General features: G+C 42.5%; 1 protein-coding gene and 1 non-coding gene across 2 annotated transcripts; both read right to left on the bottom strand.

The window, feature by feature from the left end:
• Nucleotides 1-16,953: 16,953 nt before the first annotated feature.
• MYBL1 (MYB proto-oncogene like 1) lies at nucleotides 16,954-53,599 on the bottom strand. The gene is made up of 16 exons (XM_045007667.1): nucleotides 53,113-53,599; nucleotides 46,985-47,090; nucleotides 46,834-46,905; nucleotides 39,381-39,473; nucleotides 37,060-37,280; nucleotides 35,598-35,781; nucleotides 34,845-34,919; nucleotides 32,885-32,989; nucleotides 29,214-29,447; nucleotides 28,162-28,524; nucleotides 27,487-27,629; nucleotides 26,967-27,081; nucleotides 23,043-23,159; nucleotides 22,837-22,941; nucleotides 21,073-21,252; nucleotides 16,954-19,961 (listed from the first exon to the last, which is right to left on the bottom strand). Exons 1-16 carry the CDS (start codon nucleotides 53,130-53,132, stop codon nucleotides 19,833-19,835), a joined length of 2,262 nt encoding a protein of 753 aa, XP_044863602.1. The 5' UTR covers nucleotides 53,133-53,599; the 3' UTR covers nucleotides 16,954-19,832.
• A 574-nt stretch (nucleotides 53,600-54,173) lies between these two features.
• TRNAY-GUA lies at nucleotides 54,174-54,263 on the bottom strand. The gene is given in 2 exon segments: nucleotides 54,174-54,209; nucleotides 54,227-54,263. It is a non-coding gene; the product is annotated as a tRNA-Tyr (tRNA).
• Between the last annotated feature and the right edge of the window lie 17,826 nt (nucleotides 54,264-72,089).

Here is a 72,089-nt window from a genome sequence, read left to right as displayed (position 1 = left end):
AGGAGTTTTCTCTCTCTGCTGTTCTGCTGCTGAAAGGACTGGCAATCAACACAGGTTTGCCAAGTTAGTGCAGGACCCTAAAAAGGAACTCTTCACTTTTTGGGACCTAATTTGCATTGCTTGTGCCCAATGTTAACTCTGCAGGCCAATACTTGAAAACTACATGGGATACGAACACAAATCTATCACTTACTGCAGACCCAGTAAAAATGCCTGCTTCTTTGTGAAGCAAAAGCCAGAGCCAGAGAGATTACTAAACAAAAGCAAGGGACTACATGCACTGTAAATAAAAGGCTTCTCTGAAGGATCCATTACCTAGAAAGAGATGGTTGTTTTTTTGAAAAGGAAAGTTTTCTTCTTCCCGCCAAAAATTATGCAACAGCAGCAGCAGGTCCACAGCATGTCTGCCAGATGACCTGCTTGTCACATCCATAATTGCTTCCCATCTGGTGTCTGGAATACACAAAGCCTGGCCGTTTGCCAGAGCAAAATGACTCACAAACTGGCCCACTTCTGGTAAAGCAGGCCTTCCAGACACTACTGATCTGCTTATTTCCTTATGGCTACAGAGAACTTTTCATTCATTTGCAAATTGCAGTCAACTGATTTATAAAGTTATTCTGACCCAATGCTGGACACGCTTCCAACTAATGTGCCTAAGATATTTGCTATATGCTGCAACCTGAAACACATCTGCATCCTTCCATATATTATACTGTTGCATAATATCACCACACACATTCAACTGAATATATAACTTACACTGATGAGCTCAGTAACATATTGCTGCAAACAAACGTTTGCAATGTGCAGACAAGAAGACAGCAGGACTCTATCCTCCTTTCAAGACAGGATCTGTGTCTTGGAAAATTATCTCCTGCAACACTGCTCATCCCACAGACCAGAGAGGAATGTTAAACCCTACGTGAAGAAGTATGAGAGAGAAAGAGTGCTCATGAGATTAATTCATGAGATTGAGTGCTTTATCAAATCTCAGCTGTTTCCCCTTTATTTCAACAGGAGTTTTAATGAAAAACAAATACCAGTAATTAATAGGCATAACTTATATAACCCCTAACTACAAAAGTATCTTATGCTCTTTACAGTTAAACACAGGCTAAGGGTCTGACCCTGTAATGTTCTGAGCAGCATCCACTCAATAGATGTAAGGTAGGTGATAATTTTATAGATCACCAATAAAATTTTGATCAAGTTATTTTAAATTCTTTCACCAATCCAATATCCTGTTCTCTCTTCCCATAACAGGTTTTTACTAATACCTACAATACAATATCACAATACACAAACCCTTACACGATACACAACCCTTGATCAATGGGACAGGACACTTTAAGCCACTGATACACCCATCACAATAGTATCTAAAGGCAAGTCTACACCACAAACTTTAATTGACCTAAATTACATCGACATATAGCCACCACAGTCAGTTTTATACATCCACACTACACTTCTTGTGTCGTCAGTGTGCGTCCTTACCAGGAGCGCTTGCACCAATTAAACTATCCATGTGAGGCATTGTGGGATGGTTTCTGAAAGGCAGCAACAGTCGATGTAAGCAAGGCAGTGTCTACACTGATGCTGCAGCGACCTAACTACGTCGACTTAAGCGCTTTGCCTCTCATAGAGGTGCAGTTAAGTCGGCGTAGTGGGTAAGTTACATTGGTGGGAGCTACACTTTAGTGTAGATACTTACAGAGTTAGGTCGATGCAAGTTGCCTTATGTCAACCTCTCTCTGTAGTGTAGACCAGGCCTTTAACAAAAATTCGTAAACAAAGACTCAAAAGCCCCCTGTGATGTAAATATCTCCCATTTATCGATAGGGAAATTGAGAGACAGAAAGATTAAGTGATTTGTCCAAGATCTCACAGGAAGTATGTGGCAGAGCAATTACTAGAACTCAGATCTTACTCCCAACCCTGTGCCTTATGACAGGAACATTCTTTCTCCCAGGGTCAGAAACAGAGGACACTCCATAGCCCCAGGCTATCAGCACTAAAGACCCAGACAGTTTCCATGTTGCTCTTGCAAGCCATAGGCTTCAACAAATCCATCCCTCCGCAATTAGAGGCCATGTGGATACCATATACAGGAAGCCAGAAATCTGATATACAGTCTTTAAAAAATAAACTTGAACAAAGTCTGGGATTACAAAGGCAGCTGGTGAAATAAATGTGGTATAGAGAACATAGCAGTGAGTAGGCAGAAGCCTCTTTGCAGCTGCTTTACTATTGTTGGGGGATGTGCTGTCTATACTAGCTGCAGGCAACAGCTTATCTCTTTTGTAGCCTACAATAAAAGCAATACTATAAAAAATGTATGAGAGAGAATTAATGGAAAGTAAAAATTGCAGTGGGAAGAAACATTAATAGTTTTGGATTTTTAAAATTGTATACAGGACATAAAAATATGTACAAAGAACCAAATCTTACCCTGTGCTGTGCAGATGCGTTAGCATGGGGAAGAAACTACAGAAAGCCTATTATTCCCTCCTACCTTCATGCAATGGCAAGGCAAGATTCCTGCTAACAGTGTAGGGAGAGAGACTGGTTACTACACGGATTAGTACACTATGGCGCCAAGACAGTGAGAGATATTGGCATACCTGATGGAGAAATAACTCTCTCAGTTTTCCTTACATAGGCAAGGCTTTGAGTTTGAGTCTGTAGCAGAGTTTCTGTCCAAGAACAAGTTAATTGCTGGTCACTGGAATAAAAACGTGGCCCAATATTAAGACGACAAAGCTCTACTTGCATCAATAAATTGGCTCATTGCATTGGCTGCAAGAGTCAGTCCCAGCACCACTTTATTTCTTTCCATAAATGCTCTGGTCTGCTTTGATCTACCTGCCATACTTGGCTGCTAGTGCTTGGTGATTCTGGTGAGTTATTCAGTGTGACTTAGTTAATGTGATTCTATGGATTATGGGTAAAACGGGCCGTCTACTGGAAACACATGTGGTCTCTGTTGTGAAGAATGAAGGGGAGAAGTGAAGGCAGAAGACAAATATATTGTTTTGAGCCAAACAGAATTCAGATTAAAAGCCAAAAATGAATTTTTCTGATCTACAGAGCTTTTAAAGGGGGTCAGGGCCGCCCAGAGGATTCCGGGGGCCCGGGGTCTTCGGCGGCGGGGGGCCCTTCCGTTCCTGGACCCGCCGCCGAAGTGCCCCGAAGACCCGCGGCGAGGGCCCCCCGCCGCCGAATTACCGCCGAAGCGGGACCCGCCGCCGAAGCGCAGCCCGGTCTTCGGCGGTAATTCGGCGGCGGGGGGCCCCGCCGCGGGTCTTCGGGGCACTTCGGCGGCAGGTCCCAGAACGGAAGGGCCCCCCGCCGCCGAATTACCGCCGAAGACCGGGCTGAACTTCGGCGGCGGGTCCCGCTCCGTCTTCCGCGGTAATTCGCCAGCAGGGGGTCCTTCCGCCCCGGAGCGGAAGGACCCCCCGCCGGCGAAGACCGGGAGCGGCAGAAGCTCCTGCGCCCGGCCCCGCAAGAGTTTGCCGGGCACCCCGGAGCGAGTGAGGGCCCCCGCTCCAGGGGCCCCGAAAAATTCTGGTGGGGGCCCCCGTGGGGCTCGGGGCCTGGGGCAAATTGCCCCTCTTGCCCCCCCCTCTGGGCGGCCCTGAAGGGGGTACTATGCAGATGGAAATACCCCAAACATGTCTTTAATAAACACTAGGGGTGATTCACCATTGTGGGCCTCGTTTTATGTTGGAGCAACTCTGATAGAGTTACACTAGTTTAAGACTGGAGTAATGCAACAGTGGATTGGGCCCATTATTTTTATTCTCGCTGCCCAACCCTTTAAAACCCATTTCCTTCATAGCAGGGCTGTACCATGAGCAAACTCTGCTGAGTAGCTCCACATGAGCAAACAAAGGACTTTTTTTTCAAATAAGTGATTATGCTTATTGGGGTTGTCCCTATGCTCTGCTTTCTTCACTTGAGCAATCATGTTAATATGAATAACAATCCTGATCTAAGTGCTAAAGTGGCCCACACCTTGGCTACACCTGGACTTGCCCTGATTTCAGCCACAAGCAACTAGCCACCAGCAGGAACAAGCTAATATAAGCCATGATTTGCATCTGTGCACCTTAACCCTGTTTCAAGCGAGGGTACGCTCTACCAATGCAGAGAGCAGCTTGGTCTCTCCACACTAGGGGTTTGCATCAGTGCATTTACAGTGGCAGCTGGCTGCTGCTGGTTGAAATTAGGGCAAATCCCCACTGTAGACCAGACTTTAGTACTTGAGGCATTTAAAGTTAGTTGGTACAAATTACTAGAAAATATTCTGTAGGGAACAAGTCTGCACTGACAGGAAGATGGACGAGAGGTTTCTGATAGGTCTTTTCCATCCGTAGACTCTGTGATTCATATTTCATCATAGAATTGAGGAGAGAGCAACATCTAAGGGCAATATTCAGTAAAGTAGTACATAGACATTTCCAACATATTGAAACAGAGCTTGCAAGTGTAGTGCTAATTCTGTTGACTTTAAATTGATAGTGCCCAAAACAATCTTAAAGTCCCACTGCAGCACACAACCTTACTTCCAACTTTCCAACAAAGTAATCATCTAATAACATATCTTGAAATGACAGCCAGGCCATACAGATGAGAGGAACGTAAAGTGCTTCACATACTCCAGGATTCCTTCCCTTATTTAAAACACAGACTTCTCCTGCAGTTCTTTATGACTTTAAAATCAAATCAACTGTACAATACTGCTTACTAAAACCAGACAGATACATTTAGTTGACTATTCTATAACAAAACAGATTAACAGGGTCAATTTAAGGCATGCATTGTAGTATGACTTTTAGTTCTCTGGTGCGTAACTGTCACAGGTCTCCGCCCTCTCAAGCCTGTGCCAGCTGGTTAAATAAAGAGTCCCCACGCCTTCTTCAGTGCTTCACCCTTGTGTCTTATTTACAGTGCAACAATGCAGTACCCCTTATTCCCAGAACAGCTATCCCCAGTCAGACCCTTCCCAGGGTCTCCTGGCCCATGAGGCTCTCTGCCTTTGGCAGTGCTTCTATATTGTGATGCCAACTTCTCCCCACCTAGGCTAAAAATTTCCCAAATCTGGTGAAAAATTCCCAGATTTTTAATATATATATATATATATATATATATATATATATATATATATATACACACACACACACACACACACACACACACACACACACACACACACAGTGCTTTTATATCCTGGGAAATTTCCCAAAATGTGGGAATTTGTGAGTAAAATGTTTGAATGAAAATTCCCAATTTCCCAAGTTGAAACATTTTACTCACAAATTCCCAGACACTGGGAAATTTCCCAGGATATAGAAGCACTGCTTTGGTGAGGAGACAGAGCTATAAGCCTCCTATCCCCGCCCAGGCTAGCCTCCTGACCAGTGATGAGCTGCCAATTTTTTAACAACGGGTTCCCTCCTCCCTCCAAAATTTTAACAACGGGTTCCCTCCTTCCCCCCCCCCTCCGTGGGGGGGGGTCGTGCCCCATCCAACCCCTCATGTTCCTTAACACACACACTCCGAGACCCCTGACCCATCCCCCCCCTTCCCTGTCCCCTGACTGCCCCTTGCCGCCCCACCCAACCCCTCCTCTCATTCTCAATGGCCCCCCAGAACCCCTACCCCATACAACTACCCCTTCTCTCTGTCCCTGAGTGCCCCCACCACCTCATCCAACCCTGCTCTTTCCTGACTGCTCCCCGGGACCCTTGCCCCCATTCAATCCCCCTGTTCCCTGCCCTCTGACTGCCCTGACCCCTATCCACCCCCCCACAACCCACCCCCTCCCTGCCCCCTTACCACACTGCCTGGGGACCGGGTCCACTGTGCCAGGACCACGACCGGCGCCACTCGGCCCGACTCCCCGGGCCGGGCCGCTCGGCCCGACTCCCCGGGCCGGCACCGGGGCCCGGCCGCTCGGCGGCAGCCGCGGGGCCCGACTCCCCGGGCCGGCGCTGGGCTGGAGGGAGCCGCGGTCTGGGACCGGGAGCTGCTGAGCCAGCCGCACCTCCCCTCCCCCTCCGCGCCCCAGCTTACCTGCTGGCTGCCTCCATGCTGCTTGTTCAGGCTTCCCGCAAACATCTGATTCGCGGGAAGCAGGGGAGGGGGAGGAGAAGGGGGCGGAGCAGGAGAGGAGTGGGCGGGAACTTTTGTTAAATTTAGCAGCCCTTAACAAGCGGTTCTAAAATGGCTGCTAAATTTAACAACGGGTTCCCGCGAACCCGTGCGAACCCGCTGCAGCTCACCCCTGCTCCTGACTGAGCTTTCTCAGGGGCTTTTATAGCCCGCCCCTTCCTCAGCCCAGCTGTCTCTACTTAGCTCAAGTCACTGCTGTGAGCTAACCCTGGTTAGGGCCTGTAGCTGGGCTCTCTGCTGGCTGCCCAGGCCCCTGCACCTGGTTTCCCTACCAGAAAGCAGGGCTTGGCCAGCCTTTTGGCAGGGCATTCAAGGGGTTTTACCCCAGCCCTGCCACAGTAACCCACTGGCATAGGCGGCAGGTTCGTATAATTTTTGGTGGGGCCCAAAATGGTGGTCCCCCCCTCCCCCGCTCTCACCCTGTAATCTGATATAAAATGAAGCTACAATGCGTCAGCACCACAAGATTACAAGGGTCAATTAAAAGTGGAAAGTCAGAAGCAGCACTTGCCTGCTTCAATATACGGTATTAAATTTTGTTGCACCTGTTGTGACAAAGTGGGAATGTTCTTAATGTTTTCTCTGAATACTGTGTGGGTGCCTCAGTTTCCCCTGCAAAGTGCCAACTGACGGTGTTGGGGACAAAGAGATCAGGTGGCCTCCTTGTCCGGAAGAGACACAAAGGCCAGATGAGGGAGTGTCAGTTTGGAGCTGGCTGGGGAAATCGGGAGAGGCCCAGAACTTGGGTCTGGGCTCCTCACCCCCCAAGATGGACCTGACTGAGGGGTCCTGTTTTCTGTACCTACAAGCTCTGTTTTAGACTGTATCCCTGTCATCTAATAAACCTTCTGTTTTACTGTCTGGCTGAGAGTCACATCTGATTGTGGAGTTGGGGTGCAGGGACCTCTGGTTGCCTCAGGACCTGCCTGGGCATACTCGCTGCAGAAAGTGCATGGTGTGGAAGGGCATGCTGAATGCTCCGAGGTCAGACCCAGGAAGGTGTAAGCTTCTTGCTCTGGAGACAGTATGCTCAGAGAGGAGGCTCCCCCAGAGTCCTGACTGGCTTTGTATGGAGTTGTTCCAAAGCATCCCAGCATCCCCTTCCACACCATGCGCTTCCCGGAAGTCTGCACAGGCACTGACACTCCCTCCTCTGGCCTTTGTCTCTTTTCCAGGCATTAGGAGGCCACCTGATCTCTTTGTTCTTCAACACCTTCAGTTGGCACCTTGCAGGGGGGTGGCCCAGGCCATCAGTTGCCTGGAGGCAGGGTTGCAGCCATTCTCTGTGCAGACGGCATCACACTGGCCCTCTAGGGCTTTACAACAATCACACCCCCTTATCCCACCATCTAGAGCCTTAAGAAATGCATTGGGGAAACTGAGGCACACAGACAGTATTCAGAGAAAACACCTTTATACGACCAGTTACATACTTTGAAGGGTGTAAAATAATCAAATATTGTGCTAAATACAATGATACTCCAAACACCTTCAGTTGGCACCTTGCAGGAGAGTGGCCCAGGCCATCAGTTGCCTGGAGACAGGGTGTCGGCCATTCTCTGTGCAGACAGCATCACACTGGCCCTCTAGGGCTTTACAACAATCACACCCCATTATCCCACCATCTAGAGCCTTAAGAAATGCATTGGGGAAACTGAGGCACACAGACAGTATTCAGAGAAAACACCTGTATATGACCAGTTACATACTTTGAAGGGTGTAAAATAATCAAATATTGTGCTAAATACAATGATACTCCAAACTGACCACCAAATTTAAGTTGCATGTTTTTCCCCTCAGGTGAGGGCTCTGGGGTGGGGCTGGGGATGAGGGGTTCATAGTGCAGGAGCGTGCTCGGTGCTGGGGGTGCAGGCTTTGGGGTGAGGCAGGGCTGAGGATGAGGAACTTGGGGTGCAGACAGGCTGCCCCAGGGCTAGGGCCAGAGAGGACTCCCCATCACCACCACTGGCAGCAGCAAGCTCCAGGGGAGGGACCCCTCCTCTCCTCCCTGCCCCCCACAGCACACTCACTCTGCACCACAATCACTGCACATGCTCCTAGGGCCCCTCTCAGGTCCAGAAAGCTCACTCCCCTCCCCTATGATGGGTACTGGGGGGGGAGTTTGCCATCACAGGTGGCCTTCCATGCTGCCCCTCACCATAACTTCACTGTGGATGGGTGATGGGGCTGCCCCTTGCCCAGCATGGGGCAGAAGTGGGGTCTGCAGGGTGGTGGCTGGCTATGGGGTGGGGGAGCAGGGTGTCATAAAATTCATCCAAGCCCCAGCTGCTCAGGTCTAGGAAGCCTCCCTCTCCCATCCCTCCTGTGGCGGGTGGGTTGGTGGGTGCTGGGGGAGGGGGCATTGCCTTCACATGTGGCTTCCTGCCTCCCCTGTGCAGCCTGCTGCGCCTCACTGGGGGTAGGAGTGGGGGCTGGATCTGGGGCTGGGGGGGAATCATAGGGTCAAACACTGAAACATAATTAAAAAAATCATAGGGTCAAACACTCACGGAAGCCCCAGCAGCTGCTAAGGTGAGTGATGTCCCTCTCCTGGCCGGAAGTCCCATTCTTGTCTCCTCCAGGTAGGGGCAGGGGAGGGGAGAAGAAGCCCCCTCCACTCCCCTCCCCCTCTACAGCAGCAGTTAGTTAGCATTGTTCTTATGCTAATGCTGCAGCTGTAGCCTTAGGCTACGGCAGCAAAAGCAAGGGAGAGAGACACTCTACATTCAGGCAGGGAAGCTTCGGGGGGGAAAAACCTAGCTCCAAATATTGGTGGAGCAGAGCCCCTGATTATGAATATTCCTGGGGCTTTAGCCCCAAGAGCCCATATAAGTTGGCGCCCATGCCCACTGGTCATCATGTTTACACATTCACCTCCGTGCCCGATCCACAGAAGATACAGCTTTTATAGCCCCAATTACGCAGTCTGACTCTAGCCCAAAGTGCAGACACTCAAACTTTTAGCTCTTGCGGTCTCTGGTGAATTTTTCAGTGTTAACCTGTGCCCTGAGATGATAGCATCATCCAGATACAACTGAGGCCCTGTCTACACTGAAGAAATACATGTAACTGTAAGTGTCATTACACCAGTACAAGCCCCTAATGTAGATGCACTGCACCAGCACAAAGCATGGCGTAAGCATGCAGCTTAATCTAGTAACAGACTCGAGCACTGGGGCAAGCCCCATATTGCGCCACTGCAGCATATCTACATTAAGGTTTTGAACTAGTGTCACTGCATTAATACAATTAACACCAAGGCATGGACCCTTAAGGTAGACAGGGACTTGAGTATTTAGTATGTTGGTGTGGTAGAGCGTTGTGATTGCAGCTGGCTAATGCTTGGAGATTGGGACAATGTCAGGTGTGACAACTTCTGATTTCCTTGCTTTTTAGTGTTTGTCTTGTGAGGTAATACATTTGAGCAACCTTAACTCAAGATTTTTTTGTACCGAGGATCTGAGATTAGTTATTTGTCTCCTCCGTCTGCCATCTTCATGCTTTATTCAATGTGTGCGCTCTTCCACTCCACCAAACCACCTCTCTATCATAAGTCCCTCCTAAAAACTTATTTTAGTAAGTGTATAATAAATATAAGTTCTAGTTATTGTTTCTTTTTTTTTCCCCCCACTCCATTTGCTCTCTTTTAGGTTGCAGGCCCTGGGAGATAGGAGCTGCCATCATTTTGTATTTTGTACAGTACGGAGCACATTTTATTTACCTGTTTAAGCACCGCTAATATTTGTTTTATAGTCAATTCACTGCAGCACAAACAAATTGTGATGGATTGGACCCCCTGGGATGTCACCTGGTGTGCTGGGACACTGCTGAGTCAGACTATCCTGCCAGCCTGGGCCCCCTTTTACCTGCTCTTGCTGGGCTAGGCTTCCCATGTTTTTCCAGCCAAGCGCAAAGGCAGGGCCACACCCAGCTGCAGAAAGAGACAGAATTCCGCTCTGAGAAGGCTCAGCATAAGGGGTTTGCCACAGCACCCAGATGTCCATTGCCCCTTGGAGTACAAACCCAAAATTATATGAAATTCGCCTCTTCCCTCAATGTGGCGGAGGGTGTACACACCTTCTCGCCCTCCCCCCCATTAGAAATCAGATAAACTGGGTTATATTATAAACCAGAAATAAAATACACCTGCTGTAGTTAATAAATGTAAGTAGTTAAGGAGGTAGCAGACAGAACAAGGCAGATTACTAAGAAAATAAAACAGAGCGTGCAAACTAAGCTTAATACACAAAGAAACTGGTTACATGCAAGTTCTCACCCTAAATGTGGTTCTAGGAATCTTCTTCACAGGCCAGGTGCCCTTCCAGCCTGGGTCCAGTTCTTTCCCCCTGTTCAGTCTTAGTTGTTTCTGTGATGTTGCAGTCTATATGATTATATAAAAATTTGATAATGAGTGAATATAATGTAACTGAAATATGCTTCATGCAAAAGGTCTCTTGTAAGGTACCATTACAAAGCTTATAATCTACTGAGTGTGATCGTCCTATTTGTATAAATGTACCACTCTTGTATCTGAAACTAGAAATATGAAATATAACTGAGGGCCTATTGTAATTATGCAAAGTGTGGGCCATTAATGGTGGTTTGGAATCTTGACTCCCATTAACCAGGACAATTGTCTGCAAATGGGTGTGTTTTACCTGCAAGTCTTCCTGTATACATGTGTGCTGGCAAGTGGGCAATGAAGTCTTGCAGTGACATGCGATCATGTCACCTGAACTGGAATCCATCTTTAACCTGGTGTCTTTCCATTGAGAAGGAGTGGGTGAGAACCCAGAGACGGACAAAGGATTCCCACCTTATGCAAAAGATATATAAAGGGGTGGAACAGAACAAGAGGAGGAGTCATCATAAAGAATCCCCTAGCTACCACCTGAGCTGGGACAAGAGCTGTACCAGGGGAAAGAATTGTGCCCAGGCCTGGAAGGTGTCCAGTCTGAGGAAAAAACGTACTGAAGCATCTCTGAGGGTGAGATTATCTGTATTCAGTTTGATTAGACATAGATTTGCACATTTTATTTTATTTTGCTTGGTGACTTACTTTGTTCTGTCTGTTACTACTTGGAACCACTTAAATCCTACTTTCTGTATTTAATAAAAAGTCACTTTTTACTTATTAATTAACTCAGAGTATGTATTAATACTTGGGGGGCAAACAGCTGTGCATATTTCTCTATCAGTGTTACAGTGGGTGAACAATTTATGAGTTTACCCTGTATAAGCTTTACACAGGGTAAAACAGATTTATTTGGGTTTAGACCCCGTTGGAAGTTGGGCATCTGAGTGCTAAAGACAAGCACACTTCTGTTAGCTGCTTTCAGGTAAACCTGCAGCTTTGGGGCAAGTAATTCAGACCCTGGGTCTGTGTTGGAGCAGACGGGAGCGTCTGGCTCAGCAAGACAGGGTGCTGGAGTCCTGAGCTGGCAGGGAAAACAGGAGCAGAGGTAGTCTTGGCACATCAGTTGGCAGCTCCCAGGGGGGGTTCTGTGATCTAACCCATCAGTTTCTAGCAGTCATCTTGGGTGGGGTAGCAGGGGAGAACTGGCGAGCTGGATTACCTCACTCCGCACCCTTAAATAGGATTTGCATAAGGCAGGAGTCCTTTGTTTCCTAGTTTGTTCCCCACCCCAGCTTCTCCTGGAAAAGAACAGAATTCAAGATGGGTTCCAGTATCAGGTGACATGGTCACATGCCTCTATAGGGCCCCTGTAGCCATTCTTCACAGGCTAACCCACACGTTCACAGGAAGACTAAGCTCTTTTAGTCCATTGTCTCTTGCTGATGAGCCATCAGCACTATCAGGCTTTTACATTGTTGTACCTGAAGTGTTACCAGTGGCCGTCACCCAAAGCAGCATAGTTGAAATATTGATTCATAGTGAATATTCCTAACTTCGGATACAGAAATGATACATGCATACACATAGGATAATCACATTCAATAAATCATAACCTTTCCAATGATATCTTACATGAGCCATCTTGCATAAAGTATATCAGTTATAAGAACAGGAGTACTTGTGGCACCTTAGAGACTAACAAATTTATTTGAGCATAAGCTTTCATGGGCTACAGCCCACTTCATCAGATGCATAGAATGGAACATATAAGAAGAGTGTATGTGTGTATATTTTATTTATATATACACACACACACACGATGCCATACCAGCTCAAAGAGGCTAATTAATTAAGATGACCTGTTATCAGCAGGAAAAAAAACTTTTGTAGTGATAATCAAGATGGTCAATTACAGACAGTTGACAAGAGGTGGAAGGATAGTTATCCTAAGGAAATAGATTCAAGAAGTGTAATGACTCAGCCATTCCCAGTCTCTACTCAAGCCAGAGTTAATGGTATCTAATTTGCAAATCAATTCAAGCTCAGCAGTTTCTCATTGGAGTCTGTTTTTGAAGTCTTTCTGTTGCAAAATTGCCACCTTCAGGTCTGTTACTGAGTGGCCAGAGAGGTTTAAGTGTTCTCCTACTGGTTTTTGAGTGTTATGATTCCTGATGTCAGATTTGTGTCCGTTTATTCTTTTCCGTAGAGACTGTCCGGTTTGGCCAATGTACATGGCAGAGGCGCATTGCTGGCACATGATAGCATATCACAGTGGTAGATGCACAGGTGAACGAGCCCCTGATGGCGTGGCTGATGTGATTAGGTCCAGTGATGGTGTCACTTGAATAGATATGTGGACAAAGTTGGCATCGGGCTTTGGTGCAAGGATAAGTTCCTGGGTTAGTGTTTTTGTTGTGTGGTTGCTGGTGAGTATTTGCTTCAGGTTAGGGGGCTGTCTGTAAGCGAGGACTCCTCTGTCTCCCAAGATCTGTGAGAGTGAGGGATTGTCTTTCAGGATCGCTAGCTGTCAACTTCAGCCCCCAACTAAAACCTCTCCAGCACATCAAAGATTTACAACTGATCCTGAAAGGATCTCTCACTCTCACAGATCTTGGGAGACAGACCAGTCCTTGCTTACAGACAGCCCCCTAACCTTCTCCAGGAAAGGGAGGGTGAGTTAAGACAGACAGGAATTAACTACCGGTACTTAACAGAAACCAAGAGACCAGGAGAAGTTACCCAACACCTAACAATGATCTGACTCAATGTAGTTTCAATAGGGAACCATAGCACTTACAGTATGAGTGAGTAGAGATATTATACATAAAGTTGATAAAGTACTTTTCCACATTTATTCTTAAAAGATTGTCAAGAATTTAAGAACACCTCTACCCCGATATAATGCTGTCCTCGGGAGCCAAAATTTTTTACTGCGTTATAGGTGAAACCGTGTTATATCGAACTTGCTTTGATCCGCCACAGCACGCAGCCCCCGCTTCCCCCCGGAGCGCTGCTTTACCGCGTTATATCAGAATTCGTGTTATATCAAATTGCGTTATATCGGGGTAGAGGTGTACATCTCACAACGGCACTGGAGAAGGGTATATTGTTATTTCTAGTAATATGATCAAGCTGAAATTGCTGGCCTTAGAACACAAGAGTGGTTAATTTCATAGGCCATGTCTACACTACAAAATTACCTCGACCTAACATGTCAGCATACAGCTGCTGCAGTTATTAAATCATTTGTGTGCGTGCACATTTGGCTCCTTCGGTCAGCAGTACACATCCTCACCACAAGTTCTTATATCAATTGTACTGTCAGTGTGGGTATTGTAGAATGGCTTCTGGAAGCCAGTAACAGTTGACATAAGCAAGGCTATGTCTACAGTGATACTGCATCGACCTAATTACATTAACGGTTACTCTATTCTGCTCAGGGAGATGTTACTAAAAATCGACAGAGAGGCACTTACATTGGCCCAAACCAAATTTAAGTGAAGACACTTCCACAGCTAGGTTGATGCAAGGCAGCTTACGTCAACCTTACCCTGTAGTGTAGACCGGGCTTTAGCGTGACTTCTGATAGCAGGTTGATTTACTACCCGAAACAGCAGATGTCAAGACAGAAAGGTTGCAAATGTGGTTGTTGCATGCTATGCTGAGTGTGCATGGTGCATATTGCTGACCTAGGGGGAAAATCATCCAGGCCATTTGACTGCAATCAATTGAGACCACCTAGGAGCAATATAAAGCCCCTTTTGTGTACTAGTTGGTTGTGGTGATCGGATTTCTTTCGTTCCATCTCAAGCACTTTGAAAGTACAAAGAATCCTTTTCCCCATAGAAGAAATGCAAACACTGCTAGCATGAACCACAGCAGCTTTATAAACCATGGAGAATCCTCTAAGTGAAATTATGAGGAAAATTTTAGGTCAGCAGAACTGAAACATACCAACTTTAATATTTATTCCTATTTGAGAAAAGTTCTATCGGAGGCCTTAATCACCACAAATATTCAAGATCTGTTCATCTACATTATGGCATGGTCAGCAACAGTCCAACACTGGAATGAAAGAAGTGCTATCCGCTGAACTGCCATTCCTACTTCCACAGCAAGAGAAAGTTACTCACCTTGTGCAGTAATATAGGTTCTTTGAGATGTGTGTCCCTGTGGTTACTCCACTCTAGGTGTTCGGGCGCTTCTGAAACAAAAGGAGTTAACCATCTATAACAAAACTAGAACTAACTAAGGTATACTATGCTTACTAAGCTCTGGGGCACTGCTGAATGCACCAACTCATAGCCAAGGGCGGTAAGGAAGAAATGAAGGTGGGGGGGAGGGTTGATCGCACTGTGCTAATTAACTGCCTGAAATGGCGCAAGATGGGGACTATGCATGTGCGATCCAACCAGGCACTGCTACCATAATTCTCCAATTACGAGCACAGGGGCGTCCAAACACCTAGAGTGGAGCACCCAAAGGGACATCACTCAAAGAAGAACTTAAGTTTTCCTTGGAGGTTTCAGAACTAAGTATTGGAAGCATTAGACATTTATTACATTTTTCAAGTTATCAGAGCCCGGCTCCACACGGATTTTGTACTGGTATAATTATTTTTACTTTTAACTGAAGTAGTCATACAGATACAACCCCAAGTGCAGATGCAGTTATACCCGTATGGTTTATTTCCTTTCCTGCATAGGAATAAGCTACACATGTATATGCAGTGTTGTAGCCATGTCTCTCTAATATCCTTGGACCTACAAGATGGATGAGGTAATCTCTTATTGAACCAAGATCTGTTGGTGAGAGAGAGAAGCTTTTGAGTTTACACAGAGCTCTTCTTCTTCAGGTCTGGGAAATGTACTCAGGCTGTCACAGCTAAATACAAGATGGAACAGATTGTTTAGCATAAGTAGTTAAGACATATTTCAGGGGATGATTCAAGGTGTAGTGGCCCGTTAACAACCGTCCAGTCATTGGGAGGGAAGAGTGGGTAGTGTAATCTCCTCAGACCTTGCATAAGATCCAATAGCAAACGTTACAGTATCCAGAAACAGTGACCTCACACAAGTTCCAACTGTTAAAAGTTGCAAGTTTCATGAACTGCATTTTTTTAAAATGGGAATTACAGGTTGCATCAGTGAATCTTATTCTTTGTTATAACCCACTGACAACCCCCTTGCCCAGCTGCATATTCCATCCCCACTTTTCCTCCTTATTAACTGGAGGGGTGTTGATGGGCCACTTCACCTTGACATGTGTTTACACTACTTATGCTAAACAATCTGTTCCATCTTGTATTTAGCCGTGACACTGAGTAAGTTTCTCAAAAAAAAATTTGTAACAATATATGCCCATATAGTTAATTGGCATTGCTGAGATTATGGACATACCAAGAGAACAAGTCCTTGCAAATGTTTAAATGCGTCAAACACGGGGTCAAATTCCACCTCTTATACAGCAGTGCACTCATGGAAGAAAAAGAGGAATTGAGGTACTACAAGTAGAATTATAATAACTTAGCATAATAGTTCTCAACCTTTTCCATCCCATGATCCCATATTAAGTGAAAGATGCTGAGCCTTTACTGTCTAACCATAGAGAGAGGGAGAGAGTGGTCATGACTCCTAGGTTGAGAGCCTATGAATTAGAATAAATTGTAAAAAACTACACCTCTGTCTGTTCTATGCTGCTAATGGTTGCTGTTCCCACTGCTTTCCATCCCTCCCCACTAAGGCCAAGATAGGGAGAGTAAGAGGAGCTATAGTCACAGCTGACAGATCAAAAACCCCTGTATGCAGAATAGCTGATTTTCTAGAAGCCATCTACTGAAAAAAGCAAAAGTAATGTGGAGGAGGAGGACAACAGAAAAGCTGCCAAGCATCTTAGGCTTGTAGCTGAGACACAGGATGAGGTCACACTGCTCTTACTGAGATCCAGGAAGGTTTGGCTGTGAAAAGACCAAGTATTATTTTCCCTTTTAACAGGGAGTGGCTTGAGGAACTGTGTGTCTAAGACCAATAATGAGACTGCCATAAACTGAAATCTCAGACACTTGCATGAGAAGATCCAATAAGCAAAGATTACAGTATCCATAGAGACTTCACACCAGTTCCAACTGTTAAAAGTTAGAAGCATTATGCACTGCAATTTTTTTTTAAAAAAGACAATTAGAGGTTGCATCAGTGAAGCTTTTATTCTTTGTGAGTCCTAAACTAGATAGTTCTTACAGATTTTCCAATCTGCCAGTGAAGTTTGTCAGTTTCATGAACTCTCATTTGTGCCACAAATTTTATTCAGTAAATCACCCTTCATGTTAATTTAAAAAATCCTGCCGCACGCAGCCTCCCTCTTAGAAATTAATCGTTCATGTAACTAAAAAAAAAGTAGGGAATGCAATACCAAAATGAGTTTTCTTCTGAATATTAAGAGAGAAGCTAAAAATCAAGGTAATGGAAGCCACATTGCAACCTCTACTTGACAGTCACTATAACAAATCTATACCAAAAAGATGATCCCCACAGATATGTTTTCCCTTCTCCATACTGATAGCTGTGGAATTATTGCAGCATTTCACTCCCTTTGGATGCATACCTAAATATTATTAGACTCACAAAATGTGTAACTAGAACATTTACAATAAATAAACCACACAGACTAGTCTTATTTCTCATAAGAAACAAGAAGCTTTTCCAGTAACCTTGTACATAGATGCTTTATTTCTGCTGTTAATATGGGTCTGCATTATATGCAAGATTCTCTTACATGAAACAAAGTTTGTAGTACAACAACAAAAAAACTAAACTTAATCAAGGCATTTGTTGTATATTATACCAAAAACCTTAAAACAAAATGAATTATATATGTAGTCAGTTTTGTATGCATGTTTGGCTGCTGCATGTATAGTCTACTTATAAACTGAAAGAAATGCAAATGCACACAACATTCAAAAGGTGATAAAAAGATGCCTGACGTCAAAGATTAAAACCTTTTCACTAACGCAGCAAAGAAGCAGTTAACTAGATGATTCAACCAATACCAACTCAAATAAATACTACTTATCATAACTATGTCTAACCTTGGTTCTGGTGTCTTTGGTGCAACCATTTCTAAGACATCATCCAGGGGAAAATAAATCCAGTTCCTGGCATGAAAGGCTTACAAGAATCGCTCTACATATTATGCAACTTAATCGCCTTCATTAATTCATTTTGTGCCACAAATTGGATTCTCCTTGTGAAATCTACTGCTAGCAATGAACACACCAAAACCACCACTGCCAAGGGGTTCTAACTGGCTCCTCCCATTTGACATGAATGAGGAATAATCCTGGCACAGCTGCGATTTTCAGATCTCTTTTCTACAAGAATTTGTATTCCTTTTAATCTGATTGCTGAAACTTTTTAAGCCTACTACAGAATCTAGGCATTCAAACATTCAATATTTAAATGTTCCTTTAAAAATATTGGAACCCATGAGCTGTTTTTAAAAGTATTTTAATAACCACACAGATTGCTTTACACATACCACATACCAAGTGTTAAAATTAAGTAACAAAAAACAATTTTCTAAAAAGTCTTAGTATTATATGGTATAAATTCTGTGGTCTGAATTTTGCTACATCCTGCATAGTAATGGTTGATCTCATTAAGATAACTGGAGAACCTGCCATCATTTTTTTTTTTTTTTGGAAATTTTACATACAGTGCATATGATGCGCGCTCTTTCCATCTCTCATAGCAGCAAGCCGATTCTGCTATTATCTATAGCAGCACACCCAGGAGTGGAGAGGAAGAGTGTCTGAATTATAAATAGCTAAAGCTACAGTGTACAATTCTATTTACTTGTCAGTATTGTTGATAGCACACAATTATAATCTGCAAGAAATTAACTAGATAAAATCTCTACAACAAAAGCAAACCAAAACATTCCTTCAAAAAAAGACAAAATAAGTGCAAATACCTAAAATAGGCAACCGAAGCAACTGTTGTAACCTGTAGAGGTTTAAATAAGGACAAAGATTTTCATAAATAAAAATGTTCTCTTCACTCTTCAAATATTTAGTATAGTAAATATACAATGGTCAAACTTCTAAGTGCAGATATAAGACTGTTTTAACAACCAAGGTGCCAAGTTTTTTTTTTAAAATGAATTAAAAATTAATGTATTTTATTACATTAATAGGACTCAATAATAGGGTCACATAAAGGACCTCAGGCTTGCTCTTATTTATATAATTAATTAAAAACAAGTTATTGAAATACTTGTATTATAATAATAAAGGGATAGTTTATAACTACTTTGCCGACCAACATGATTTAAAGGGTATATAGTGCAATCCTTAGGTAGATGTAACATACAGTATAGATTTATATGCTTCACAGCCTGTAATGATGCAGCTATTCCATACTTCAAGGTTAAAATCTGTCCTTTACCACTTTAGCTGTTATAACAGGAAACAACGTTGGCTTCTAGACAACCTACATACACATAAATATCTACATTTAAGCTTTAAAATGAAAATAAATTATAAAAACAGACTCCTTTCCAATTTACAAAAGTTTCCTTGCTCCTACATACTGTACAATACATTCAACAATGGTCTCAGTTTCTGAGATTTTGAAGAAAATACTGATGTTTTACACTAATGAGAAACTTAATTCATCCCATTTGCCTACTATCTTATTTCTAGTACCATTCTCAAATAAATATATTTAACACTGTAGTTAATTTTATTGTTTTTGCAGCATACCAAAAACTAGTAGTGCAACTTTCTATCCTTCCTTTAGACTCCTTTCCATTGTGTTTCTTTATATGGTAGAAAAAAATTGCTACATAAGCAACTGAGCACTTAAGCAAAATCATTTTCATACAGCTATGTATGTTGCTTATTCAGAAATCAGAAGTACCTGTAAACCTACCCTACATTCAAAATGCATTAACTGGAGAGTGGCAATGTATGTTGTGAAGAATAAATGTGAAAAACTGGGCTTAAAAAAAGTGTATGTCAACACTTACTGCAATATTTTGGACTATTATTCTTTACACCCCGCTTTAGATTTTTTAAAAAAAATATTGAAAAAGTTAATTGCAGGTCTTTGTGCTATCCTTACTTGAAAAGGCAAAGCTTCATATGTCTGTTTTGTCAATTAAAAGGAGAAGTTTTCCTTTACAAGGTTGTCTCAAAAAAACCCGAAGACTTCATTCACATATATTTAACTGGAATCTCTTTCAATGTAGTGTTAATTGTAAGGGGAAGGGATGGTTTCGTCAGTTGCACTGGTCCTCACAGAATTAGAGCTCTTGAAGTGCTGCCGGAAGCTGTATATGTGCTCAGATATCGTCTTGCTTGTTCTGTCATGATAAGCTGATCTTCTGTTTTTCCATAAACAACTGCTTCCCACTCACAATTTGGCTATATATAAAAAAAACAGTTAAAAGGACATTTTATTTTTAAACAGCTGTATTTGAATACTTCAGCATTTAAATACAATCCTAATTCAGATATTCTTTTAAAAGCTATTTCCACACTAAATTTCACAAGTTTATGTAATCAAAATTCAAGTAATATCACATTTTATTGTCAGGGCCCATGTATTTTGCAATACTTGGTACATAAATTCTGTGACAAAGCTTACTGCTTTTTCAGCACACTAGCAGTGCCTATGTGCCAGGTTGAAAGTTCTAAGGTAACATAAGTAGTGAGAGGGGCTTTCTTTAATTGAAATATTCATTGTAATAATTGATGCTGTAATAGCTAATTCAATAAAACCCCTCTTTTAGAATGTTTTCCCATTTATTTTACTTTGAAGTTTCAAAAGACAGCAGAATGCAATATTGACAATGCACAGTAATTGCTGTTCAGAGGAAATGCAGAAAGTAGCTTTGGCAGCTGGGAAGGGTGTGGTGGCTGGACATTTTGGGATGAATGGGATATGGTGGTGGACATTGGGGCTATCAATATGGGGGGGAGGGGGAATCATTGATCCACTAGCCCACCCCCCAGAAAACCTGAGCACTGAAATTCAAGCATGGGTAGCAAATCTGTATAATGTCTCTGGATCAGGCCTGACTTGTGGTGGACCATTATAGAGCTAGCATAGGTAGTAGTGAGGAATTTACATGTCTTTACTGCCATGTAACCACAAACTAGAATCTGGCCCAAAGGAAATATGTGACTGCGCAGGAACACTTTTCAGAGAAATCTTAGCCATATAACATTACCAAGTGTTTCACTCCCAAAACAGACTGATTACTTAAATTCTGAAATTTAACTTATTTGAATAAAAAGAAATTTATTTAAAAATTGTCCAGAGTTCAGACATGGAGTAAGTTTTCATCACCGAATTACTAGCTTGAAAAACAGGAATCATAGAAACAGACCCAAACTAAATAATGGTGGCAAAAATATTGGCCAAGATTCCTATCAGTTATCAAAAAACTGAGGTACAAACTAAAAAATTATTAGAGACCATTTAACAGTTAAAATTGGTAATGAAATTAATAAAAATATCTTGAATCCAGACCTGAAGAGACTTTTCCATTTTGACATTTTTTGAAGTGCAAGAATTCAGTTTCTTTTTAATTACTGCATTTGTTTTGTTTGTTGAAGTTGTAGCCTGTTTCTCCAATGTCAGATTACATCTGCTGTCATGTATTTCCAGCAACGGTATCATTAGTAAAGATGTAGTATAGATATTTTCTGACTAATGGCAAAAAGACAGGAATGGGGAAGAGGAATAAAAGTTAATATTTAGTAAAACAACCTTTAACTGTTAATTCAAAAAAACCAAAATAGGAAAATAAAGCAACTATGTAGCAGGTAGAATCAATGAGTAAACATTTCTGAGAAAACTAGTGTCAATTCAGTATAAAGTACTAGACCAGGGGTTATCAACCTTTTTCTTTATGAGGCCCCCAATATGCTATAAAAACCTCCATAGTACAGCTGAGCCACAAGTGTTTTTCTGCATATAAAAGCCAGGGCCGATATTAGAGGTTAGCAGGGAGGGCAATAGCCCAGGGCCCCACGAAGCTAAGTTACTCAGGCTCTGGCTTCAGCCCTGGGTGGTGGGACTCAGGGATCCAGGCTGCAGTCCTGCATGGCAGAATTTTGGCTTTGTGCCCTGGGCTCCAGCGAGTCTCATGCCAGCCATGCTTGGTGGACCCCTGAAACCTGCTCCTGGCCCCCAGAGGGCCCTGAATCCCTGGTTGAGAACCACTGCACTAGACTATACTGGGATCCAAAATGTATTGGTAACAACTGAATTTAAACACAGCTGCTGCTGGCATGGCTCTGATGCTAATTCCTTGACCAGGGTGGACCAGTTTTTCTTCTCCCTTATGTTATACATTCATACTAAAGCTTCAATTATATTTTCTTAAAAATAAGTTATATAAAACTTGATAGCTTGGCATGGTTTTAGAAACAGTTATAAAATATAAATCTCTGTCCACACTAAGACAGCAAGTTATACTAGAAGCCTGCTACTAAAACACATGTTTAATACTGATCACCAGTTCTTTCTGTGATACTGAGGGAGACACTGGACTGATTGTTTCAAAAATTGGTTTAATATATTCTCCCAAATTATATTCAAAAGCAATACATTCACAAGCCAGTTTCATCATTGCCGTGCACCACTGGCCACAATTTTGGTATGCAAACTTTTACAGTACCATCAAACAGAAATAAAAGAAAACCACTGTGTAAGGAAATTCCCTTGATTGCTTACAAAAAAAACAAACAAAAAAACAAAACACAACTTTTTTTTAAATGCTGTGTTGAATTGCCAGCCATCTTTGCATCTTTCCTCCACAGCGGATCCTCCACGTACTTACTAAGATATTGAAATTCCTCATTTTTCCCCTTCATTTCAACGGTTGCCCATCCTATAATGACTGTACTACAGCCAACACCTTTCTTCTGAAGAATGGAACTGGACTGCTCATCACCATCCTTCCTTAAAACTGACTAAAAAGGCAAAATTTCCCCTGTCCCACTGCCATTAATGTCATCCAAGAATCCAGTGATCCAACAAGCAAAAGATCAACATTTGCAATACAATCCATACATTCCCAAAACCCATAATCCCACACACCATAGCATGGAGGCCAAGCAGGTACTGGAGACAACTACTTTTTAAATTGCTACAGGTTTACTCTTACTTGTCAATAGTAAGACCCCAAAGTGACTATTTACTAGCACTGATTAAAAAAAAAATGGGGAAATATTTGTTCCATTTTTCATCAAAATTTCTACCAGTTCTACTATTTATTAGTATACCAACCTGTACATCCAAAACATTCTCTTCTGTGAAGAGTTGGGCCCCAAGTTCTTCTTTTTCCCAAGAATCCAAGACCAATGATTTTCTGACCTTCTTGGCAGAAGTGTGCTGTGATCAACATTTTATAAAGAAAAAATTGAAGATTACATTTTAAGAGTTGCCATTTTTTGCTACCACTATTATAATAAAGTAACATACTGCACCATCACCTCTTGCTTGCAGCTTTTATAGACAGAGTCATCTTCCTCCTTAAGGAATATGTCTGTTCCAGTTTCCTCTTTTAAAACCTCTCGAATATCTTCTTCCAAGAAGGCAAGTGGTTGTGACTAATTTAAATGGGGGGGGGGAGGAAAGCCACAGAAAATTTATCAGTTGCTGGTTTTCACCACATTTTACATTCATTTTGGTTATTATAATAAGGAGGTATCATCTACTCCATGGGAAGTAGAAAGCCTCAGTAAAATCCACCAAGATATTAAGGAATACAAATTACTGCATTTGATAACTACAGTTCAGCATTTCAAGACTGAACAGATTTTAACAATGCTGTATAATTCCAAGTTATTTTTAGCCAGCTTGTTTTCTCATTAGGTATATAAACATATTTTAACTCTAAAGAGGGAAAGTTTACTTAAACTACATAACAGTTTGTGTTTATTAGCCAATAGAACTATGAATGATAACTTTATCCAATAAGAATCACATTGTTTGGAAGCACAAACCATTGTGCTACTTTTTGTAGGAGACATTTCAAACTGAACATGTACATTATTGAATTAAATTGTTCAGCTTTATTTTACACTTCCAAATTCAAATCCATCACACACACACACACAGGTGATGAAGCACCCCCTACAAATAGCACTATGGTTTATGCACTACAAAAATGTGATCCTTGTTGCGGAGAAATTCTTATTTACACCAATAATATATCTTTGCATAAGGCACTAAACTATAAAATACAGTGTATAATTTCACATACAGATGGTCCCTTTATGTACCAGCAGGGGGAGAGGATTCTACTAAGCCCAAAACTTTGGCTTTAAAAGCTAACATAGTAGTGGATAAAAGCAGGAGTGCTGAGCTACTATTTGCATTGTGAGGAGCAGAGGTTAGAATCTAGAGTGAGGGTAGCAAGGGTGGTGCCAATCCCGATGGCTGAATCTGAGCAGCCTTTAGTATTATAGTATGGGAACAAAGGAGCAGCCAAAATATAATGGATTGGAAAGGAAAGGGGTCAGATTTCACAAAATGTAAATCAACTAGGGCTGCCAAGCAATTAAAAAAATTGTGATGGTGTGATTAAAAAATCACAATGATTGTTCTATTAAACAATAGAATACTATGTATATAAATATTTTGGATGTTTTCCATGTTTTCAAATATATTGATTTCAATTACAACACAGAATATGAAATGTGCAGTTCTCACTTTATATTTATTTTTATTATATTTGCACTGTAAAAATAAAAGTATTTTTCAATTCACCTAATACAAGTACTGTAGTGCAATCTCTTTATCATGAAAGTTGAACTTCCAAATGTAGAGTTACGTACAAAAAAACTGCATTCAAAAATAAAAAATGTAAAATATTAGCGCCTGTAAGTCCACTCAGTCCTACTTCTCGTTCAGCCAATTGCTCAGACAAACAAGTTTGTTTGCATTTGCAGGAGATAATGCTGCCCACTTCTTGTTTATAAATGTCACCTGAAAGTAAGAACAGGCATTCACATAGCACTGCTGTAGCTGGCATTTCAAGATATTTACATGCCAGATATGCTAAACATTCGTATGTCCCTTCATGCTTCAACCACCATTCCAGAGGACGTGTCCATGCTGATGATGGGTCGATAACAATCCAAAGCAGTGCGAACAGACGCATGTTCATTTTTATCATCCGAGTCAGACGCCACCAGCAGAAGGTTGATTTTCTTTTTTGGTGGTTTGGGTTCTGTGGTTTCCACATCAGAGTGCTGCTCTTTTAAGACTTTTGGAAGCAAGCTCCACACTTCATCCCTCTCAGATTTTGGAAGGCACTTCAGATTCTTAAACCTTGGGTCGAGTGCAGTAGCTATCTTTTGACATCTCACTGGTGCCTCCTGTGCGTTGTGTGAAATCTGCAGCAAGTTTTCTTAAAATGAACAATGTGCTGAGTCATCACCAGAGACTACTATAACATGAAATATATGGCAGAATGCGAGTAAAATAGAGCCGGAGACACACAATTCTCCCCCGAGGAGTTCAGTCACAAATTTAATTAACGCATTTTTTTTAAAACGAGTGTCATCTTCATGGAAGCATGTCCTCTGGAATGGTGGCCAAAGCATGAAGGGGCATATGAATGTTTAGCATATCTGGCACATAAATACCTTGTAAAACTGGCTACAAAAGTGCCATGTAAACTTCTGTTCTTACTTTCAGGTGACACTGTAAATAAGAAATGGGCAGTGCTATCTCCCATAAATGTAAACAAACTTGTTCCTCTTAGCGATTGGCTAAACAAGAAGTAGAACTGAGTGGACTTGTAGGCTCGAAAGTTTAATTGTTTTGTTTTTGAGTGCAGTTACGTAACAAAAAAAAAAATCTACATTTGTAATTTGTGCCTTCAGGATAAAGAGACTGCACTATGGTACTTGTATTAGGTGAATTGAAAAATATTTATTTTATCATTTTTACAGTGCAAATATTTGTAATAAAAAGATAAAGTGTGCACTGTACACTTTGTATTGTGTTGTAATTGAAATCAATATATTTGAAAATGTAGATAAACATCCAAAATATTTAATACATTTCAATTGGTATTCTATTGTTTAACAGTATGATTAAAACTGCGATTTTTTTGAGTTAATCATGTGAGTTAACTGCAATTAATTGACAGCCCTAAAATCAACTAAATTCAGAAGATTCCTGTGCACCAGCAAGCAATTCAGCAGGAAGAGGCAAAGCTAAAATGAGCAGACTTAGTTTGAGCATAAGTGTAAAGCTATAATATGGTCACAATGGCAAAGAAGTTACCCACAAAAGCCAGAAGAATCAAAGCAAACACACTGATGTTTTATATAAAGATATGTGACTCAGTTGTACATTTCATGAAAGCTCCCTTTTCCCAGAATACTCCAGATTTTATTTTAAGAACATACAACTAAGGATGAAAGACACTCCACTTCTAAATATTAATCACCACCAAAAAATATTTATTGAGAGCACCATAGTGCAGTGATAGACTATGCTTGGGTCAGAGAGCAGAACCTTAAGGACCAAATTCAGTCTCGGTGTGAAGGGCCTGAATTACCACTGACTAGAAATTGCACCAGTTTAGCCAGGACTAACTTGGTTTTTAAGTGTCAAAAAGTGACAGTCACCCACACTTTCATCTGCACCAGCTCAGAAAGTCTCCATTGTCTTACCCTCTGGCCCAGAAAACATGGTTTGATTCAAAAATAAAGACAGCAATCAAAATATTTTTAGATCATGGCATTACCACATGCATAATTTCAAGCTATAGTGATTCAAGAAAACAAAGAAAATGCTTAAGTCTACCCTTGTTGGTATTCTTAGGACTTGTCTTCACTACTGCACTGTAGCGGCACTGACGTAGTGCAGCTTATGAAGATGCTCTACATCAAAAGGAAAGCACACTCCCGTCAACATAATTACTACACCTCAACGAGAGGCAGAAGCTATGTCAACGGGAGAGCGTCTCCCACTGACATAGCACAGTGTAGACTCCACTCAGGGGGGTGGTTTTTTCACATCCCTGAGTGACATAAGATATCTCTACTTAAGCGATAGTCTAGACAAGCCCTTAGAGGATATAAATTGAATGAGCGTGGGATCTGAATCTTTTACCCTCTGGAGATGGTCCCTTCAAAAAAAATGATTGGAGCATACTGGTAGGGCAGAAAGGGGAAGCCTGCACTGTTGCTGCCCCATGCCGTAACTGTCCTGTGGATAAACAGAAGACTATCTTCCAGCATTGGAAAGTGCTACACCTTCCAACGACACTAATAATTTTACTAACTTTTTTAAAATGTTCACATTAAGGCTCACTTTGTAAGTCAGTATTTTGTACAGTGAGGGCATTCAGACTCACTTAAGAGAAACATTAACAAACAGGCAAAGAGATCACATACCACAATTTTGAGAGGGCCATATTTTTTCTCCTGAGCAGCTAGAGCATTCTTAAAAGGAGTTGGAGTCCTTGGTGTGGTACCCAGTAAAGATCTTCTAATTGTTGGCGTTCTAAAACTATCCAAGCAGAGAAAAATGTTCATATGTATTTTAACATTTCATGATTCCTGATAGAGTTAAACATATATGACAAATTCATCAAAATTAGATATTCTGTTTACTTCTTTACACAATGGAATACATAGACACACAAAAATCAATCAAGAAATACATCACTGTGCATTTGCCCCAAGTACATCTGAACTAATTTTCATTTAGTACAATATTAAAAAGATTAAGGGAAAATTAAAATTAAAGTCACTTCTTGGGAAATCAAAGAAAAACAAGGCTGATCTATGTTTGCATGCAAATATTTAAACTTCCTTTTAAAAATATTAATAGTTGCATATACAGCTAAATTGGCTTTGCATAGTCTCAGAATCTTGCTTTTATTTCAACATCTGATCTTTAATGTCAACCTACCCTGCATTTTCCTTTTGGTCTTTTGGTGTCATTTCCTTGTGGAGAGGAGTTGTAATAAGGACTTTCTGCCCACAGATTGGAGTAGATGTAAATGCAGGATTTTCAAGGTTAAATTGTTCATTTCCGGAGCATGTGTTGAAAAACTAAAAGAAAAACTAAGCCAACTTACAAAACATGAACTCTTAAATTATACTGAGCAATAAAAAAAACAATTTCCCACGTGATTTCAATTGAAAATCTCTAACAACTTGTTTGAAAAGTTATATGCCTCTATCCCCACAATATGAGCTGAATTTACTGGAGAAACCTCAATCTGAATTTTCTTTAAAAAAAAAAAATTAAAAACAAAATTTCACAGAATGTGGCAAGGCCCTGTAGCTACACAGTCAAATCTGAAGAACCTCCAGTATGTGCAAGAAGAAAACTGAAGCCCAGTTGTCAAGCTGCAGTAGAGATCAGTCCCAGAAAGGAAATCAGGTAACCAATTTCATCATTTTTAAAAGAACCCGTTTCTTCCATATTAAAGCTCTCCCTTAAATTCGGCCAATCCTTTAACACATTCTAAGCTGTTTCCTAATACATTCAATTAAGGTACAAGGTATTATTCAAAAAATCCCATAATTTGTGTCGATTCATTGCAATCCTAGCTTTCTAGCTGCATTAAAAAATTCATACCTGCGATGGGGAAAAGGGTAGTGTTTTTACAGGTGTTTGTTTTAGTGCAACATTGACAGCATCATTATATGACCCGTCATTCAGCTCATTGACTGGCGACTGTCCAACTCGCAATCTTTTTTTCTTCCTTAGGATAGCTGGTGGAGTGCTGAACTTGGCTATGGAAGGAGATGTTGAAAGAATCTCTTCTTCTCCACTGCTACAACTATTTTTTTTGCCATCAAGAACAACACTGACATTAAACTGGCACTCCATAGCCCCTTCATTGTGTTGAATCCTCAGTGTTACTGGAGCAGGTTTGACAGGGGAATTAGCAGCCTCAGAAAGGTCAAAGCTGGTGACATCGCTCCATGCTACTGGATCCTACAATGTAAGAATACAAGACACTCAGGCTTGGACATAAGCAAAAATTTAGCTAAAATGTGAGTATCTGAAATGTTCCAAGTGGAAGTTGTAGATCGCAAAGTTCCTGTCTGGAATATTTCAAGTCAGCAACAGTTTCTCTTATTATATTGCATTCTATATATGAGCTTTCAAAACCAATTATAATTCACTGCAAGCATTCAGAGAAGTTATATATTGAGAATTAATTCTCACATTTTAAAAGCTACAAAAATATATTCATCACTCACCCCAATCATACACAATCTAATTTAGGCATACATTTACAGTCCAGAGAGAAGTAGCTTGATACAATTAAGATTGGTTGTTTGGTTATAACAACCAGCTACCCCAGCTTCTGGCATTTCAGTAAAAAATGTCAATGTAACTCAGTTATATCAAGCTTGTAACTAAGGCATTACACTCTGGATTAAATATTTCCCCTACCTCTCTTACACAACCAGATAATTTTATATATAGTTTGTTTTCAGTACAATTCACTCATGACTTCCAATAAAGCAAAGCAATCAACAGTAGTGAAACTATACCTATCGGTACTGTATGAAGTAATTTCAAACATTTTACATATGTACTTTGAAAATATGAACATACCCAAATATAAATGGATTGCATCTTTATTGAAAACTAGAGAATCACACATCCCAACTTACAGATTCAATAAGCTCTAGTGTCTCTGCAAATTCTGGAATGGTCTGTAGAGATGACAACACTGCATTCGCCTCCACAGCTAGGTACTTGGTGGGTGAATTCTGCTGTGCAGATGTGCCCTGGGCCTCATCCATACTGTAAAACTCACTTGTTTGTTCCTCAAGGCTATTTAGAGTATTAGACATGCTATCTTCCATGATGAAGCTTCCAGACCAGCTAGAGAAACTTCCAGTTTGCTAGTAGTACAATAGAAATGTGTTGACGTTTTATTCAAATTAGAAATAGAAAATAAATCAGAAACATGATTTTGGGACAAGTTTCATAAACATACTATTATGGACACATTGTATAGTAATATTTTGTTTCAGAATGAACTTTTACCATTCTCCAGTGGATGTACTCTACAACAGTCTTATTCAGCTCAATGATCTCCCTACCTTTCCCCAGCCAACTTACTTTTTGAAGTAATGCAATTACATTATTTCCCTTAAATTTACAGGACACATTCAACATTCCCCTTCTCTTACATTTATTCCTTTGTCCTCTACTCATTACTATGATTGAAATTCTATTTCATATATATTTATATATGGTTCCCTATTGCTCACGTTGAAAGTCACTGGTGATGTAAGCTTCCCCACTCTCCTGAACATTAAGACATTATCGATGTCATCTACATAATAGTTCAAAGGCACATTTTCAGGTTAAAATATTTCATTCTTAAAAATTTTCTATTTTAAAGTTGACTTTACTCTTTACTGATTATGCTATTTTGTTTCATTACTGACTAATAAAGTGATGTTATTTTGTTTATAGACTAATTCATTTCCAGCTTCTCATGCACCATTATAACACAATGCGTATGAAGAGATATTGGAATTATCATACTGGATTGGACCAGAGTCCATCTAGTCCAGTATCCTATCTCTGACAGTTGCCAGTACATGTCTGAGGAGGAAAGAGGAAGAATCCCACAGTAGGCAGATGTGGGACAGTCTGCTGTTACCCCCTGGACCTCAAAGATAGCTATCATCAGGGTCTCCATTAGAGGTTTCATATTCCTTCCAAAATTCATCATTAAATGACAACTCTGGATATTTGATATCCACATTAGCATCCATTCCCTTTTCCAAACTTGCTAATTTCTTGGCACCAACATCATCCTGTGGCAACAAGCTCTATAGTCAAAATAAGTGTTGTGTGAAAAAAGTATTTTCTTATGAGTTTTGAATTTACCACCTTTTAATTTCATATAATGTCCCCTTGTTCTTGTGTGGACACAGAGAACAGAAGTTCCTGATCTACCTTTATATATGCCATTCATTATTTTGCATACTTGCATCATGTCCCCTCCCTCTTATCTGTCTCCTTTCTAAGGTAAACAATCCCCAACTTTTAAATCTCTTTTCACGATAGTGTTTCCAGGCCCTTGATCATTCTCGTTACTCTTCTCTTTTCACCTCCAATGTGCATTACTATGCATTTATTGACTCTGAATTTCATATGTAATTGTGTTGCCACTCACGTAGATTGTTTCAGTCTTTCCTGAAGTTCCTCACAGTCCTCGCTGGTCCTGACTAACTTAAATAACTTTGTCTCCTGCAAATTTTGCTGCTTCACTACTCACTCCCCCTTTATAGATCATTAAAGTCTGCATGGCAGGTGAAAGTATTTTTTAAAATAAATATCCCTTTATGAACCCTGTGGTGTTTCGGATTGTATATACAGGTAGGAACTGCAGAGGACACTAACGTTCTACTGGACCACAGGTAGGGCCCTACCAAATTCACAGCTATGAAAAACGTGTCACGGACTGTGAAAACTGGTCTCACCTGTGAAATCTAGTCTTTTGTATACTTTTACTCTATACCAGGAGTCTCAAAGTCCTGGCCCACGGGCCATCTGCAGCCTGAGAACCGCCGCAATGTGGACCGCAGGGCTCCAACAATTTTGGGGTCGGGTCTCTCCTTTGGCCCCACCTGCCGCCCCGGGCGCTCTTCTCCCCCTCCCCCCCACGCATCCCCCAGGTGATTTAAAATGTCCCAGGGCCCCACCCACCACTGGCAGCACAGCAGAGCTGAGCAGCTTCCTGCGCACTCGCTCCACGTGGCTGCTGGCCCCTCTCTGTGGCCCCGGGGCAGGGCAGGACTGTGCCTCCGTGCGCTGCCCCCACCCTGAGCGCTCCTGCAGCCAATGGGAAGCTGTGGTGGCATTGCCTGGGGGCAGCAGTGTGTGGAGGCCCCCCGCCCTGCCCCAGAGCCCTAGGTAAGCGCCACACCCCGTGACCCCCTCCAAGAGTCTGCACCCCCACCCCCTCCCCACATACTCCCTCCCACCACCACCAAACTCCCTCCCAGAGCCTGCACCCTGCATCCCAATCCCCTACCCCAAACCTCCTCCCAGAGCCGTAGGCATGTGGGGAGCGGAGTTTGGGGTGGGGGGGAAGCAGGTTCTGGGCGGCATGAATGACATTATTGGCCCATTGGGAGGATTCGAGGACTGGCACTAGCCTTAAGATAAATTGAGTTTGAGACCCCTGCTCTATACTACACAGATTTCATGTGGGAGACCAGCGTTTCTCAAACTGGGGGTCCTGACCCAGAAAGGGGTTGCGCGGGGGAGATCACAGTATTGCCACCCTTACATCTGCACTGCCTTCAGTGCTGGGTGGCCAAAGACCAGCAGCAGCACAGATTTAAGGATGACAATACCATACTATCCCAGCCTTACTTCTGTGTTGCTGCCGTCAGAGCTGGATGGCTAGAAAGTGGCAACTGCTGGCTGAGGGCCCAGCTCTGAAGGCAGCAGTTCAGAAGTAAGGGTGACAGTATCATACCAAGCTATCCTTACTTCTGCAGTGCACTGCATTCAGAGCTGGGCTTCTGGCCAGAAGCCACTGCTCTCCAGCCGCCCAGCTCTGAATGTAGCACTGCCACTAGCAGCAGCACAGAAGTAAGGGTGGTAATACCGCAAACCCACTCCCCTACAATCCTCTTTTGTGTCAGGACCGCTAGTTACAACACCATGAAATTTCAGATTTAAATATCTGAAATCATGAAATTTACAATTTTAAAAATCCTATGACCATGAAATTAACCAAAACAGACCATGAATTTGGTAGTGCTCTAACCATAGGTCTCCTTTGCTATCTTTTCTGAGAGTCAATGGTAGAAAAATCAGATATAGCAAAATATTGAAAAACATTTTTCATTATCCATGTTGATCAACTAAATGGCTTATCTATGGAAATAAGTACTTTCAATTCCGGCTGTTCTTAAACCAACAAAATTTTGCAGCCCTTATTCACATGGTTACCCCTTCGAAAGTAACACAATTACTCAGTACATGAAGTGTTGCTGGAGTGGATCTCAAATAAGGGCTGAGTGAAACCAGTAGCAGGTGAAATTACCATTCTAAAAGTCATCTTTCTCTCTAGGATTACGAAAAAAAGCACTTGACTATACTACAGTATTTACCTCAAGTTAAAAAACACCATGTTAAAAGAAAAATAATGTACATTCCCCAAATTAAAGTCCTACACATACACCAAGTTTGATCAGTTTTGGAAGAGCATATTAAAGCTATTATAGAATTACTAGCATCCATTAACGAACTGCTGATCAATCTTGGTGTAAAGCCAATGCACATATTTATACAAATGCACAGTCCTTACAGATGATACTCGCTTTCTTCTGATTTCATTCTCAGCTGACATAAGGAGCAACTCAAGTTCCTTTATTTTCTTTTCTTTATCAGGATCATCATCAACAAATGGATGCTGAAAGGGGTATTAGAAAACAGGATAGAAGCTGTTAATATAACAGAATAAATGTAAGGCTTCCCTTTACTAGCTAGACTTCTACTTTCTTACATCCTGCACATGCTGGGAGCAGAACTATGTAAGCTACAAAGCCATGCTTGACAACCATTTTAGAATAAGGTTGTCAACTTCAGTGCCCAGCACAGACAGATGTGTCTGATTCTCAACCCTATGCATGCAGAAATCATGCTAGCTCTAATTAGTTTTAGTACTGTTTGTGAACATTCAGCATGCTATACTAGGCTTCTGTGACAAATTCCCCAGTTCTAGCTCTAGTGGAAGTACCCGGGGAAACAGAAGTATAGAGCACACTCCAGATGACCACCTGCATTTTAAGCACCTGTGTGACTAACCCTACTCAAAATAGATCTGCATGACATGGGTTTCAAACACTGACAGTTGCTAATGTTGTCTACACTAGTGCTCCCACCAGTGGAAGTGGACTGATTGTAACAAAAACAGGGAAGTTTTTTGAGAAATAAGTATAGCTTAGACAAGTTTTTAAAATCATGGTTAATATGGTTCTGCAGGAATTAAATTGTAAATGATAAGTTTCAAATATAGTTACTAAGTCAGAGTTTAAGAAGTGTCTTAAAAGGCGGCAGCATTTTTAATCTCTCTCTCTCTTTTATATCTATCTATCTAGATATCGAGAGAGAGAGAGAGAGAGAGTGTAATATCGTGAGTGGGTTAACAGTGTGGCCTGCTTCTTTCAAGGCTATCCTAGGCCATTCAATCATGATTTGCATCCACACCGAGGGTGGCAGGAAGGAGGAATGGACAATTTTATTTAAAGATGAACGACATAGCAAAAATCACAGTTAAGTTAAAGGTGTTCTTCACAGAAATCCATGCCTATCTAACTGTGAGAGGAGCATGCCGTACAAAAAAGTTAGTTTATTTAGCTTAGTTTTTCCAAATGTATGCATTTTCTGCCATTTCCTAGTCCACTAACAATATCCCAGAATACCATCTCACAAACAGAAGGCTCCTTGCAGCGCACAATATTTATGATGGTACCGAGTGTATCATGAGCATTTCACAAAGGAAGTAAGTTAATTCAAACGTATTTCTGCTCTGAATACCAATACATCCAACATAAAACTTTTGGTTTTGCTATGCAGTTCACCTCAATGCTTCAATATTTGTGAAGATTGACAAAGGTTTGGATTACCCAGAAGAGGTGAGAAAAAATATATGAATAAAATAAGATGACTGATTTATTTACTGCATGGGCTTAACACATTTTAGATGAATCTTTCAGTTGCTTAGGTCTACAGTAATACATGTGCTGCACACATAAAAAGCAAAACACAGCCTTTGGCTAAATTTAATGGGAGCTATGCACATAGTCAGGGACAGAAGTTAGACCAAAGGATTTAATTAGTAGCAGATCTGAATTAGTTGATCACATTTTCATATATCAGAAATAAACACAGGCATCCTCTGATGAGCAGCTGCAGCCTGCACTTGAAGGGGATGGGGACTCCTTTCATTTCTCAGTACAGTACTATGATCCTGTAAAGTTGCAACAGCTTTTTTAAGAAAAAGGGCACAAATACAATCTTAGGAGCCAATCCTGCAACTGGATCTATGCAGGAAGACCCCTGCTCCTGTACAGCGTCCCCTTAAGCCAATAGGGTTCTGCATGGCGACAGATTTAGCTGAACGGTCAAGGCCTTCAATTAAAAAAATGTGATGACTTCCAACTTTAAAAATAAACAATAGAATCCTTGTGTTATCAGGCTAAGAAATGAGACAGAATAAGTCAAACTCTAACCTCATTTCATTTACAATAGCCAATGAAAATTACCTGAATCAAGTTTGAAGAAGTTGAAACATGTTCTATACAGCTGCCTTCTGATGACACATACTGGTAACCTGGAATCTAAAAGAATTCAAAAAATTATCTTTGCACATTATAAAAGAACAACTTTAGAGACTGATTCAAATTTTAGAAAATAGTATAGTTTTAATTAGAGAGTTTAGAAAACTTAAATTACTAGACAGCTGAAAACTGACATATTAAATGATCTTTTATTTTACAGATTGTCTATTTTCAAACTTGATAAATAATTTTGAAACTGGAATAAATTGCTAAACTATGTAGCCTGATTTTAGCTTGAGTAGAAGACTAAAATGTGACTGCAGTGCAAATTTCAAAGCGACATTCAGTTGAAAAAAATGTTTTAAACATCTTACTAATACTTGCTACAATTTAAAATCCAGTCTGAGTTTCTACTTTGAAGTACTTTTTCAGCGTGAAAACAAAAATGAAGGAAGACATTTGCACTTTCAAGCTTTTAGAATTGCAGGGTTTGACTGGGGAACACTGCTAGGAAATTTTATTTAGAAAACAACTACCCTACTGAATTTAAAACATACCATGGAAACAGTTCTAATAGTACTAGGTTTTTATGTTTTCTTTTACAAAACATAATTTAGGTCAAAATTAAGTCGACAGGTGGCCTCTTCAGAGACCAACTTATATTTTATAATATGCCAACAGTATAGAAGAAATATACAGTGCAATGAATGAATTTTTGTATGTACATTTAAAACTTACTTGTGCCTGAACAGGTATGTAAAACTGATTCTGGGTTTGTAGGTGTTCTACAGTGGCACAAGGTTTGTGTTGAAGTTTTGATGAACAAGGCTGTTCAGTCTTGATTCCATCTTGTAAATATCCTTCCTGTTCCACTTTTCTTCGCATAGTGGAATTCCAATGATTTTTTATTGAATTGTCTGTCCTAAAACAAAGTCATATAGTAGGAAGATATGGAAACCAAATTATTTCAGGAATAAATTTTTAATTAGGTAGATTACACAATTTACCACATTGCAAACTTCATAAATTACACCGATCATTTTTATTTTTTTTAAACTTATCACATACATTTCACCACTTCTCTAACTGGTGAGGAACATCTTTTTCTTGACTGGATACCTCAACAGCTGGATATGCTATATGACCATACTGTTTTCACCTCTAGCTTTATCAAATATAAAGTTGTTAAAAAAAACCCCACCATTTAATTCCTGCAGAACTTTGCACAATTACTTTTGGATCTAGAATTTCTTTAAAAATAAATTAAAATCACCCACAAATTCATTAAAGACCTTCTCAGCTAACTACCACATATGGAGGCCAAATTCTTGCACCACTACTCAAGATGAATACCCTGCTCTTCAGTCCTACTGAAGTTCATTAGACTACTTGCAGAGTAAGAGTAAGGATTTAAATTTAAAAAGGGAGAGCATCTACAGATTTTTGGAGAATTTATTTCAAAACTTGTAACAAATTGACAGTTAGAAAGCTCTTTACTCACACTGTTGAGCAGTTACATAAGAAGTCCCACTGACTTCAACTGAGCTACTCATACAATTTGTCACAAGTTAGCTAACCTGTGGATAAAAGTAAATAAAAAAACTAGAAAGATTAGAAATTGCACTTCAATGTTTAAAACACTCATTACAGTAAGCTTGCCCAAGATCTTTTTCAAAGTTTGTTTAGGATTGGGTGTTTTGGGGGCATGTGTCTTCAGTGAAAAGCCAAAATGTACCCCCATCACATTTAACCACATTTTTGGATATCAGAATACACACATATTCTAGTAACATTTTGCCCTGCAATGTCCTTAAAAACAGATGGAAAAAATCAGGATGTGATGAGTATTGTATTTATTAGTAAAACAGTTAACAGTGTTGGCATTTGAACAATATAAATGAAGGAAGTTCACATTACTCCAGATGTTAATGTTTTTGTGGGTCTGGCAACAAACAAGAAAACATTGCTTAATCATGAGTTTGATCTTTAACTAGAAGACATAAGCTTTGGGGGTTTTTTAAGCAGAACTTAAATTTTGGCAAACACCACAAAAGTCCATAGGAAGACAATTAGGTTTCCATGGATTTTTTAATTTGTTTACATTTAGATTCCATGCAACTATTGTAATGGTATTTTGGAAAGACCTTGTAACGACTGGCTTTCATACTCTTACATTTAATACAAAAACGTTGAAAAGCACCTTCCAGGAAGTAGTTTTGCAATTTCAGCCCATCTGTTTCCCAAACGCTTGTGAGCTTCATAGATTATTCTGTCCTCTTCTTCTGTCCATGAAGATTTCTTTACCTCAGGATTGAGGTGGTTATGCCATCTCTCTCTGCACTGCTTGCCTATTCTCCCTTTTAGGTGTTTTGCAATTAAAGACCAGCGTTTTGGACCATACTTCTGAACTAATTCAATAACCTGGAACACAAATCAAACAGCAGCAATGATAGACAATTTAGTATGTTTGAAAAATTAGATTTGAAATCCTATTAAAGAGCATTTGTGAAATTAACATCTCAAAAGATGAATAATAAAACTGATTTCTTAAAAAAAAAGTTAAGTTAAGGATTAGAGAAGGCCTATAGAGACAAACAGTCATGGTGCTTTCAGAAGTCATTGGCAGGAATCCTGGTTTCAGAATTATGTATAAACTCCTGCTTCAAAAGTTAAAGAAGACTATGTTGTGAAGGTAATATTAGCTGTAGAAAAATATATGCTGACCAAGTTAGATTTCTGCCAACTGATGCACTGGTGCTGGGAAATACTTAAATTACTTGATTAAATGATGAAAGGCCTAGACAACAGGACCCTGAGAGAAAATTGAAAAAAAAATGGTTTGTTTAGTCTGGAGAAGAAAAGACTCCAGGAGGGGTCATAACAGTTTTCAAGTATATAAATGGTTGTTCCATGGAAGAGGAAAGTAACTTCTTCACATTAACATCCGAGGATAGGACAAGAAGCAATGAGCTTAAATTGCAGCAAGGGCGGTTTAGGTTGGACTTAAGGAAAAACTTAATGTCAGGGTAGTTAAGCACTGGAATAAATTGCTTAGAGAGGTTGTGGAATCTCCGTCATTGGAGGGAGGAAGGGGGGACCACCACCAGCTTCAGCCCCATGCACCGCTCCCGGCTTGCGGGGGGACACCACCACCAGCTTCAGCCCGCACGCCGCTCCTGGCTTTTGAGGGGAGGGGGGAGAAAGAGGACACCGCCACCAGCTTCAGCCATGTATGCCATTCCTGGCTTCAGCACTGGGGCTTGCGGCACCAGGTTTCAGCTGTGGGGCTCCGCGGCCCCCTTGAAAGGGCTCGCGGGCCCACAGGGGGCTGCAGCCCCCTGGTTGAGAACCACTGGTCTAGATAATACTTCTAGAGGTCTCTTCCAGTCCTACAATTCTAAAATTCTATACTTCTTATAAAGAAGTGTATGTGCACGCTGCTTGTTTTACATATTACTAATGAAAGGTCTTGTCTGTTTTTCCTGGAAGCCTATATGTAACTGAAGAACTGAGATCACCACCAAATGAGATATTAAGTAAAGCCCTATGAGGAGGGGATGATTTTTTATTTCAACTGTTTAAAAACGGTATTTTTTTCTTTTTGAACACTTATGGGTTTTAAACAGTTTGAATAAAAATTGTTTCCACTCTCACTCAGGTTTCACTTGTTTGGTATCTGTTATGTCAGTCCTCTTAGTTTTCTGTTTTCACAGAAAACAGACAAGATGTGAATTAATACTATATTAATACTATATGTGACAGGCAGAAAAAGGGAAGGGTTTTGTTTTCATTATTTTTTTAAAGTCTTATAAGTGTCTTTCACAAGAGCATACAAATCCATTTTCCCCCATCAGGGCAGGTCACCGGTTAAGTCTGGTGGTCTTGGGGAGCACAAGGTGTAAGACAGGCCAGGTTATGGCCTATGAATGTCAGTTCCAAACACAGAGGGCTCCTTCTACTCAATGAGTTAGAGAAGCTGTTCAACTAGCATGGGGAAATGATAAACTCCTGAGCAGGCCTCACATTTTATGTCATCCAGGGCAGTGGCATATACCCAGCGTAACATAGTGAACTAGCTAGTATGTACAAAAACAAAGAGGAGTCCTTGTAGCACCTTAGACTCTAACAAATGTATTTGGGCATAAGCTTTCGTGGGCTAAAACCCACTTCATCAGACGCCTGGAGTGAAAAATACAGCAGGCAGGTATATATATTACAGCACATGAAGAGATGGGAGTTGCCTTACCAAGTGCGAGGACAGTGTTAACGGGGCCAATTCAATCAAGGTGGAAGTTTCCTATTCCCAACAGTTGACAAGAAGGGGTGAATATCAACAGAGGGAAAATTACTTTTTGTAGTGCTAATGAGGCCAATTCAATCTAGTATGTGTCATCTGGGATCTGAGAATCCAACAAAACCATAGTAATTGGGGTAGGGAGGAGACAACACAGAAAGAAGTCTTGATATGCTTTTGCTACAGTCAAAAAATAACCAAGCACAATGTGAAATAGGTTCCATTACCCTCTGATCCTCTTCTTTAGTCCAGGGACCTTTAATCAATTCTGGGTTTAGAACCTTCTGCCAGCGATGCTGGCACTGAAAATCCGAACGATTCTGAAACAGTTTTAAAAAACAACTTTGCTAAAGATTATGTTTATAGACAGTTTTCCAGACCATTTTCGTAACAAACAGCAATAGTTTTGACTAATGCCAAATGTAAAACTAAATAATGAACTATAGCTGATTAGCATTACACAGGTTATTCCAAAGTGGAAAAGATTCAATCACTGAGCTTCCTAGCCACTATTATAGTTGAGCTCTTTCCATTATGAAAAAGTTACTTACTCATTCTGTACTTGTTCTTCAAGATCTGGATGCAGATATGTATTATACTCAATATGTTGCTGCCTTGTGCACAAAAAGCCAGAGACTTTTTTTTTTTACTACAACAGTAAACCATTAGAGCACTGCACGTGCGCTTTATGTCCTCATGGCCCCTCCCAAGGCCACAAAGGCAGTACCCAAATGCTTTGTCTTGACCAAAAAATGAGCTGCATTCTGGTCAGGCTTAGCTAGCACATGGTAACTACACTCTGCCACTTTTTTGGTCAAGGCAAAGCTAAAGAGTTTAACAGACTGACTACAAAACCCTTTCAAATTCAGTGCCAATAACCTGTCACAGAACGGCAGATTTCTGTAGAGGTCATATCCACAGAACACCCTTGCCTGCCTGCCTACAAACAAACAAACAAACTCACTCTTGCCCACAATTACTATTTGACTTTGGGAATGGATGCTTGATCCTTCCCTATATTTTTCCCAGGCTGGTTGGGGGGGGGGTTCCCCATAACTGATCCCCCACTGCCACATAGCAGCTTAAATAACTTCTCTTTTCAGCAGTTAGGCTGATTTCCTTTGATGCTACCAAAAGCGAGTCTTCGGGGGCACCCACCCAGCTACTGAGGTGAGATTAGACCTCAAACCAGGCACACTCCCATAAAGACTTTAAAAACACAAATAACCCCAAGTTTAAGAGTTAGAATCACATTGGTCTATAATTGATCCTGTCCTTGCCTTTAAAAAAAAAAAGTTAGCCACCACACCTTTATCAATCTCGTCAGCTTTGGCTCATTTCCTTCTCCCTACAAGTAGGTTTTTGGAACTTCGTAGGTTGGGGTAAGTTACTGTATTTCCTCCCTTTCCCTCTAAGGTCCTAAAGTCATTTTGTATGTTGAAAACAATTTACAAGCATTAACTAATTAGACTTCTGCAATGCAACTGCACACCATTAAGTTTGGTGATACTCTAACCTATTTTAAATCAAGCATCTTTGAGAAAATACAAGAAACACCCCTACTTGCACTCTCACACACAATCTCCACCAGAAAAGGTTAGTCTCGGATGGAGGAGGAGGAGGAAGGAAGAGAAAAGCCAAAAGTTTTTAGACCTGCATGCCTAAAGGTAGTCCCCTAACATCTATAATTAGCCACCTGTATATAAGGAGACTTAGATTCAGAAGCACTAAGGTTTCACAAACGCTATTGAAGCCAGCATGAGCTGCAGGTGTTCAGCAGCTTTGAAAACTTCTGTCCACTTTCATTCACAATTTAAAAAAAAAAAATTCACAACAGTCTAAATGGCAAAGTATTGAATTTCATGGAGGTTGCATGGAATGAATTTTGTAACTAAATTTAATCCTTGAAATTGACTAACATTACTTGTAAAATTTATTCTGTCCTTGAAATTGACTAGTGAAGGCAGTTGTTTCTGTTAAAAACTGTTGTAGACATTTATCTTTTAAAAGAATATTTAAAAAAGATCATGGTTTGAGGCATTTCCATGATTTCCATGCCTTCTGAAGTTCTGATTTACCCGGGGCCTTATTCTGTCAGCTGCTGTAAACACACTTAAAAAACGTATTACCTTGTATCTAGTCATTACCTAAGTTAAAGACCTAAGATGGAATTCATCACCAAGATAGCAGCACTGAAAGCAATGACTATCTATACCATCACCTGTTAAGGTGACTTTCATGATTGCTGTAGGCTGCCAAAGGGCACCTGACATCCCTCTCTGCCCTCTCTCCAACCCCAAGATAAGAACACAAAACATATGAACGGCTACACTGGGACAGACCAATGGTCCATCTAGCCCAGTATCCTGTCTTCTGACAGCGACCAATGCCAGGTGCTTCAGATGGAATGAACAGAACAGGTAATCAAGTGATCCATCCCCTCGCCCATTCCCAGCTTCTGACAAAACAGAGGCTGGGACACTTCAGAGCATGGTTTTGCATCCCTGCCCAACCTGGTTAATAGCAACTGATGTACCGATCCTCCATGAATTTACCTAGTTCTTTTTTGAACCCTGTTATAGTCTTGGTCTTCATAACATCCTCTGGCAAAGAATTCCACAGGTTGACTCTCACTTGTGTGAAGAAATACTTCCTTTTGTTTGCTTTAAACCTGCTGCCTATTAATTTAATTTGGTGACCTCTAGTTCTTGTGTTATGAGTAAATAACACTTCCTTATTTACCTTCTTCACACCAGTTATGATTTTTATAGACCTCTATCATTTTCTTTTCCAAGATGAAAAGTCCCAGTCTTATTAATCTCTCCTGATACAAAAGCTGTTCTATACTCCTAATAATTTTTGTTGCCATGTTCTGTACCTTTTCCAATTCCAATATATCTTTTTTCATATGGAGTGACCAGATTTGCATGCAGTATTCAAGATGTGGGCATAGCATGGATTTTTATAGAGAGAGTATGATATTTTCTGTCTTATTATTTATCCCAGAGGTGGGCAAACTACAATCCGTGGGCCGCATCCAGCCCGCCAGCCATTTTAATCCGGCCCTCAAGCTCCCACTGGGGAGCAGGGTCTGGGGCTTGCCCCACTCCGGTGCTCCAGCTGGGAAACAGGGTCGGAGGCCACTCCTAGTGGCTCCAGGAAGCAGCGGCATGTCCCCCCTCCAGCTCCCACGCATAGGTGCAGCCAGGGGACTCCACTCTGCACACTGCTCCCACCCCAAGCGCCGCCCCCGCAGCTCCCATTGGCCAGGAACAGCAGCCAATAGGAACTGCAGAGGCGGTGCCTACAGATGATGCAGCATGCAGCAGACCCACCTGGTTGCGCTTCTGCATAGGAGCCAGAGGGTGGGGGGACATGCCGCTGCTTCCAGGAGCTACTTGAGATAAGCACTGCCCAAAGCCTGCACCCATGAGCCTCCTCCAACACCCCAACCCTGATCGGCCCTCCAAACCCCTCAGTCCCAGCCTGGAGCACCCTCTTGCACCCCAAACCCCTCATCCTCAGCCCCACCCCAGAGCCTGCACCCCCAGCCCCCTGTGCCCCAATCCCCCTCCCATCCTCCAAACCCCTCAGTCCCAGCTTGGAGCATCCTCCTACAGCCCAGACCCCTCATCCCCAGCCTGCACCCTCACCCCCCCAATCCAGCCCAGAGCCCCCTCCCACACCCTGAACTCATTTCTAGCCCCACCCTGAAGCCTGCACCCACAGCCAGAGTCCTCACACCCTCCAACACCAATTTTGTAAGTATTCATGGCCCAACCTACAATTTCTATACCCAGATGTGTCCCTCGGGCCAAAAAGTTTGTCCACCCCAATCTATCCCTTTCTTAAGGATTCCCAACATTCTGTTCGCTTTTTTAACTGCCGTTACACATTCAGCCAATGTTTTTGGAGAACTATCCACAATGACTCCAAGATCTCTTTCTTGAGTGGTAACAGCTAATTTAGACCCCATCATTTTATATGTATAGTTGGGATTATGTTTTCCAATGTGCATTGAATTTCATCTGCCATTCTGTTGCCAAGTCACCCAGTTTTGTGAGATCCCTTTGTAACTCTTCACAGTCTGCTTTGGACTTAACTATCTTGGGTAGTTTTGTATCACCTGCAAATGTTGCCACCTCACTGTTTACCCCTTTTTCCAGATCATTTATGAATATGTTGAACAGTACTGGTCCCAGCACAGACCCCTGGGGGACACCTCTCCATTCTGAAAACTGACCATCTATTCCTACCCTTTGTTTCCTATCTTTTAACCAGTTGCTGATGCAGGAGAGGACCTTTCCTCTTATCCCTTTACAGCTTACTTTGCTTAAGAGCCTTTGGTGAGGGACCTTGTCAAAGGCTTTCTGAAATCTAAGTACGCTATATCCACTGGATCCCCCTTGTCCACATGCTTTATGGCACCCTCTAAGAATTCTAGTAGATTGGGGAGGCACAATTTCCCTTTACAAAAACCACGTTGGCTCTTCCCCAACAAATCGTGTTCATCTATGTGTCTGATAATTCTGTTCTTTACTACAGTTTCAACCTACCGAAGTTCGGCTTACTGGCCTGTAATAGCCGGTATCGCCTCTGGAGCCTTTTTAAAAAATTGGTGTCACATTAGCTATTCTCCAGTCATCTGGTACAGAAGCTGATTTAAATGATAGGTTATATACCACAGTTAGTAGTTCTACAATTTCACATCTGAGTTCCTTCAGAATTGTCGGATGAATACCATCTGGTTCTGGTGACTTATTACTGTTTAATTTATCAATTTGTTCCAAAACCTCCTCTAACGACACCTCAATCTGGGACAATTCCTCAGATTTGTCACCTAAAAAGAAAGGCTCAGGTTGGGGAATCTCCCTCACATCCTCAGCTGTGAAGACCGATGCAAAGAATTCATGTAGTTTTTCTGCAATTACCTTATCTTGAGTGCTTCTTTAGCATCTCGATCCTCTAATGGCTCCACCAGTTGTTTAGTAGGCTTCCTGCTTCTGATGTAAATTTTTTTTTTTCTTTGCACTGTTACTTTCCAAGTCCTTGGCTAGGTGTTCTTCAAATTCTTTTTGGCCTTCCTAATTATAATTTTACACTTCCACTTTTTAAAGATGCCCTTTTGCCTCTAACTGCTTCTTATACTTGGTTGTTTAGCCATGGTAGCACTTTTTTTGGTCCTCTTACTATGTTTTTTAGTTTGGGGTATAAAATTAAATTGAGCTTCTATTATGGTGTCTAAAAAGTTTCCATACAGCTTGCAGGGATTTCACTTGGCACTGTACCTCTTAATTTCTGTTTCACTAACTTCCTCATTTTTGTGTTGTTCTCCTTTCTGAAATTAAATGCTACTGTGGTGGGCTGCTTTGGTGTTTTCTCCCTCTCCACCCCCGCCCCAGGGATATATTAAGTTTTACTATGTTATGGTCACTATTATCAAGGGGTTCAGCTATATTCACCTCTTGGACCAGATCCTGTGCTCCACTTAGATCTAAAGCAAGAACTGCCTCTCGTCTTCTGGGTTCCAGGACTAGCTGCTCCAAGAATCGGCCATTTAAAGTGCCAGGAAACTTTATCTCTGCACCCCATCCTGAGGTGACATGTACCCAGTCAATATGGGGATAGCTGAAATCCCCCATTATTACTGAGTTTTTTATTTTTATATTCTCTCTGATCTCACTGAGCATTTCAGTGTCATTATCACCATCCTGGTCAGTAGTATATCCCTACTGCTATATTCTTATTCTTCAAGCATGGAATTATTACCCATAGAGATTCTATGGTACAGTTTGGTTCATCTACTTTTTTACTTCATTTGACTCAATTTTTTCTTTCACATACAGTGCCACTCCCCCACCAGCAAGAGAACTAAAAAGCATCAATGTCTTTGAAAGGTTAACTATTACACTCACTTTAGAAGGCAAAGATTGGTCAGCCATGAAATCTGCTCTTGGCATCAATAACCTTGCCATTTATTGAATATATTCCAACCCCTCGTTTTCTTAGTGAAGTCAGTGAGAAGGTAGTGGCACTCAAATTCCAGCAGCACTGTCATTTTCATCATCCTGAATCAATCACAATCACATTCCGGAAGAGTACCGCACAAATTCAACCCTTCTGGCACTGGTGGACAAACCTCTTTTGTCGCTGGGCAGGAAACAAGTTTGTAAGGGTATGTCTACATTGCAACTGGGAACAAGCCTTCCAGACTGATAGGCTCACATGAGTGAGCCTCGAGCTAGCACAGGGGTAGGTAACCTATGGCACGTGTGCCAAAGGCGGCATGCAAGCTGATTTTCAGTGGCACTCACACTGCCCGGGTCCTGGCCACTGGTCTGGGGGTGCTCTGCATTTTAATTTAATATGAAGCTTCTTAAACATTTTAAAAACTTTATTTACTTTACATACAACAATAGTTTAGTTATATATTATAGACTTATAGAAAGAGACCTTCTAAAAACATTAAAATGTATTACTGGCACGCAAAACCTTAGAGTAAATAAATGAAGACTTGGCACACCACTTCTGAAAGGTTGTCGACCCCCAAGCTAGCATGTTAAAGATAGCTGTGTGGACGTTGCGGCTCTGAATTTGAAGCCTAGGGGGTTGGGTGAGCTACAGAGCCTGAGCTCCAGCCTGAACCACAACATCCACACTGCTATTGTTAATGCGCTAGCTTATGCCCCACTAGTGCAAGTCTATCTACCTGGACTGTAAATTTACCCTAGGCTTACAGTACTGTGTAGATCTGTCACTTGACAGAAGTGACCATATGGTGCTTTTGACATGCAATATCGCAAAGTACTCATTCTATTCATTTGTTTACCTCACAAATCCCAATACCAAAACGAACACCAGCTCTGCCTCACCCAGACCAATCATGCCATGGCCCACAAGACTCAATACTCACTCTCTCTCCCCCTCTTCATCATGAGGAAACTTGGGAAAAATAAGAAGCCATGGACTTCAGTGCCATTAATATGCAGGTGGCAGTCATTCTCCGTTAATGCAGCCCACCACCTCAGATGGATAAAGCTACTAGTTTAAACTCAACTCCACAAAAGGGCTGGAGGGATTTTAGTGTTGGGTGGGGGGGAGGATTGGAAACTGGATATTACTCTAACCTTATCAATTGAAGGAGTAAGACCACAAGTTGCCAAATTGGCACAAAGCCTTAGGTTTGAGATGGTTTCCTCATAGCTCCCAGACACAGATTGCCACAGCGATAAAGAATCCTCCTTTGGTAAAAAAACTAGCCTCTTTTTCCTTTCACATCTGAAAGGAGGATTTTGACTGATTTGCACTTTTATCACCTTCTAGTTAAACTACTTCAATCCACAACATGGACTTGACTGTAACCCCACATGAAGACCGCAAATGATTCAGAATGAAGCAACCCACTTCAGATATATTGGCAGACATGAGCATAGCACACTGGTGGTTCACAAGCTGCTGGCTTCCCTCCTGAAATTAATAGTAAGTCAAAATCTTGGTTTTACTCAATAAGCCTCGAGGGTTTGGGACTTGGCTGTCCCAGCCCAAGTTACGGGTATCCATAGAAGTCAGATATAGCAGTCATGTATGCCTCCCCATACAAACTGCTTCATAGCCTGTCATCTCCAAATTAGACATATCATGGTAGACCCTTTCATTAAAAAAATTATACTTCACACTTACTTGTAAATGACTAGCAATGAAAGTCCAATCATCTGTACCATTTTGTTCTACCAGCTTCTTTAGCTTGTCATCCTGTAAAGACATAATATCAGCTGAGAAATATAGCATTTTGGTATGATATAAAAAGTAAAGTTACCTGGTCAAGTGTTACCTCATCACGTGTCCATTTTACTCTGTTACATATCTTCTTCAACCCTTTTTGCTGTGGTACTTCATAGTCATGATCTGCATACTGAAGGTCATCATCTTCTTCCTCACTGCAGGTTTAAACAAACAGAACAGTTTAAACAAACTAGAAATATATTTTAAATTAACTGACCACCAATAACTCAAGAAACCAGAGAGGATTTCGGTTGTAATCTGTGCATCTGGTGCATCTCTGGAAGATATCTAGAAAGAAGTATAAAATTTGTAGGAACATAAAGTCAGACCATTGTCTTATCCAGTAAGTATCCTTCCTTTTCATATCCTATGCGTCAAAGATAAGTAATAAACCCCACAAGGGACCTAGTCAATTTTGCAGAACTATATATTGTGAGGAATAAGCAGAAAATTTCTAAAAGCTTAAACTGAAGCAAAAGATTTGCTTAACCTCACTAGTTAGGCTTTTTTTAAATATAGCATCCAACAATGTGTCAGCTAGGCATAGCAAATAACTAGATGCATTACGGCCATAACAAAACGGTTTTCTAGTCTAGTAAACCCCCAGATTAATGCCATGTTTCAACTTTCTTAATTCACACAGCCATGCTATGACATGTACTTTGGTGTACACAAGTGCAAGTTCTAGGTCAAAACACCAATTAAAGTATGTGCATTTTTTAAAATACTTAGGAATTTAACTGAGTATATGACAGTCACACTATGAGTTATGGCAGGTGCCCTGCTTTGTTTAACTTAAGGATGTTACTCTAGTGGAAGCAATGTCTTCTAGATTCTTTTTTTTTTTTTTAACCTTTCGTGATCACTAAATCCAGATCCACAAAAATACATTCTGCTATACAATGTCAGCATCAGAACCTAGATAAAATGCTTGCTACAAGCAGTAATCACCATATCAGAGAGCACAACCAAGCCTGAACCTTCTTACTGTGACTCTTAGAATGGAAGAGCTGCAGAGGAATAATTCAGTCTCTGAAGGTGGGAGGCAGGAAAAAATTATGACATATAGATCCTTATCTAGGGGTCAACTGAAGAAAAGATAAGAGCCAAGCAAAAAATCAATGGAATCCTGAAAAGTCAAACTGAGACCATGAGTAGGGGTTCCTTTCAAAAATAAAAGAAAAATACAAGAACTAATGACGAAGTATAATTTCAGATGGACAAAATTTAGCTGAGCAAGCAGCAGAACTTAAACTACAGTGCTGAGCTCCTTACCTGATAGTGAGTCAGAGGAAAGAAATGGTAGAAATAGGTAGTGACCTTTGTGCCTTCGTGTTGAGTATGCTCCATCTACTGGAGAAGTGGTATAATACTTCACAACCTTAACTTTGCAAACAAACTCAGTTACACAGAGGAGCTCACAGAGGTGTGTAATGGCTTAACTCATTCTTTTCCCCCCCTCTTTACAACTGCATTAATTTTCCCACTTTTAATTTGTCACTACAAGTACTTTGATTTTTTTAATCACAAATATACATGTTTAATGATCTATAGCAAATCCTTCCCACTACTTATGAAAGTAGATTACACTCAAAGTGATCACTGTAAAATGATCATGCAGTCTTTATTTATTTTTCAATTTTACTGTAATAAGAAATATCCAGTCTATAAAAAAGAAAATTCAAATTTTTCAAAAGCATCTAAGTCCCATTAAAAATCAAATATAAAAAAGTACATATGTTCTAAGTCAATGGGACTTTGAAACCTAACTCGCTTAGGTTCTTAGGAAAGTTGTACCCAAAGTTGTAAAGAAAAAAGACTTCAGGTTTTGGATACAACTTTCAATAGGACATAAGTCCCATTGACTTTCAACATATATCCATTTGGCTTTTAATGGGATTTAGTCTCCTAAGTGCTTTTGAAAGCTGTACCCCAAGTCTTGATTTATTTTTTCTCCCCGCCCACACCTCTACCCCCCTCCTCACACACACTCCACCTCTTCACTCATGCTCAGCAATTGCATGTTGATAATACCCCGTTCCACCTCAAAGTAAAACTATTTCCCCATGCTTATTCCCCCCATACAGTTCCTCACATCTTCTTGTCAATTGCTGGAAATGGGCCATTTTCCTTACCACTACAAACAGTTCTTTTTCTCTCCTGCTGATAATAGCTCACCTTAACGGATCACTCTCCTTATAGCGTGTGTGTGTGTGTGTGTGTGTGTGTGTGTCCCTACTGTATTTTCCACTGCATGCATCTGATGAAGTGGGCTGTAGCCCACGAAAGCTTATGCTCAAATAAATTTGTTAGTCTCTAAGGTGCCACAAGTACTCCTGTTCTTTTCACCTCAAGTAAGCCACAAAGTACACTTAAAATTACAACTCAATTGTCTCTATGTGGTTACACTCTGAACATGATCTCCGTAATTTAAGCACTGCATAGTGGACCAAAATTAAGTTAACAACTGGCAAAAGGAGTCTGAAGCTATTACAAAGAGCAGGCTGCCGAAAAAGGGCCAATTCATCTGAATCAGATAATGAAATAGACAATAAAATACTGTTTTGTTTTGTATAGTTCTCCCAATTATGTTACAGTACAGTTAATCTAATTTCTCATTTCCCACATCAAAAAGGCATCCTTTAAATGTTTTACACGTTTGAATAACTATTTTACCAACATTAATTTTTAAAACATTGATAATTAATAAGCAAATATCTTGCTATTTAAATGGTTTACAATGAACACTTGATAATAACCTCTAATATTAACCCCTTAAAGTATTATTCTGACTTGAAAGAACAGAAACCTTTGTGCATAGACCACCTGCAAAATAGTGGTGACAGAGCAAACAAAACATATATCTTTAGGTATCTCTTCCTGTTTTAACTACTGCCCAACACACACAACCCACTGGTCCAGAGACACTAGTCTTACTAATCTACATGTTCAAATACTACCATTTCCGGGTCAAACTATTTAATACGATACTATTTTGAAAGGCAATAAAAAAAAAAACCTAAAGCTTATCTGTATTTGAGTTATAGCCAAGAATCAGTACACTCTGCGCAAAGCCTGACAAAAATTATGCAGCAACACCACAGTTCCTGGTCGCTGTAGCATTCTAGTACGGTGAATAGGAAACTCTGGAGCAACGTTGATATATTTTTAAAATGTAATTTTTTCCCAAATGAAAATAATCAATTGTTGTTGATATTGAACTCAATATATTTTGCACTACCTTACATTTCCAGTAGACCATGGGATGGGTGGGTGTTTTTGTTTCTTAGAAACAAAATCACACTGTAGAAGTTTTAGGAGTAAAGCTGGATGTTTTTGGCAAGTGGGTAGGGCATAGAATATCAGGGTTGGAAGGGACCTTGGGAGGTCATCTAGTCCAACCAGCTGCTCAAAGCAGGACCAATCCCCAGACAGATTTTTGCCCCAGATCCCTAAGTGGCCCCCTCAAGGATTGAACTCACAATCATGAATTTAGCAGGCCAATGCTCAAACCACTGAGCTATCCCTCCCCCCAACACTTTTGACACCAGATGTGGGAGATAACACGGAATTATGCAATAATATTAGTTGGATATTTCTACTAAAACAGCTAGCACTAAAATAATGTACAATGCTTACATCTGAACTGTCAATTAAAACTCAGAATTAACATCACTGAGGTGAATGGGTCAGGTCACATCTTTGAAGCATTATTTCAGGCTGCCTACAGCCTCAGGAAGACAAGAGAGAATCTTCTTACACTTGTTTTATATATTTAAGGTTCTCTTGGCTAATAATATCTAGATTCTAGAAATGGAGCATATCAGAGCCAGCAGTGGATTCCTCAGCAGTTCAAGATACACACAGCCCTGCCTACAGTGGCAGTTAAGAACTATTCACTTGAACATTCTACAAAAAGACAAATGCATTCTACATAGCCCAAAGATTGAGTGTTTAAATTGCACAGAGAGAAAAGAGTATCTGCACTAGAGTCCACATATTAAAATTTCTTGTACCTCACCCATCTCAGACTGAAAACAAACATGAATTTGTAGCGTATAGATTTGCTTAGACTAGGACACAAACAGGTTAGGTCCAAAAATTATATATGTGCTTAAGTAATCAAAAGGTAGTTTTAAAAAATACTCAAAACCTAATATGAATGGATTTTTTAAAATTTCAGCGATTACAATTTATTTGACCATTCCTCTGTAGTGTTGTGCACTGAAACTGTATTGAATTAGTGCATGAAAACAGAAAGTGAAATAGAGCCATTTAATTTTACCACGCTGTTTGAAAGAGTAAAAATACATAAGTTAAATTTCAATAATTAAATTATAATAGTCAAAAGACTTTTTAAATTAAGATTCTAGGCTTCAGTGTCCTTTTTTATTATGTAGCTGAAGAGTTGGCAGATGTATTAAGAAATGAAAACTTCTCTCGTTTTAAAAATCAAAGACAATGTTATACCTAATAACACCACCTAGAACTCAAAGATCAAGATGCCTCCTTACTCTTGTACAAATCAGCAATCCCAAAAGCAGTTTGCACCCGTTCTTGCAGGTCATGTTGTTATATGCTAACATATAATTTGTGTTCTGGTGTTACCAATCTGTAGCAGATGAGATCACCCTCTATACACAACTATTTTAATTATCTAGCAAGAAATGTAAACTCTTCACAATTCAGTATTCAGTGACAGCATGTTAGCACTTACAGAAAGACTAGTAAGTCTTGCTTAGCTCCTAAACACCAGAGAGACAAGATGGATGAGGTAATAACTTTTAGTGGACCAACTTCTGTTGGAAAAAAGAGAGAAGCTCCAGATGGTATACTGGGTACAATATTGTAGATGGAATTTCTGATGTTCTAGTATACCTATATTAAGGCAGTTGATCATCTCTAGTTTCTCAGATATTTTTGTGTTCCTTGAAACAATTACAGGGCAAACATATTACTTTCCTGCCCTGCTGCAGTTTTTCAACAAAAACTATGAATTTATAGTGTATTTGTAATAAACCTGATCTTCTCAGGAAGAAAAATACAGTATCAGATTCTTATGTAGCAACCACAAAACTATAATTTCTTCACTCCTATGCACAATATGAATCCACAGCAACCTCCAAATAGTGTGGAAGGTCAAAACCTAATAGTTTTCATAACTAATATTAACCATTTACCCTGCTCTTTCTTTATCAACCTTATAAACCCCCTTCTGTATTTCCTTATCAGTTTTCAAAATTTTATTTTTTTTTAAAAACAGATAACACTATGGAAGTCCACCGCTAATAAAAACTGAAGACAGCAGTAACTATATTAATAAATTTAGTTTCATTTTATATTCAAAATTTGAATTTTTAGGAGACACTGCAAAACTAAGGATTTATCTAGAACAGCTCTCAATGTTTGCAGCTGAATAAACACTTTCTCTCATAGATCCCCAGCTACAGAGCAAGAACCCCATATAGCTTTCTTTCAATCAGTGGACATGCCAGGACTAGAGAAACAGTCTGTGTTTTTTTTTAAATTAGGAATTAGTGAAGACAAAGAATATTAAAAGCACATGGCTGGTTATGGTCAAGCCTAGCTTCCCATCAGGAGCGTGTGAAAGCAGAGTGGGAAAGGATCAGCAATGTTATGGAAGTAGGGAAAACTGACAAGAACAACTATGGTGTGGGAAGAGTATCTATTACCTTCGGGGAAAGAGAAGATGAGGTTACCTTTATGTCTGGGGTACGGGGTAACATAGGATAGACATGGATGCAGCGACTCCTGGGGGATCCAACATGCAGGGGAGATGGAGCAGTCGGGGAACACCTGTGTAGCGACAGGCGGGTCGGTGACAGGAGATGGGGGCGTGATGCAGACGGGGTCGGGACAGCTGCGGGGCACGGAGAGTGGGCAGGGACAACTGAGCACGGGGAAGGACAGCTGGGTAAGAGGAAAGTCTGCGCCTCTGGTCTGGGGAGAAAGATGAAGGGGGACGAGGGGTGGCCGGGAGTAGGGCGGACTTACCTGCCCCACAGCGGAGCGCGGAGCCGGCGGGGAGTGCAGGGGACAGGTACCACCTGGGCGCGGAAGACAGGAAGCGCTGAGACCGGGAGAGGGAGCGGAGATTTGGGACCCAGACGCGGAGATACCTGAGCCAGGGCCGGCCAATCGGGGGGCGTTACTCACCTGCGCGGTCTCTTCGCCATCCTCTAGGCGCACCATAGGGAGGGGGCGGAGGCGGAGGCGGGCTGGCGAACAGAGCTGCGCGGCTCCCCGCCCGGGCTCCTCACGCTGCCCCGGGGCTCACGCACGGGCTCGGGAGTCTGTGCCGGTCGTGGCGCCCGTCCCCGTCACACACCGGGAGGAGGGGGCGGCTCCCTGTACCGCTCCCGGAGACCCCCGCGCATCTAACCCCACCGCCTCCACCGGCAGCAGCTCCTAGCCCCGGCCTGGCCCGGCCCCCCGCACACAGAACATGGCTTAGCCCGGCCCGGCCGCGGGGACAGGATCGGGGGCGGCGGACGCTTCTTGTCCGGGTCCAAGCTGCTGCTCCCAGGCCCCGTCACAACGGCCCCCGCTCCAGCTGCGTCCCCAGCTCCCCCCGTGCCCGTCCCGGCCGCGCCTCTCCAGCCGCTCCGCCGCCGCCACGCTCGCTGCTGGTTTTGTCCGTGCCGCCGAATCTCGCGCCCAGCCTCCCTCCAGAGTCACCGTTTGAATCTGCGCACGCGGACTGCAACCCCATTGGCTGTGGGGGCCGCACGAGATCGAGGCGGGGCACCGCGCCAGCGGGGGAAGGGGTGCGACCAGTAGGGGAAGGAGGGGGCGGGGCATAGCGCCAGACAGGGATGGACCCGGAGCGGGGAGGCGGGACATAGCGCGCTGCATGCTGGGGGAGTGAGTTTTCCCTCCCGCCAAGCCTCACAGTGGGAAACAGCGGCTGCTTGTTCCACTGAGGCTGCGCAATAAACTCACAGCCCTGTCCGGGTTCGTGTTCTGCTGCTGCCGCTCTTGCCTCCCAGGCCTCCTTAGTTGCTAGGGCTGGCGCTTGCGGAGAGGCAGTGGGGCTGCTTGTGATCAGTAACCACTTACACTCAGGAGCGCTTTCGCTTGCCAGTGACTCAGGACTAATAAAATGCACGTGAACAGCGCAGTTTGCAGAGGGAAGAAAACACCTGTCCGAGGACAAATGTTACTGACAAGGGATTTCTCACGTCACTACTGTAGAGTGTAAGCTACAAAATCATGTCTCCTTCGAGCCGGAATCGAACCAGCGACCTAAGGATTCCCATAGGCAGCACCTCTACAGTCCTCCGCTCTACCAGCTGAGCTATCGAAGGGACTTTAGGAATAGGTTTGTTTCCTCTCTACACATATCTCGCTTTCATGACTCAACCATTCTAGTATAACTCAGTTCACAGCACTTAAGGAGAAGTTAGTCCTTAAGTCTGGGGCAGTAATAAATTTAGTGAGGGCAGCTTTTGTACCAATAACAAATGGAGAGAGAAATGGAGCTTTGGAGAGGATATGTTGACTATTGATGCAATATTATGGTAGCCGGACTTACAATTTTCCCCCTATAAAAACAAGTAAATTCTCTCTAAGGAGATTTTCCTTCCTTTCATGTATATTTGCCTGACAAAATATGGTATGATCTAATGTATAATCTGAGGCTTGGTCTACAGTACAAATTTATATTGCCTGAGCAAAATAGTAATACCAACCTAGCCCTGAGTGTAGACAGCACTAAGTCAATGGGAGGGCTTCTCCCATTGACATGGCTACCACCCCCTCTTGGGGAGTTGGAGTACCTATGCCAAGGGGCAAAGTTCTCCTGTCAGTATAGATAGCTTCAGTAAGCACAACAGCTGCATGGCTGCAGCTGCAGCACTGTAAGTGTAGACAAGCCCTAAGGAATAACATTCTCCCTCCCTTACTCCTGTGCAAAAAGCATTAGGAGTAAGAAAAGGCAGACGATCAGCCTCCTCAGTTATAAGGTACTTTGTATTGGGGAAGGGAGGTTAATTATGAAAGTCAAAATGGTATTATCTTTTTGCCTTTTATTTAAATCAAACACTAATAATAGGTGTTCAACCAGTCTAAAAAAAGCAACTTTTCTAACCACATTTCCCCCACACACACCACAACTGTTTGCAACCCAAGCAAAATAGTCTATAAAAACTAAAGAGAAAATGACTAAACATTAAAAACAAAACTTATTTATCATTATTGGCTACCCTGAGAAAAATGAAAGTACAATAAAACCTCAGTTATGAACAACCTCCATTCCTGAGGTGTTAGTAACTCTGAAATGTTTGTAACTCTGAACAAAACGTTACAATTGTTCTTTCAAAAGTTTACAACTGAACATTGACTTAATACAACTTTGAAATTTTACTATGCAGAAGAAAAATGCTGCTTTCCTTTTATTTTTGTTAGTACTTTATGTTTAACACATTACTGTAATGTATTTGCTTTTTTTTATTTTTTGGCTATGATGCTGTCTGACTGTGTACTTCTAGTCCCAAATGAGGTGTGTGATTGACTGGTCAGTTTGTAACTGGTGTTCATAACTCTCAGGTTCTACTGTAGTAAACTGTATGTAAAAGATCAAATTCTAAAAACTGTTTCACTTAATATACTGATTCACCTCTATCACATAAGTAAGGATTTTACAAGTATTTTAACTCATGGTGTCTCTAAATAAAATATTTTATCTGTTATAAACAGCATTTAGTACCTAATGCTTTTACATCTTTTATTTAATTAGTTAATTGAACATAAGAACAGCCATGCTGAGTCAGACCAAAAGGTCCATCTAGCCCAGTATCCTGTCTACCAATAGTGACCAATGCCGGGTGTCCCAGAAGGAGTGAACCTAACAGGCAATGATCAAGTGATCTCTCTCCTGCCATCCATCTCCACCCTCTGACAAAGGGTACGTCTACACTACGGGATTATTCCGAATTTGCATAAACCGGTTTTGTAAAACAGAATTTATAAAATCGGGTGGAGCACGGCCATACTAAGCACATTAAATCGGTGGTGTGCGTCCATGGTCCGTGGCTAGCGTCGATTTCTGGAGCGTTGCACTGTGGGTAGCTATTCCCTAGCTATCCCATAGTTCCCGCAGCCTCCCCCGCCCCTTGGAACTTCCGGGTTGAGATCCCAGTGCCTGATGGGGCAAAAAATCATTGTCGCGGGTGTGGTTCTGGGGGTAAATGTCGTCAGTCACTCCTTCGTCTGGGAAAGCAACGGCAGACAAGCCATTTCGCGCCCTTTTTCCCCTGGATTGCCCTGGCAGATGCCATAGCATAGCAATCATGGAGCTTTTTTTGCCGTTTGTGACTCTCACCGTACGTGTACTAGATGCCACTCACAGAGGCGATTCAGCAGCGCTACACAGAAGCATGCTTTTGCTTTTGCATGACAGCAGAGATGGTTACTAGCCATATTGCACCATCCAAACCCTTCCATAAATTGGAACTGAGGATGATCATGGCTACCAGTCCTTTTGTACCATTTGCTGCTAGTGCCCCTGGTCAATCAGCCAGGGGCGCAAAAGCCAAGAGTGGTTACTAGCCATATTGCACCTTCCATTGTTTTTTGTACCATTGGCTGCTGTCATAAGTGCCCCCCTGGCCGATCAGCCAGGGGCGCAAAAGCAAAAAAATTGGGAATGACTCCCTGAGTCAATCCCTCCTTTTTGGTATCTAAAAAATAGAATCAGTGCTGCCTAATATAGGCAAGTGTGCTAGAGAACCACCTGCTCTGTGTCAGAGCCCGCAGAAGAAATTATTATCTGTATGCTATTCACAGGGGGTGCTCCTGTAACAACCCCACCTGTTGATTCCGTTTCTTCCCCCAGCCTTTCTTGGCTACCGTAGCATTGGTCCCCCCACTTGTGTGATGAATTAATAAAGAATGCAGGAATAAGACACACTGACTTGTTTAGTGAGAAATGAGTGGAAGGCAGCCTCCAGCTGCTATGATAGTCCAGACAGGACATTAAGCAGTGTGTAGGAGAGAAGCCCAGCATCCCACTGCTAGTCCAGGGGCAACTGAATCTTTTCTTTTACACATGAAGGGTGGGGGCTGATGGAGCTCAGCCCCCTGTTGCTATGATGAGGATGGTTACCAGCCATATTGCACCATCCATCCACCAGAAAAAAATTAGGGCCAATAGGCTGATGACGAGGACGGTTACCAGTCCTTTTGTACCATCAGCTGAGGCTGATGATGAGGATGGATTTCCATCATTTTGTACGATCAGCTTATGCTGATGATGAGGATGGATTTCCATCCTTTTGTACCATCAGCCGCCATGGCGGGGTAGGGGGGGGGGGGAAGCAAGGATGTTGGTGTGTGGATGGTGTTGAGTGCTGCACTATCACGTCTATCTGCAGCATTCAGTAAAGATAGGGTGACATGTAAAAGAGTCAGAGGATTGTTTTACCTTTCGCTTCTGGGGGTGGGTGGGGGTGGTGGGTGAGTAGATTGCCAAGCTATGCCCTGACCCGCGGACACTGTGTTTGACCCTAGAAGCATTTGGAGCTCAGCCAAGAATGCAAATAATTTTTAGGAGGCTGCAGGAACTGTGGGATAGCTTCAGTCCTCCAGTCCATGCGCATCCATTTGATTCTTTGGCTTTTTCCGTTACGCTTGTCACGCTGCAGTGCGCTGAGTCCCTGCTATGGCGTCTGTCTGGAGATTTTTAAAAAAGGATTCTGAATTTCATCTTCTGTAACGGAGCGCTGAATTAGAACGGATAGAACGGATTTGCCTGCCCTTTACAGCGATCACATCCGCATGGTCCATGCGGGAGCTCTTTTTTTTTTTTTTATTTTGATTTCGGGACTGCATCGCCACCCGTGCTGATCGGAGCTCCACGCTGGGCAAACAGGAAATATTCAAAAGTTCGCGGGGCTTTTCCTGTTTACCTGACCACTGCATCCGAGTTCAGATTGCGGTCCAGAGCGGTCACTGGTGCACTGTGGGATAGCTCCCGGAGGCCAATACCGTCGATCAGCGTCCACACTAACCCTAATCCGATATGTTAATACCGATACTAGCGTTACTCCTCTCATTAGGGAGGAGTACAGAAACCGGTTTAAAGAGCCATTAAAATCGATATAAGGTGCCTCCTAGTGTGGACGGTTTTGGCGTTAAATCGGTTTTACGCTCCTAAAACCGATTTAAACGCCTAGTGTAGACCAGGCTAAAGAGACACTAGGGACACGATTCCTTACCCACCCTGACTAATAATAGCCATTAATGGACTTAACCTCCATGACTTTATCTAGTTCTCTTTTAAACCCTGTTATAGTCCTAGCCTTCACAACCTCCTCAGGCAAGGAGTTCCACAGGTTGACTGTGAGCTGTGTGAAGAAGAACGTCCTTTTATTTGTTTTAAACCTGCTGCCCATTAATTTCATTTGGTGGCCTCTAGTTCTTATATTATGGGAACAAGTAAATAACTTTTCCTTATTCACTTTCTCCACACCACTTATGATTTTATATACCTCTATCATATCCCCCCTTAGTCTCCTCTTTTGCAAGCTGAAAAGTCCTAGCCTCTTTAATCTCTCCCTATATGGGACCCATTCAAAACCCCTAATAATTTTAGTTGCCATTCTCTGAACCTTTTCTAATGCCAGTATATCTTTTTTGAGATGAGGAGACCACATCTGTATGCAGTATTCAAGATGTGGGCATACCACGGTTTTATATAAGGGCAATAAGATAGTCTCTGTGTTATTCTCTATCTGTTATTGAATGATTCCTAACATCCTGTTTGCTTTTTTGACTGCTGCTGCACACTGCATGGACGTCTTCAGAGAATTATCCACGATGACTCCAAGATCTCTTTCCTGATTAGCTGTAGCTAAATTAGCCCCAATCATAGTGTATGTATTGTTGGGGTTATTTTTTCCAATGTGCATTACTTTACATTTATCCACATTAAATTTAATTTGCCATTTTATTGCCCAATCACTTAGTTTTGTGAGATCTTTTTCAAGTTCTTCACAGTCTCTTTTGGTCTTAACTACACCTCTAACTTGATATAATGTGACCCGATATAACACGAATTCGGATATAACACAGTAAAGCAGAGCTCGGGGGGGGGGGGGGGCTGCGCACTCCAGTGGATTAAAGCAAGTTCGATATAACACGGTTTCAACTATAACCCGGTAAGATTTTTTGGCTCCCGAGGACAGCGTTATATTGGGGTAGAGGTGTACCTTGAGCAGTATAGTATCATCTGCAAACTTTGGTACTGTACAATTATTTAAATGAAATAAAGCATGATTTAAAAAGGAAAAAGGCAGGAAACTAAAACCAAGACAGGGGATTGCCTAAACACTTAGGCCTTCATCTTGCAAAATAATTATGCACATGGTTTAGTTTAAACACACACACACAGAGAGACCCAATGTATGTAGTACTATACATGTCCATAGGTCATTTCAGGACTGGATAGGGTTGCCAACTTTCCAATTTATAGAAACTGTACACTCCAGCTCCGCCCCCTCCCCCTGAGGCCCCACCCTATGCTCCACCCCCTGCACCAGACACTGTCAGGTGCCATTTTCAACCGGAATTTCCGGTCAAAAACTGGACACGTGATAACCCTAGGACTGGGGCCTTAGTTCTCTTTGTGATCAATAAAATGCTCTATTTCTGCCATTTAGGGGTTGAACAACTCATTTATTTAGCTCCTATACCACTTAACTTGTGACACCAAATATTGTTAACATTTGAAGAGAGCAGTTAGGAGATTTCTCTTATCTATACAGGAATTAGAAAAGTTGTGTGTATACTTAATTTATTACTTTATAACCTAATGTCCATGGTGCCTTACAATACAGTACAAAGACAGATTGTAATCTCTTTGGGACAGGCAATTTAAGGGCTGACTTCTGCAAACATTTCTTCCAAGCAAAGTACCTCATACTGTGACTAGTCCTACTGGCAGTACTTTACTGGAATTAGTCATGGTAGTAGGCACTCTGAGTCAGATCCTGCTCATGCTATCAATGACAAAACACCCATACATTTAAGGTGTAAAGGATCAGGTCCCATTCACAGCAGTATGCATCTGGAGGACTGAACTGAACAGAAGTAAGACACCCAACCCCAACAAAGAAGAGAGTCTAAGGAAGAGGACAGTATCATTATATCATGACTTGTGAAGGTAATATATGTGTCTCAGTCTGATCAAAAAGCGACTCTGTCAGCTCTGGTCAGCACAGCTGATCGTGACGCTAAAAGTCTGGTTGACATCATTAGGCTGGGGCCGGGCTGCACAGCAGGACAGCGGGGCAAAGGCAGGCTCCCTGCCCAGCTCCGCCTGGCTCCTGGGAAGTGGCAGCATGTCCAGCTCCTAGGCAGAGGGGTGGCCGGGGGACTCCATGTGTTGCCCCCAACCATAGGCACCACCCTGAGCGCCAGCTCTGCAGCTCCCATTGGCCAGGAATCCACAGTGGACATGAATCTGGGACGTCACGGGTGCATCCAGCTTCCTGTATCCCCGGGAAATGCCATGAAAGCACTGGTGCAGCTACTATTTAAGGGAGTGCCTGAGGTGAGTGCCTCCCAGGGCCCCTGTGAACCACACCAATCAGAGCTTCCCGGAGCCTGCACCTCAAACCCCTCCTGCCTCCAAAGTCCCTCACAGAGCCCACATCCCGCACTCTAACCCCCTGCCTCAGCCTCACCTCCAGTCTGGAGCCCCCTCCTGCACTCTAAACTCCTCATTCCCAAAGCCTGCACCCCCAGCCAGAGCTCTCACCGCCTCCTGCGCCCAACCTGCTGCCTCAACCCAGAGCCTCCTCCCGCACCCTGAACTCCTCATTTCTGGCCCCATCCCAAAGCCCGCAGCTCTTCTGCACCCTAACCCCGAAGCACCCTCCTGCTCTTTCTAGCAATTACCCCAGCTAGGTGGCGGCTGCTTGGGGAGGAGGGGTCCAGTGGACATGCTCCAAATTTGCGACTCCCTTCCCCAGTAGTCCTTACCCAGGAGCCTCCATTTCAGCCCCTCTGAGGTATGTGTACACTGCAATTAAATGCCCTGCTGGCCTGGCTCAGCAGACTGGGGCCATAACATTACTGTGTAGACATTTGGGATCTCTGAATTCCTCCCTGCTCAGGGGTTTCAGAGCTTGGGATTGAGCTAGCCCAAACAGCCCCACAGTGAGCCAAAGTCAGCAGACAGAGGGCAGGCAGCATTAATTGCTGTGAAGACACACCCACCACCAGCCCTTCCCAGCAAGTGGGATACAGCAGCTGCTAGTCTAGGTGGCTGTGCAGGCCAGTCCCTCCCTGCAGGAGGAGCATGAAGGGGTGTGTGTCTGTTAAGGCAGCCAGGGGCAGTGCACTGGGGCTGGTCCAGCCTCCGCCCCTAGGTGGCCACTGCAACCCACCTAGTCAGTGGAGCACATCAGGAACCATGCCAGCCGCCAGACATCGCTGTGCGCAAAGCCTAGCACCTCACACTAGTGGGTGCCTGCAGGAGTCTGCAAAAAGTAAGCGGGTCATATGGTCTGATGGTGCCAACACCCTGGGCAACACAAAAGGAGCCTGGCAACAGGGAATGCAGAGCTTCACTAGAACTGATGTTCCTGAAACAGAAGAGCTAGTCCCTGGCTATGGTAATCTCCCTCACACCCATATACAGACCCTTTATGTTTCAAATAAAGGACAACTTGGAAATTATGGGAGAGAGTTTATTTTTAAGGGCAACCCCCACCCCCAATGTTTTATTTGTGACATACATTTATATACAAACACCACCTTGTATTACAGTGTACTATTCTTTGTATGATTATTGGTGGATACAAGAAAATATTATTCGATTTGATGTGCAACATGGAACTTTGGACACCGAACGAAGGACAGGTGGTCATGTTGTGTGAGACATTCTAACCTATTCCCTCTCAAGCTGCTTTGGGACAGCATGAATTATATTTTATGCAACCTACCTTCTTAACATTAAAGAGCTATAATGAATTCATAAAATAACACCAATGCAATACTAAGGTTATATATTTAAACATAAGTGTCAGGAAACGTTACACAAAGACCAGGGCCATCCCTAGGGGCATGCAGGGCCAGGACATAGATGAGGAGCTCCCCGCTGGCTTCACCCAGCCCCAGCCCAACTTCACCCCTTCCCCCCACCCCCCAAGTCCCCACACCTGCTCCCGCCCCTTCCCGCCCACTTCCACCTCTTCCCCCAGCACCTCCAGATGCCATGAAACAGCTGATCAGCAGTAGGCACTGGGAGTGAGGGGGAGTCTGTTCAACAGCGCCCACAGGTGGGCAGGAGGCCGGGGGAGGGGAGGAGCTTCTCCTTGTGCCCCCCCCACTCACCCACACATCTCACCTCCCTGCCCACCTTCTCACAAAGTGTGGGGCTCCCCAAAGCACAGGGCCAGGGCAGTCACTCTGATTTGCTGTACCCTAGAGATGGCTCTGACAGACTCCCATAACATTAATTTGTCCACGTTGCATATATTGTCTATTAAAGCATACATTTAAACAATTTAACTAGTCATTAAACATGGAACAGCATAACTTTTTTCCTTGTTATACAGTTCATTGTCAGGTAGGGAAGGAGTCAGTCAATGACTTCAGCTCTACTGGATCCCCTCCCAGGACAGTTGGGTGAAGGCAAGAAAAATGAAGCTCCTGCAGTAATCTCTTCAATCGCTCACACTGAGAGTGAGACGGACTCTTTGGGGCAGCAATTAATTTTACATAGTGTTTAAAATCTCGCCCTGGTGAGGTGAAGGGTATTTGAATCACACATTCCATCTCCCACATTCAAACTGTGGCAGCTCCTGGCCTTCTCCTCCTGGTGCCTGCTTGGGCCTTGCAGTGAAAATGTGCGAGTGAGCAATGGGAGAACAAGCTACAGCAGGAGGGGGGATGGAGTGAGCAGGGCATTGGGGAAGGGCAAGGCCTCGGGGGCAGGACAAGGGTGTTCAGTTTTCTGCAAGTAGAAAGTCGGCAACTCTAGTCTCAGACGTAAGTTTTAATACTCTATAGAAAATAATGTTAGGTCACTATCCTTCAGCGAGAGGGACAAATTGCTCTATCCACCACATTGCTTCATGGAAGGTCCTAGGACTCTGCTGCAGGATCTTCCTGCACAGCGGACAGTGAAGGATCAAGGCTTTAGAAGTTAAATGTAATTTCATTTGAAGTTGCATGGTGTATTACAGTAGCTTTTTATTTCAGAGGGTATGTCTACACTGCCAGGTAAACAAACACACACTGGCTCAGCTTGAGCTAGCACACTAAAAATAGTATGAATGTTGCAACATAGGTGACGGCATGAGCTAGCTGCTCAAGTACAAGCCCACCAAGATAAACTACATATATATATTTCTTCACTTCAAAAATAGGTTTACTTATAAAAAGTTACAAAATATAATGGAGCTTCTTGCTCAAGCATTGTAAACAAGCGACAGTTTGAGTTTTGTCTTTGTAAATTAAGTTACAGCCAGTCTACAAAAAGACTATACATTTCCTTATTCTTTACCCTACAAGGAAGTCTCTAAGTTATTCATATAAGTACATTTACAACAAAGTCAAAATTTGAGGTCTTATGAACCTAGGGAAAAGTTACCATTCCAGTGATTTATGGCACAATCCTCAATTCCAAGTAAGGGGTCCATATCCAAGAACTACTATTTTTACAATTTGGTGCAGAAAAGGAGGAGTTTTTTGGGGTGGGGAAGGAGGTGACGTAGGCAGGAACAACAAGAGGATTGGGTACTGAACTGTAAACACAGCAAGTAGAAAAGTCTTTACAAAGGCTACTGCATCTGAGCACCAATGCAGCATTTAAAGCTTGGGATTGGAGAGGGATTTATCTTTTTATATGGAATTATATTCAATCACGCAATATCATTTGGCCTCTTCTTACCAGTTGTTTATTAAGTGCTTTAACCTCTTCCTGTTGTGTACCCACAAGGTACAACCCCATACTATTGCAAGCAGTACAACTTTCAAAACACAATGGCTGCAAAATAGCAGGTAGTCTTAGGTGCTCTCACTGGTGTTGCTCCAGCTTCAAGAAAAATAATTTGAATGGAGAAAATTAGTTATGCACTTAGGAATCTCTAATTTAGAAGCTACGGTTTATCCTTTCTCAACAAGCATGCAGAATTGCTTATGGAATTATAGGTAAAGTTCTCCAGAAATGTGATCAGTTATTAACAAAACATATGGCATCATTAAGGGAATGCCATCAGGTAACATTTGGCCCACAATACAAGTTTTTACAAATCCTACAAGTAACAGCATTTTTGCCCATTTTTTTTTAAATTCAACTGAAATTTTTGTATATAAACAATTACTTTATAGCAAGTGACATTTCCCATCAAGGTTTGCAATCAAAATATCACAACATTATGCTAAACTAAGAAAACTGAAGTAAAAGTGATTAGAAACTGATAGTAAACCAATGACACAAAGTAATCTATTTTTATTATCCAGGACTAGTGCAAGAGTTAAGCAAATAGCAAAAATCCTTACACATAAAAACTGAGTTTAAGTTCTTCACCTTTTGACTATCATGTCATTAGTAATTCAAGGCAATATATATTATATATAGTTTTAACAGGATTTTTAAGTTGTACTTGGTTGGGGGTGGGGGTAGGGGTAGGAAATGTATACACACATTTTATCCAGGGAAACTCAAAGAAAATACAGTTGTGTAAAATTCTCACCTAAACATATTATGCCTTTAAGTACTGCAGATTATAAATTTCTGCTCAGAAGTGAAAGGCTTCAGGAAGATAAACATTTTATCTCTGAGTTTTTCTTCTGTATTGTAAGCAGATAGGTGGCTTGTACCAAACAAAATGGTAAATCTTAGCTTGTAGCGCCCCCTACACTTTCAAATAAGAATCTAAATTCTCAGCAGTTGTGCCGAAAGTCCATAGGTAAAGCTGTGGTGGAATAGTAATTTATGCGGAAATGGTTCTATTGTTCTGGGCGGGGAGGGGAAGAGACCATAATTTGATTTTTAAAATTATCACACAATTTTATATGCTTTTCTTGGCTTATGTACTATGTCTGTTCAGTGCCTAGTTGCATAGATATGGTTGTGCTGTACCCAAGAGATAATACCACAGCATGTGTCCCCACATCAAGGCCATGACAAGAACCTTTGAACTACACAGGCTGTTTATTCAAGATCTAAATGCAACTAAAACTGCCTTTTCAGGCAGTTCCCATGTGTTTGTGTCTGCCTTGTACAGCACCAAACATGTGAACTTAATAAATACTTTGTACTTTATATCTGATGATTTTATTAAAGGGCCTGAAATAGACAATACTGGGTACAAAGACAAATTTCTTTATTAAAGCTAGCATCTTTGTATGGGTGTACGTTAGTATACATCAGGGGTAGGCAACCTATGGCACGCGTGCCGCCTTCGGCACGTGAGTTGATTTTCAATGGCACTCACACTGCCCGGGTCCTGGCTACCAGTCCAGGGGGGCTCTGCATTTTAATTTAATTTTAAATGAAGCTTCTTAAACAGTAAATAAAAAACCTTATTTACTTTACATACAATAATAGTTTAGTTAGATATTATAGCAAGACCTTCTAAAAACGTTAAAATGTATTACTGGCACATGAAACCTTAAATTAGAGTGAAAAAATGAAAATTTGGCACACCACTTCTGAAAGGTTGCCAACCCCTGGTATACATATATATTTTCACACATTTTATTTTAATATACACACGAGATTCTGAAGTATTAGTCTTGATTCTAGATTAAGAGTTGAAGGTCACAATATTAAAAATTTAGTTTTGCCAAGATGTGCCGTAAATATTGTTCTAGGAGTATGTTTTAGTGTGGATCCCATGCACACGAGATCAGACACACACACACACACACACACACAAAAAAGAAGTAGCAACGTCTATCAGGGCTGCGCAGGCACCCTGTGCTTCCTCATGCTCCCATCTGAGGCATAAAGATCATGACAGCCGTGTCTCTCCCTCTGTTCCCTTTTACTGTTGGTGGCGGTAAAACAATCTGATGAACATCTGATCCGTTACTCTTTAGAAATCCTAAACTGATTTTTCTTTCCAGCCAACTTGGTGAAGAAACTTTATCTAAAGCACATTCTTTTAAATAAATAATAATAATTTTAAAAAAAAAGATAAATCAATTGGCAACCCCCAATACAGCACAGCAAGGTGCCTCCCACCAACCACCATGACTCATGGCAGAATCCAAACCCTCAGGGTTTAAACCCTGCCCATGCTGTGATCCCCATGAAGGAAAGGCACAGCCAATGTCTCTTCTGCTCCAGAGAGAACCATATCATAGACAGCTGCTCTGTGTGCAAGTCCTTTTCCTCCAGGACCTGCAAGTCCAGCGGTAATCATCTCTAGCTGCTGGAGCAGTCCATGCAGATCACTTCAGACCCAGAAGTGGCAGTTACAACCAGAGGCAGTTAGATAAAGCAGCCTAGGCCTGTGCTCCCTCAAGCACACAGACTCCAGGATCAAGCACCTGAAAGAAGGTGAAGAGGACGCTGACTGAATCAGCACCATCAGAAAAGTTAACACAGACCATCTCAAAATTAGTGAAGTCCTCACCACAAAAAACCTCAGCACCAACAGCCCTGGTGCTGCCAGTACTGGCGTCTTCAAGGCTACCACTTATGCCTGCTTGTGAACAGGACACCATCGCACAAAGTCAGACAGAACTTAAATATAGCGCTAAGACAGAGGGGAAAATATGGAGGGAGGGCACGAAGCACCACTTCTCCAAGTACAAAGGCACCAAGCAGTCAGGCAGATTGAGAGATCTAGACCCAATCCTCATCCTGACAAAGCTAAGCAAAGATGAGGGATATGGGCTCCTCTAAGTCCTACCACCTCCATAGTCATTCCTGGTACTGAAGAGGCAACCAGCATCGAGATCAACACTGCCTCTATGCAACCAATCAGCTCCACCTTTGAAGATGAGCAAACATTCCACTCCCCTGCCATCCAAGTGTGACCCCAAACAGGGCATCAGGGAATCCCCATTCAGAGCCCTATAGGAGGCACAGGAGTGGTACTAGGCCAGCATCCATGTAAGAAGCCAATACAACCTTATTTGTCTTACAGAGGACTATTCTTCCATATGTTGAATCACAGATCACCCTCCTTCAAGTCTACAAAAGGAAGAGGAGATCGGTCTTGACAGCATTGTTTGCTAAGTCACCTTCACCAGAACCAGAAGTGGGCCCACAGGAACAGGAAATGACAGTGAGGCAACAACAACCCCGCCCCTCATCTCCACCCAAAAGATTCCTCAATACCGGATAAGGCAGTGGCACCAGCCCCACACTGGCAACCCATGACTGAAGACTTCCAGGACATACAGGAGAATGGGGGAGGGATAGCTCAGTGGTTTGAGCATTAGCCTGCTAAACCTAGGGTTGTGAGTTCAATCCTTGAGGGGGCCACTTAGGGATCAGGGCAAAATCAGTACTTGGTCCTGCTAGTGAAGGCAGGGGGCTGGACTCACATGACCTTTCAGGGTCCAGCTCTATGAGATAGGTATATCTCCATATGTTTATTTCCTATCTGAAATTGCAAGACGCTGAACATTGAGATCACATATAAGAAAAGTCGCTAGCTTCTTGACATTTGAGTACAACAATGCTCACCAGGATCACTCTCCCAATTCATGAAGAGATCTTGGAACTGGCCAAAGAACAGTGGCAATCCCTGGCTACATTTCCTGCAATCTCCATAACCAGCCCTCTGTTCCTACTTTTGAGAGTTTTCAGCCACTATGGGCTTTAAGTGGCAAGGGAATTGAGGGATGGTTGCAATCATCCCACTCTTTACACCCTCACACAGGAGCACAAGGCAGTGCATGGCACATGCATGGCCTGACATTGTTATTAAAATAAATACAGTCTTGCATGCATGTGCACCTACAGTGGGATGCACATGAAGAAAATATCTGCTTTACAATCACAGGATGTGACTGCAGCTTCTGTAGACATACCAGGGCTAGCTTTAATCTAGCTAGCTCGGGTACCAGAGCAGTGAAGCCACAGCAGCAACGTGGACTAGCTGACAGAGTAATTACTCAATATTTCAGACAGGCTTGTACAGCCTGTGCTGCATGGTTGCACTCAGCGGCATATTATCGCCTAGGCCAACAAGGCCTGGGCCTAGGGCAGCAAATTTGCAGGGGTGGCAAATTTGCTCACGCCCCCTCCCCAACTCCACGCCTTCCTCAAATCCCTGGCCCGCCTCCTCCCCCAGGCGCACCGTGCTTCCCTCCTTCCACCTCCCTCCTAAGCTTGCCACGCAAAAGCGCTGAGAGGGAGGGGTAAGCGAGTAGCGGCGCACTTGGAGGAGGCGGAGCAGAGGTGAGCTGGGGCCAGTGGGCACAGAGAGTAACTCTTGGGGGGGGGCAGGGAACTGCTCCCCACCCCAGCTCACCTCCACTCCACCGCTGCCATCCCCCGAGCGCGCCGCAACTCCCCTTCTCCCCCGTCCCTCCCAGGCTTGCCACGGGGGAGCGGAGGTGAGCTGGCGGGGGAGGGGGGCCATGGCAGCAAGTTTTTGAGGGCCTAGGGGCAGCAAATTTGTTAATCTGCCACTGGTTGCACTGCTAATTTGATTAAAGGTATGTCAACATGAGCTGTTGTGACACTGCATGAATGATTGTACAGTATGTCTACACTGCAATAACTGAATCTTCAAGTATGTCTCAGGGTAAGTAACAATTCTGCCTTTGACTTCAGTGCTATGACATTAATAATCTGTATACAGGTAATATATAGGCAAACATTTAATAAATTATTTAAGAGTTAAATGTGGAACCATCTATAACTGGAAAGGTAATTCTTCCCCTATTTATAATCCATTCTTACTTGTGACCTTAACCTCTTCAGGCAAACAATATTAAAATGGCTACCAAGTTAGTAATTCACAATGATGAACTCAGCAGGTTTTTCATGTCTAAAATGTCATTTCATTTACACTGGCTATACCCACCCAAGGGAGGGGTAGTTTTACTGGTTTATCATTATTTGTCAGCAGCAGCATCTGCTGCAGGAGCTGGCAAATGTTTTAATAAAAATAAATGAAAGTGCATCCCGTGTTTGTGAAAGCTGCCAGATTGACAGCTCTGGCACAGGAAGGGGTTGGTTGTTTGATGTACAGCCCAGGCAAGATCAATGCAAGTTTTTCCACACTGCCTAGACAACGTTCTCCAACCCTTTCCTGGAGGGATCACTTGTGGGTATGTGAAGTCAGTTCTGTCCCCATCCCTGCTCAGTGCTTGGGTTTTTTTGCTGAGAAGACTGCAAGTAAGCAGTTAGTTCCAGCTCTGATAGCACTTGGATGACAAGCAGACTGAGCCCACCAAATTTTCTCATGGGGAAACATAAAGCAGTCAGATGGAGGTAACTGTTGGTCATCACCAGCCTGAGGTAGAGTCAAGCTGGCAATATCTTACTCCCAGCCTAAGCCATCCAGCCTTTCCAGCCCACAAAACCAAAAGGCTACTCTGCTGAAAGAATGCCAGAGAAAGTGTTGCCCAACAGTAAGAATGGGAGGCAATAAGTCAAACATCCCAGGTTTCCACCTTTAACACTAGCTCACTAGGTAATCTCAAGCACAGGTGACTGGTCATTAGCATTTAAAAAGGCTAAGCCCCACTAATTTCACAACTGTGTAGTGAGTGTTGGTCCTAGAGTAGAGGTCCCCAAAGTGTGAGATGCCCCCCCAAGGCAGCACAGAGGAACATCTAGAAGGGGGCACAGTAGGGCCCAGGCCAGCCCCCACAGGGGCAGGGAGGGAACACCACCCAGCCCCTCCCTACTCCCAGCTCTGGTCCCATCCCCAGCCAGGGCCAAGGCTGGGGGCAAGGCCAGAAGTGGAGCTGCACCTGGCAACGGGCCCACCTGCTACCCCCACTGCAGCCCAGCTGTAGCTCCACCCCCCTCCACACCCTTGGCCCCATGACACAACCCTGCTTCCAGCCCTAGACCCACCCACAGCTGCAGCCCCAGCCCAGCCCCTTTATCCCTGGCCACATCTCTCCCCATCCCCAGCTGTGTCCCTACTGGCTCCAGGAGGCACTGACAGGTGCAAGGGGTGGATGCAATCCTCTGAAGTTTGGGGACCACTGCCCTGGAGGGCTACTTGAGTACACTTGTCTGCTTTCAAGGGACTTATAGTCCTACAGCACATGGACTGCAAGGCACAAAACACATCTTTTGCAAGACTAGCCCAGAGGGTCTGTCTACACTACATAATAAACCCAGGTTCAGACTCAGGTTTAAGCTCAAGTCACTCTACCATCCAAACACAGTATTCTGACCCATGCCAGGAACCCAGGCCCGCAGTCTACTCTGGGTTCCAGCTCACGGACCCTCTAGTCACCAGCCAGGGTCTGGTCCACCCATATCTTGCTGCATTTCCCTGATCCCTTTCTTAACTGTCTGTCCGTCCATCCTTTCCTTCTCTAGATCTGCCAGTTTCACAACTCCTACCTGCCAGGGGGTATCTACAGTCTCCAAACACTCCTCCCAGAAAGTGACTGCAGACTTTCCCAGCAGATCATTTAGTAGCCCACTTCCTGGTTTGTATAGGCCACACCTGTTCCTGCACAGGTGAAGTGCTCCGGGAAGCACTTACCTCACAGAGCTCCCAGAAGCAGCAGCATGTCCCATTTCCCCCCAGCCCAGCTCCTACATGGAGGCATGGACAGGGGGTTCTATGTGCTGCCCCATCCACAGGTGCCATCCCTGCAGCTCCCATTGTCCATGGTTCCTGGCCAATGGAATCTGCAGAGCGGTGCTTGGGGCAGGAGCAGCGTGCACAGCCTCCGGGCTGCCCCTACGCATAGGAGCCAGAAGGCAGACATGCTGCTGCTTCTGGGAGCCACGCAAAGCCGACCAGACTTTTAACAGCCTAGTCCGCAGATGGCAGGGTCCCTTCTCGACCTGGCGTTCCGCTCGAAAACCGGACACCTCGCAACCCAGAAAGAGTCAATTAATGGAATGGGTTTGATGGTAGCATAACAGCTAGATTGGAATGAGAGAGCCTGAAACTAGCAGAAAACAGTGCCAGAGCCAGCAGAATTAATTCTAGTTTTCTGCCCTTCCCTTTACTGGAGCATCCCTGTTTTTCCATTCTGACAGGGAGAAGGAAGAGGACACTCTTATCTTCCTACTTCCTCAACAACCTCCCTCATGCCACAGAAATACACTTCCTTTCAACACCCCTGACCAGAGTGAAGAGCATTCCAGTAATAATCCCCATACAGATTGCAGGGAAGAGGAGAGGGGGAGCAGAAGGAAGAAAAGGGATAAAGATCACTAGCTACCACCACTGATCTTTGGGCCTAGTTTCAAAAGTGTGTGTAACTGTATGGCTGATGTGTGTGTCCCCCATCTCCATTGCACACAAATACTAATTGGACATGCAAATAGTCATATGCATTTTAGTGATAAAAGAGCCATAATTTAATACACAAGTTAGGCATGCAGATGTGGTAATTGTTTTGAAAAATAAGTCCTTAGCCTTTCTCTGCTTGTTTTCCCTTCTCTCAAATGAATTGTCACTCACCTCATGGGATTGTTGTTGGGATTAGATTATGTTTGTCCAGCAATATGTAAATGATTAATTATTTATCACATACTATGCTACATATTAGACCTAAATTCAGCCCCAAGCTTCTCCTGCCAAATTGCTGTGGAAGAGCCACACGGAAATTTTGTGTGCACACGTGGGGCAGGGGGGAAGAGAACGACGCAGACTTTCATGGCTTTAACAGATTATAAAAATCATTTGCTCTGTTCATTTTTATCAAAAGGATTCTAAAGGTGCACCAGAAGGTAAGTATATAACCAATACAAATGCATTAACATCGCAGCAGAGAAACACCAATTTCACATCGCTAAGAAGCTGCACAGTATGGCTACGTAGTTGCCCTGTGGAACTGCTAAGTGGCTTAGAAGCACTGCATGATAGCTTCCCCTTTTCCACAAAGGGCAGTATTTCAGTCTTCTGTTGGCCCTGCCAGCTATGCTGCACCCTCCACAAATGCCCACCTCTGAGAGAAAGTCCAGCAGGGCAAATCACTCATTTCTAATGATTGAATCAGTTTGGCATCTG

This window comes from Mauremys mutica, chromosome 2 (assembly GCF_020497125.1).
Source record: "Mauremys mutica isolate MM-2020 ecotype Southern chromosome 2, ASM2049712v1, whole genome shotgun sequence".
Taxonomy (NCBI): Eukaryota; Metazoa; Chordata; order Testudines; family Geoemydidae; genus Mauremys; species Mauremys mutica.
The sequence above is the reverse complement of the archived record's forward strand: the minus strand, read 5'-3'. Positions and strand labels throughout refer to the sequence as shown.

What these genes read in the sequence shown, in the direction of transcription:
- MYBL1 (XM_045007667.1), bottom strand. Translation starts at nt 53,132, where the DNA reads ATGGCGAAGAGACCGCGCAG. An exon ending in TCATTGCTAGTCATTTACAA is followed by an intron (nt 39,474 to 46,833) that starts GTAAGTGTGAAG and finishes AAACTGTTTCAG; the next exon opens with AATCGTTCGGATTTTCAGTG. An exon ending in GAAGAAAGCGAGTATCATCT is followed by an intron (nt 29,448 to 32,884) that starts GTAAGGACTGTG and finishes TTGTACTACTAG; the next exon opens with CAAACTGGAAGTTTCTCTAG.